The 60,353-nt window shown below is 35.8% G+C and overlaps 3 protein-coding genes and 1 pseudogene across 6 annotated transcripts; 2 read left to right on the forward strand and 2 right to left on the reverse strand.

Moving 5' to 3' along the window:
* Positions 1 to 9,473: 9,473 nt before the first annotated feature.
* On the forward strand, positions 9,474 to 10,118 carry LOC149387649 (hydroxyproline-rich glycoprotein family protein). The gene has a single exon (XM_089622209.1). The coding sequence runs from the start codon at positions 9,474 to 9,476 to the stop codon at positions 10,116 to 10,118; it is 645 nt and encodes a 214-aa protein (XP_089478335.1).
* Positions 10,119 to 16,051: 5,933 nt separating this feature from the next.
* Positions 16,052 to 29,102, forward strand: LOC149387650 (Phosphatidylinositol 3- and 4-kinase family protein). 4 transcript variants are annotated; one of them, XM_089624558.1, is made up of 26 exons: positions 16,052 to 17,453; positions 17,743 to 18,084; positions 18,194 to 18,355; positions 18,755 to 18,925; positions 19,064 to 19,222; positions 19,327 to 19,454; positions 19,538 to 19,844; positions 20,162 to 20,330; positions 20,443 to 20,654; positions 21,267 to 21,425; positions 21,515 to 21,697; positions 21,925 to 22,458; positions 22,555 to 22,914; positions 23,271 to 23,485; positions 24,062 to 24,245; positions 24,404 to 24,543; positions 24,638 to 24,785; positions 25,318 to 25,584; positions 25,826 to 25,903; positions 26,042 to 26,089; positions 26,374 to 26,546; positions 26,793 to 26,988; positions 27,122 to 27,262; positions 27,468 to 27,676; positions 27,815 to 27,976; positions 28,522 to 29,102. In XM_089624558.1, the coding sequence occupies exons 1-26, from the start codon at positions 16,434 to 16,436 to the stop codon at positions 28,778 to 28,780; spliced, it is 6,126 nt and encodes a 2,041-aa protein (XP_089480684.1). In that variant the 5' UTR covers positions 16,052 to 16,433; the 3' UTR covers positions 28,781 to 29,102. The 4 variants fall into 4 exon arrangements, with proteins under 4 accessions (XP_089480684.1, XP_089480682.1, XP_089480683.1 ...); XM_089624556.1 differs by having other exon boundaries at positions 16,053 to 17,453; positions 26,365 to 26,546; XM_089624557.1 differs by having other exon boundaries at positions 16,054 to 17,453; positions 24,062 to 24,248.
* A 1,624-nt stretch (positions 29,103 to 30,726) lies between these two features.
* Positions 30,727 to 33,152, reverse strand: LOC149387651 (polyol transporter 5 pseudogene; annotated as a pseudogene).
* A 4,184-nt stretch (positions 33,153 to 37,336) lies between these two features.
* On the reverse strand, positions 37,337 to 40,391 carry LOC149387652 (polyol transporter 5-like). The gene is made up of 3 exons (XM_089623070.1): positions 40,074 to 40,391; positions 39,367 to 39,713; positions 37,337 to 38,609 (listed from the first exon to the last, which is right to left on the reverse strand). Exons 1-3 carry the CDS (start codon positions 40,231 to 40,233, stop codon positions 37,515 to 37,517), a joined length of 1,602 nt encoding a protein of 533 aa, XP_089479196.1. The 5' UTR covers positions 40,234 to 40,391; the 3' UTR covers positions 37,337 to 37,514.
* Between the last annotated feature and the right edge of the window lie 19,962 nt (positions 40,392 to 60,353).

A 60,353-nucleotide genomic window follows, 5' to 3' on the forward strand; every position in this document is an offset into this window, starting at 1 on the left:
CATTTACTAATTATCTCATCAAGCCATGAATATAATTATCACTTTTTAGTGTAGTTATTGGTTTAATGTGCTTTTTTCACGCTGAAAATTGAAATATGAAAGAAAAAGTTAGAAGGATATTTAATAATTAAAAATATATATATTTGATCTTGAAACACAAAACTTAATCCAACTTTATAATAAATTTTCTATTTCAACTCAATAATAGTACAGTTTGAAATCGTCACTTAACCAAATTAAAAAAGATTAGGATAATTTACAAGATTGCCCCCTGAACTCGTGCTAGATTAACAAAGTGCACCCTGTACTCGGATTTTCAACAAAAAATACCATGAACTCAGGTTTTTGTTGATTTTTGCCCCTTCCGTCAAAATTTAGCAGTTACCATCCATAACATACGCACGTTTTAGTCACATGTTACCTCAATTGAGGGTAGAATAGTATTTTTAGTATATTGAATTAATTTTTAATTTTTTTTCTATATAAAATCTCTCTCTCTCTCTCTCTCTCTCTCTCTCTCTCTCTCTCTCTCTCTCTCTCTCTCTCCTCTTTCTTCTTCTTTTCTTCTCTACGCTTTCTGCAAGGTTTAAGCTCTCACAGTTTCTCTACAAGGAAAGTTTGAAACTCTCACGTAATGCTGGTCTCTGTAGATTTTTAGTGCTTCAGAAACAACCTATGTATCTCGGATTCTCGTCGCAGATCGTCAAGTACCGAAATCCCTAAATTTCTTAGAAAATTAACTATCTCTGAGTTTTCTCTCTCGTCGCGCTCCATGGCTGCCCAGGCCTACTCGCTGGTGTCCCTCCTCACACTCCCCGAGAAGGTCTCCCAGCTCTGCAACAACGCCTCCGCCAACCCGCGGCTCGGCGTGCCGGCGTACGAGTGGTGGTCGGAGGCCCTCCACGGCCTCGCCACCAATGGCCCCGGCGTCTCCTTCGGCGGCGCCGTCCCCGCCGCCACCCCCTTCCCGCAGGTCCTCGTCCAGGCCGCCTCTTTCAGCCGCGCGCTCTGGTGCCGAGCCGCCGCCGCCGTGGGAACCGAGGCCCGCGCCATGTACAACTCCGGCCGCGCCGGGCTCACGTTCTGGGCCCCCAACGTGAACGTGTTCCGGGACCCCCGGCGAGGACCCGTTCCTCACCTCCGCCTTCGCCGTCGAGTTCGTCACCACATTTCAAGACGGGGAGATCAACGTCAGCGATGATGCCGCCGGTGGGGGTTTGATGCTCTCCTCTTGTTGCAAGCACCTCTCTGCTTATGATCTCGAGATGTGGGGGAACTTTGCTCGCTACAACTTCAATGCAGTGATATATATGCTTTTTTTTTTAGAGGCACTGAACTGAAGTGGTGTTTTTATGTTGTAGGTGATGGAGCAAGATCTCGAGATAGCTGCTTGATGTGTTCTTACAATTTTGAAGATGAGGACGAATCAATCAATGACTGAATTGTGTGTGTACGAAATTCAATTTTTTGTGTATTGCTCTCGTTCGTTTGCTTAGGGGAATTGAAGAAGATGCTTGTGGGACTCACGGGGCTTCACCACCAGGACCAGAAGGTTCTCCGTGTCGGCGTCGTACTACCTGATGGCCTGGAACTGCCTCCTCTATGGTGATGATTATTTATGGTAGCAATTTTTTTTCCTTTTGTTGCAGGTGTGTATCGGTCGCGGGAGGAGAAGAAGAAGACAAGAAGAAAGAGGAGAGAGAGAGAGAGAGAGAGAGATTTTATATAGAAAAAAAATTAAAAATTAATTCAATATACTAAAAATACTATTCTACCCTCAATTGAGGTAACATGTGACTAAAACGTGCGTATGTTATGGATGGTAACTGCTAAATTTTGACGGAAGGGGCAAAAGTCAACAAAAACCTGAGTTCAGGGTATTTTTTGTTGAAAATCCGAGTACAGGGTGCACTTTGTTAATCAAGCACGAGTTCAGGGGGTAATCTTGTAAATTATCCAAAAGATTACTACGACAGTTCATTATAGATAGTGTAAGTTATATCTATTATTTTATTTTTTTATATATTATTTGTGGGTCTTTTTCTTCTTTACTTTTTTTTTTTTTTTTTTTTTTTTTTTTTAATATGTATGAATACAACCTACATGTTACATCAGAGGAAGATCACACCGCTGGTTTGCTTTGTCGCCCATAGTTAGATTATTCGGGTGTTGTAATAATTGATTAGTCACGAATGTTTTTATTCTTGCAACATACTATTTATTGATTTTGTCCTAGTCAAACCTAACAAAAAAGTTAACTTTATTATTATAATTTTCAAATTCTAACATATTCTTACCGCACTCATATATCAAATATATATAATCATAGTAAGAAAATGTGTATATATATATATATATATATATAGATTTGTAATTAGTTAGGCCACTTTAAACATGTGATTTTGGATCTAGCCTATGTTTGACAATTTTTAGTGATATAGTCAAATGGTTTATGTGTCAATAATTAAGGTCTTATTTACCCTTATTTATTAATAAATTAGTCACTTTCTCTCTCCTATTTTTTTTCAAATAATTTTTTTTGCATCAAAACTTCAAAAATTTGTATCTTTCTCATACGTACTCGAAATTGAGTGATTTCAAATTCTACAAACTCGTGGCGTCGAGATCTTCAAAAATAGACCATTGTGTTTGATGAAAAATTATTTTTAATGCATCATATTTACATTTCCATTTATTTCTTTTGATAATTTCAAAAAATTTCAGTTATTTCCATATTTAAGGTAGATTTTTTTACATCTATGGTATTAAACATTATTTTTCATCAAACACAATGGATCTATTTTTGAAGATCTCGGCGTCACGAATCCGTAGGATTTGGAATCACTCAATTTCGAGTTCATATGAGATAGATATGGTTTTTTGAAGTTTTTATGTAAAAAAAGTGTAGGAAAAAAATAGGAGAGAGAAAATGACGAATTTATTAATAAATAAGGGTAAATAAGACCTTAATTATTGCCACATAATTATGTTGGCTATTTCCCAAAAAGTTGTGAAACATAGGTTAAAAACAAATTTTATAGTTTTATTTTGGCTATTTCGCTACAATGCCCATATATATATATTATCAATAAATTACTTTGTATCAACTTCTATTTATGATTAATAGTAATTAATAAAATGGAGAATCAAGCATATAGTCCGTTTAAGTTAAAATTCTAACCGAATTATCTAAAAATTAATAAAATCGCCATGACTCAAACAAGACGCATGTATCATATTATGGAAATATAGGTATGAGTTGAGCTATAATTTAAAAAGAAGATTAGCAATTTGACAAGTTATAATAATTTTTTCTAATAAAAATAAATGCGTATATATATATATATATTATACATACAAAGTCTAGTATTTTTTTCTTCACTTGTGTCAAAAATATGGATTTAAATTTTTTATTTTTATATATATTGGTATAGTAAGGCATAAAACAAGATATACTTTTAACATATTCTCTTCAGAGCAAAATAAATAAATAATTAAATTCTCCAGCTCCAGTCGTACGAACTCCGTCAGTGATATCACGAGTTTGCAGAAAGAAAAAATAGCACAGCATTTGTAACGAAGCACGAAATTTCACTTCTCTATATCAAGTTGAGCGGATAACGGAACTTACATAATTTGTTCACGTTTATCCAAAGTGTAAATTATACATTTTATGTGATGAAACGTGGGGTCAGAAATAGTAGATGTATATATATGAATATAATGACATTATTCGTTGACTTATCATTCAGATATTTGATAATATTTCTTCAAATATATGTTCTCTCTCTCTTGATGAATGAGTCCGTGTTCTGGCCGTGTGTCAATCTACAAAATAATTGAAGAGAATTGAACCACGTAGTCCACGAAGTATGGGAAAAAAATGCCATTTTCTATAATTATACTTTCATAGCTGGCTTCAATGAAAACCACAAAGTGCGCTGTCGAATCTTGAAAAAAAAACCCTAAAAGTCAGGTTGATCGGATTCGTAATAGAGCTGTTGCACTAAAATTATCCCATAAAGCAAGATATTCAGAGAAAAAGAAAGAAGAAATAAAAGTGTAATCTGATATGATATGCTCTGAGATCTGAATGGGTCAGAATATTGGATCAAATAAGGGAAAAGTAGCCGCAAATAAAGAGAACAAATATGGATTTTTTTTTCTTTACATGCAATATAGTGCACTTTTGGTGGTTATATGCCTAATGGATGTATTAATCAAAGGCGTGGGATTTCTAAAAATAGTATATATGTTGTGTTTGGAGATCAACACCTTTTTTTGCCGACCTTATGACTTTACGAAAGTTGCTTCAACGATCAAACAACGTCAACCAAATTTCTCATTGATATAATAAGTTGATAAATAAATCTAAACAATCCTCCAGTTTTATTTTCTACTTAAAAAAAATACTTTTTTTTTTACTCTAAAAGCTTCATTTTGCTTTAGTCTATTACTACTTTGCATGTATAATTAAGTAATTCCATAAAGCCATGTATTTGACATTTTTCTATGATCTGTCCTTAAAACTTAAATGACAGATGAGAATATTAACTTATCTTTATTTACGTACTTGTCTGACTTTCCTGATTAGCAGAGCATCATACACCAGTTGTGCCGCTCTTCTTTATTAAAATACCTCTATATGTTTGTGATGCTCTGATTTAGTGAGCTTAGCAGATGCCAAATAGTAAGATTTTTTTAAGTTTTAAATATTTTTATATTATCATTTTGTATTTTTGCATTATAAGCGATATATACAAGTAAGATAAAGTCTAATTACTCCAATAACAATTCGAAACGAAAAAAGTGGAAATGACTATAGTAGCTGTTTTTGTATCGCAAGTTTAAAAATAAATTACGAAAGTAGCTATTTTTAAGTGATAAACATATTTTTCTTGATGTTTACCATGTTTTTAAAAAACTATTTGTGTCCTATGTAGGGCTCTACTTAACTTTAGTTACTATTTACAATTTAATTTAAAATAAAAAAATTGTCTACCACTTTAAAAAAATATGCTTTAGAAGAGATTTAAAATAGCAGCTATTTTTAAAATATTACACTTAAAAATAATTATTTTTGTAATTTCCCCAAAAAAGAATGCAATCTAGTGCAGAAGTCGGGGAGTATATATATGTATATCTGGGCTTTCTAAGCCCAATCATTTTGAAATTAAAAAAAAATAAAAAGCTAATAAGTAGGTCAATCAAAAAGATATTGACCCAAATAAAATATTGAATCTAAATTTGATTCGTTGCGTCTCTTGATAAATTTCACTACCTAGACTTTTAATCTTATAAGCTTGGTTTGGTTGACTAGATAGTTGCAAGGTCACAAAACTAAATTATTGACACGTTTTTAGGAAAAATTGTCTTAACAATGGCCCCGTTTGATATAGTTTTGTTTTTAAAAAAAGTGTTTTAGATTCAGTTTTTAAAAAAAAAAAAAAAATTTCAAAAACTGACAAAGTCTTTGGTAAACTGTTTATAAAATACTTGTTGCTGGTAACAAAAACTTATTTAACGTTTGGTAAAATAAATATATTATAGTAAAAAGACTAAAATAGACATGTTCTTAATAATTATTAATATGTTTATTTATATATATATATGAATAATATTTTGTACGAGGATATTACAGTAATTTATATACCAAATTTAAAAACACTTTTTCTAAAAGCTAAGAATCCTAGTTTTTCCATCTCATATGTACAAAATCTAAAATCGCTTTTGAAGTTTTTTGTAAAAACAATTTTATCAAACACTAGATAAGCAGTTTAGTTTTTTCTAAAAACAAAAACAGGGTTTTTTAATCTGAACCAAACGCATCCAATATGAAGTTTCTTTGAATTTCAATAATAGTCGTCATAATTTGTCGGAATCCATCATAACTCAGCCGCGGCAGCTGCACGACATAAAAGACTGCTGCGGCGAGAAAATTATGAACATCGTCGGCTTCGAGTAGAAAAACGAAAAAGAAAATGTTAGTTGAGAAATTTTGAGATTCTTAATGATAGATTTAATAATTTGATGGTTACTTTGTTTGTTTATATCATATTTAGTGTTCTTAAGAATCTAATGTTACATTTTAGTTGTTCTGAATTAATCAGTAACAATTCGAGGTTTTGGCTCGTTTTGTATACTGATGTTTTGGATTTTCTTTTTTGTCACATGCGATTGAATATAAGAATTGCTAACTGCAACAGACATGTGACCATAGCAAGCCACAGACGAGCTTAACAAGCCACAAGCAGCATGCTACACACGAACGCAGCTTGGTTACAATTTTTTTCTAACTATTTGTTAACTATTGTTAGGCCTGTTTGCACTCTTATTATATATTACATCTTTCAACACAAAACACTTCAAAAATATGCAGCAACGCTTGATGGAACAACGATATAAATCATATTCATTATGATTCAGATATGTTCACATTCATAATCATCTGAAAATTGATGAACAGCTTGACCTTAGTATTTATTTTTAAAAAATCAGGGTAGCGATACGAGTAGTAAATATCTTTTATGAACTTTTGTTTTGTTTTAAGTCGATAATGAGGAGAAGATAAGAAATATGAATGAGATAAGAAAGAATGAAATGAGATAAGATATGTGTTTAAAATGAAACATAAGGGTAAGTGTGTTTGATTGGAGGTAATGTTAATCATATTTCAGGGAGGTAATGTTTATTTTATATGTACATGTTCTTTTACGTACATCATGTTATTTTATATGTACAGATTACGTACATATTATATTACATTAGCTATATATATTATATTTTATTTTGTATTATATTATATGTTATATTATATACTGAGATATTGTATTACATATTATATTTTATTTTGTATTCTATTATACATGTATATATATATATATATGATAATGTTTAAAAATCTCATGGCAGTATAAATATGTATGTAGATATCACTGCTACAAATTCACATTTCTGGTGCGAAAGGGTATTAGGTGCGACATGTCGCACCGAAAAATCATCCAGATGATTAAAAATTTCGCTAATGTTTAGTGGTATTCGGTGCGACACTGTCGCATCGGATATAAAAGTGTCGCACCTAATACTTTTCGGTGCGACAAATATACTATTAGGTTTAAAATTCAAACCCGCCAGAAAAATCCCCCGAAAATATTTGGTTGTGTGATTTCATATTAGGTGCGACATTGAGTGCGACATGCACCCAATAGTTTTAGGGTATTATAAATACCCGAGCCTCATTTTTTCCTCGCCCGAGTCTCTCTTCAAATCTGTCTGCATCTCTCTCCCTCTCCGACCCATCTCCGGTCCGAGTCTCATCTCCGTCGACCACCGCGCCGTGACCAGCTCCGTCCTGGTACGCGCCTCTTTCTCTGTCTCATCTCTCCCTCCATCTCACCATTTTCCTCTCCGACGTGACCAGCCGCGCCCTCCCTGTCCCCGTCGCCGTGACCAGCCCGCTGCCCCGCCGCCCCGCTGCCCCGGCCTGCCCCGCATCTAGCCTGCTGCCCCGCCCGCCCCGCTGCCCCGGCCTGCCCCGCATCCAGCCTGCCGCCTCACGTCCAGCCCTGCCCCGGCTGCGCCCCGTCCCGCCCCGCATCGTAGCTCGTTGCCTCGTCGTCGCCTCGGAAAAAGTTAGTTATTTTTAATTAGTAATATGTTTAGATTATTTCATATAGATTAATTAGTAATATATATGAAAATATAACTTTAATTAGATGTTAACATGTTTAGTTAATTAATTAATTAGTAATATATATATATATATATTATTTTTAGCTTTTAATTTTTTTTATATCAATAACTGAAAGTATAAATTTTATATTAGTATTATAAGTCTTTAAAATAAGTACTATAAATTATGATAGAAGATGGTGACGTTTATGTCGAGCAAAAATTATATTTTGTATTTTATTAAATTATCACTAATAACATCATAATTTAATTTTCATATATAAATTATCACAATAGTATATTTATCTTTTATTTATTATTATTATACATTACATACCTTGTCAAACCAAACACAAGTAACATTCACATGTATTTATTTAAAATATTAACTTGATTAAACATTATAATCTTACATTTATGATAATCTGATTATTTAATGAGATTTCTGAAAATGTGATTACAAAGCATTACCTCCAACCAATCACACTCAAAGAGAAGAGAGTATTTATGATTAAAGGGCACATATTTTCTAATTTATTATTATTATTATTTCTCACACATTTGTTACTTTTTATGTGTTTTCACATATATGTCCTCCTTTCCATCTGGCTCCGCCACTGAATTGCAACACGGACAACACTATATCATGACGCCGCCGCTCACTTGAATAAGAATATTAGTATAATTTCTCATTCGTAGTCATTTTTTTATTAATACTAATGGCACATTATTCATTGATAATATTTTTCTAAGTATTTTTGTAGGGATTTATCTAATTAGATTATTGTTATATTTGTAAGAACTGTATCCCAAGTGTGATACGAAAATACACGAGCTTGATCAAATTCAAATCTGATAGAGATCCTATTTTCTCTCTGGAGACCAAGTCTTATCTATTTAATTATAACTTACAACTTACAAGTCACTATATTTAAGGAAACTAATATTGTATTTCAGCGGAAAATAATATACATATATATATATATATATATAAATAATAGAATCACATATTTGTGGGTTTCGTCGCCTAAATTTATAGAGAAAGATCGAACGAACTTTTCATTTTCAAATTTCAAGTATCTGTGTTGTCTAGAGTAATAAACTAAATAAATAAATTTCGACTCAAAAAGTATATAAACATTCCTTACACAATCAATCACATACACTGAATAAGGGCCAACTTCATTCGAATAACTTATTACCGTTTTGGAGTTCGTGAAAACGAAAATGAAACGCCAAAGAATTCTTTTGCTTTGTGTTGCAAGAAAAAGACAACTATTAATTAACTGCACCTCAAGTGCGAATAATGTGATAAACTCAATGTATGTAGTTCGAGTAATTAATTCAATGCTCAACACACCATTACATGTTCGAAAACAAACATTTTTAATTACTATCATCAAAGATAAAACTACACCCATCATTTACTCAAAATTAAAAAAAGAAAAACTACACCCATAATATATCCACAATTCATTTCCGCTAGAGTACACGTGTCGCTCATCGATCGGTAGTATTTAACTCCTCCCATGATCACCACCGCTACAATAATTAGAAAGAAACTCCACAAAAAATAAAAAAAAGCGAGGAATTTACAAATAACGGTCTCATGACCAAACACAGCCAAGAAGTAGACAATTTCAAAGTGAAGGACCACACTCACTCACCACTAAAAAAAAAAAAAATCCAATCTCTCTCTCTCTCTCTCTATAAAATAAACCCTAGAGCTCTCAGGCTTTTGCCCTAACCCTAAACCACACAGACTGTCACACATACCAACCCCATTATCATCAAGAAAGAAAATGGTCCTCAACAACCACATATTCCGATTCCGGTACGACGTCGACGAAGAAAACGAGATGACCCGCCTCACCCTGGGCCCATCACCATCACCACCACCGGCCCAACAATCCCGCCGCCGCATCGGGTCCCACCACCAACCGGGAAAGGAAACCGAAGTCCCGGCTCTCTACCCGTGGTCAGAGCCGCGGCGAGCGACGGTGAGCAGCCTCGAAGCCCTCGCCACGCGCGGCGTCGCCGAGGTGCGAGGCACGCTCCAGTGCAAGCGGTGCGAGAGGCGGTTCGAGGTCGCCCACGACGCGCGAGCGGGGTTCCGGCGCGTGGCGGAGGCGATCGCGGCGAGGAAGCAGGATCTCAGGGACCGTGCTCCGCTGGAGTGGATGTACCCGGAGCTTCCGCGGTGCAGCGAGTGCGGCGAGGCGAACTCGGCGAGGCCGGTCTTGGCCGAGAAGAAGAGAGACATAAACTGGCTGTTTCTCTTCCTCTCTGGTCTCTTGGGCTGTTGTACTCTTGAACAGCTTAAATACTTCTGTAAACACACTGGAAATCACCGCACCGGTGCGAAAGATAGGGTGCTCTATCTCGCTTACTTGGCCATCTGTAACCAGCTTCTTCCTCACGACCTCTTCGATCCCCATCGCCGATGAAATATATTATTATATTCTGTTACGGCGGTGGCGATAATTATTAGAAACGGTTCTGTGTGGTGTGGGTTTTTTTTTTTTTGTCTGTTTGTGCTGTGCGTTTTTCGTGTTGTTTTTGTGCTTGTGCATGCATGGCTATTGGTTTTTTGGTTCTGTAATCATGTGTGGTTGACTTGTGTTACTGTTTTGTTTTATTATTATTATTATAAGAAATTAGATAGAAGAGAAGACCTTTATATGGTTATTGTTGTTGAGTTGTTTTTGTTTGTTTGTTCTTTGTTTTGTTAATTATCTATTTCAGATTGTACTGTACAATCTTTAACTCAGCCATTATTTGACTTGGCAAATCAATAATCCGAACCCAGACTTACTCGTGTAAAGGAATAAAGTTTAATTTATTCGGATATTTTAATAAAAAATATATAGAGATTTGTAACTAACAAGCTACTTTAAACGAAGGCAATTAAAATATAATAGTCAAACTATCTATTTTTTTTTTTCTTTAAGAAAATGGTCTATATTATTTTGGATTTCAAAATTACATTTTTATATTTTCAGCAATCTTTCCATCACTCTTTTCTTTCTCTCTCTATCTCTCTCTATATCTCCCTCTCTGTCTCTTTCTCTATCACAAGTTAGCCTTAGCTCCGCCGTATCGTTTCTAGTGGAGAACCTCTGGCGCCAAGCAAGGTTCCTACAGCTGGTGTGAAGAAGTCTGTCTTGCCGGAGTCGTCCCGACCGAGCGTAGAGTCCAAAATCAGGGTTCCAACCATTCGAAAGTCGCAAGTCCAGTTATGCGTATTAAATGTGAAGGTTAATCAGATTAACTCCGTGCAGGTTAATCTGATCGCTGCTCCATCCCCAACGAGGATCACGAATCCGGACTTATCAAAGGCAAAAAATGACTCGACTTCGCTCTGACGAATCAGGTCGAGCTCGGTGTGGGTTAAGAGTAAGAGGTTAATAAAGTCTAGTGTTTCGAGCTTCCGTACAATGACGAAGCCGAATCTGATGGCGTCGAAGTCAATCTCGATATCATTCAAGTCTTTGAAGACCGAGAGAGATGATGTCGGAGCTCTGGAGCCACAGATTTTGATTTGACGGATTTGTTAAGGTTGGGGACGATGAAGATGTTGTAGAAGGGTATAATTGGTATATTGTATTGTTGAGTTTGAATTTGAATTATTTACCTAATTAAACTAATAGTTGAACTGCTATTTTAAAAGAGGGGCTTAATATGAGCTAGATAACTAACCAGTCCGCTCATATATTGTTTACTACATAGCCCAAAATATAATGGGCCATGCCTAGAGCTCTCTAGAGTAGTTCAAAAACAAGCGTCACTGTTTTTGGGCCCATTTAAAAGTTCTATCTGAAAATGTGGAATTCGCTGCTGAAGTCACAACAACAGCACATTATTTCATTTGTATCACAAATGAGTCTAAATTGCATTCGTGTCTTTATTTTGCATATTTGTCACCTGTACAATGTCTTAATTACCCTTGTCACTGAAACACACAGTTAAATCCCTCTCTCTCATCGCCGCGAGATCTTTCACACAAACACACAGATAACTTTTCTCTATCATAATTTTCACAAACATTTGGTGCGCAGTGGTGGATCGGAGAAGATGAGTCGATCGTGCCTGGGAGCGGTGGTGATGGCGGCTCTGGCGGCATCGATGGTGATCTTTCCGTTGGTGTTGTCGCCACTTCCTCGCCGCCATTGATGCTTATCTTCTTCCCCGTCGGAAAACAATCACTCATTCGTCATCTTCTTCCTCGATTCCTTCTCGATCTGGCTCCCGAGCCTCGCCGTCGACCACAACCCCGATGGCCTCGCGTTCTCGTCGCTGTCGCCGGTGGTCTCCGTCGGAACCAGCCTCTTCCTCGCCGACGACGAAGATCGGAGAATCCTCTTCTCCAAACTCCCGATTCCTTCTCGATCTGCCTCCCAAGCCTTGCCGTCGACCACAGCCCCGAAGGCCTCGCGTTCTCGTCGCCGGTGGTCTCCGTCGAAACCAGCCTCTTCCTCACCGACGACGACGACGATCGGAGAATCCTCTTCTCTAAACTCCCAATTCCTTCTCGATCTGCCTCCCGAGCCTCGTCGTCGACCACAGCCCCGACGGCCTCGCATTCTCGTCGCTGTCGCCGGTGGTCTCCGCCGGAACCAGCCTCTTCCTTGCCGACGACGAACTCACAATTGTCGCCTTCGCCGGAGTTCGGGATCGCGGAGATTCTCCGGATCCGGTGGTGGTGCTCGCCTGAGCAGGCGATTTGGCTAACAGAGAAGCCATGGATGAATCGGCGTAGTGGAGACTCAGGTTCAACGAGGAAGCTGAGAAAGCTCTTCGGTGCACGAGCGAGCTCAATCAGGTAACAATGGTTTTGTATTAGGGTTTTTCATCGTCAATTTGTGCTTCTGAATGTGTTAATGCTTATGTTTGTATCGTGAAATGGATTGATTATAATTTGCGAAGAACCGATTTTCGTTTATGATATTTGTTGAAATGTGCAGTTGAATTTATGATAAATCAAGTCTGAGACTGTTGTATTATCTAGGAATTTCTGATAAACTGTGAATATTTGTTTGTTGTGTTAAAATTTTCACTGTGAGTATACGTTTGTTATTATAAAGATTAACTGCGAGTATACATTTTGTTGGGAAGGTGTTTTGGTGATATATTTTATGAATGTATTTTGCAGAACATGGAGATATGTGCATATTATTTGAGGATGAAATCTGTATATCATCAATGCTTTCAGTTGCGTGTTACAATGACCGATATTATGTTTGATGTAAACTTCTCGAAGTATTGTGATGAAAACGTAACTCAAAGTTCTAATTTCTTGCTGAGATTGAGTCTTATCTCATGAATGTTATAAAAGGTTTGTATTTGGTTATATATTTTATTATATATTTAGTATAGTTTCTGGTTCTTCAATGCATCTTGATAGTTATTGCAGTTATACCAACCAATACAGTTATCTATATCAACCCATTCAACAACTCCAATTCATGATATTACAGTTAATATCTATGGAATAACATCATTAACGAAATCTATGAAACAACCATAAATCAAGCACAATTGGTTATTACATAATTATAATTTTTTTTTTAATTTTTAACAGGACAAATTATATCAAACACACAGAATTGGGAAGATGTGAATTTGATTCTTATTCCCCTCAAGATTTCAATTGATGGAGCAGATAGGTTTTTCCATTGGTCTCTGTTTCCCATATTGTCAGTCAGTGGCAAGATAATAGTTTTTTATTCATCTATTGGTCGTGAGAACAATAATTTGATGAAAAAATGTGAAATGTATTGTAGACAGATGCCTAAACTGCTCTCTAAGATTAAAAAATCAGAATAAGAAGTCAGTTGTCCCAAATGTGTTCAAGTCATATGACTTGCTTTTTGATGATACACCCAAACGAATAAATTAGTAAGTTGTTTTCATTCTTTATTTTTTCATTGTAACTTATATTTCTTTTTTGTTTGTTTAGTAATTAATTATATTCTGAATTTTATCATTGTTAGTTTACTCATTAATTACTGTAATTTTTGTCTTGTTTTTTGTCTTTCAGTTTTGATTCAGGTATCTATGTTGTTGGATTTACCGATTTACTTATTTCAAATCGCCCAGCTATGCAAATCGATGAAATAGGCATTAATAATCTCCGGTTGAAGTACAATACTCAGCTTTGGAAACACGCCATGGATGGAAGTTATAGAGATCAACAATTTGAGAACATTTGTTGATTTGGAACTTGCACTTACACTCGTTCTCGTCGTTGAAGTTCAAGATTTGTAGTAATCTTTGTATTTAGTATTAGATTTTATATAACTAACTGAAATGGTCTTTCTATTTTATTCATTAGGTTATGTTAATTATTATAATATTTTATTAAGAACTATTTACAAATATGTTTTGTAAAAAAGGATAAGGATTTGAGTATGGTACAATTCTAGTTTCTTAAATGTTGATTTGACTTTATTTGTTTGTGTAAATAATTAAGTGGGGATCTCCCCTAATTTTTATTAATTTGTTTTGTTCAGATGCTTGATTGATGTTCATATCTATTACTTTAAATTATATGTATTTTGTTTAGTTAGTCCCCTTCAAACTGTTTGAAATTTGTTCTTTAATTCTAATTTTTGGTGTATAAAGTAATCTACTTTCTTAGATTACTTTGTTTTTATGTAATTTGATATGTGAGTATATTTCTGTTATGAAAATATTTCATTGAGTCTATACTTTGTTTAGATGCTTGATTGACATGCATATCTATTTATTTAAAATATATATATTTTGTGTTGTTAGTCCACTTCAAACTGTTTGAAATTTGTTCATTGAGTCTACGTTATAGTGTTTAAATAAATCTATATTAGTCCCTTATGAATTTTTATGTAAATTGACATGTGAGTCTACTTTGGTTATGAAAATATTCTATTGAGTCTACTTTGTTCGGATGCTTGATTGACATTCATATCTATTAGTTTAAAACATATATATTTTGTGTTGTTAATCCACTTCAAACTGTTTGAAATTTGTTCCTCGAGTCTACTTTTTGGTGTTTAAATAAACCTATATTAGTCCCTTATGAATTTTTATGTAATTTGATACGTGAGTGTACTTTGGTTAAGAAAATATTCCATTGAGTCTACCTTATTCAGATGTTTGATTGACATTCATATCTATGGGTCTACTTTGGTTATGAAAAAATAACGTTGTGTCTACATTGATCATATGTCCAAAATCTAGCCAGAACTCCTAGCATAATACTTTTTATGCAAAATATATATTCAACATTCAACTATAGTCCACCAAATTGTTCACAAAAAAAAAAAGAGAAATGAGTACTTATAAACTTGATAATTCATTAATAGTTTTGTCAATTCCCTCCCAAACCCTAATCTCTCATCAAGTTCCCTCTCAAACCCTAATCTCTCTAGCTTAAACTCCGACTACCGATCCGATCGCCGCTCCAACTAGGCCACCACCGCCGTAACCATCGCCGGAGCTCTAGTCAGAATCACAGATTCAGCCTTCTACTTTTGTTTTGTAAATATTTAACTGTGGTTCTACTTTCTTCTTTTAGTCTACTTTTGTTTTGTAAATATTTAACTGTAGTTCTACTTTCTTATTCTAGTCTACTTTTGTTTTGTAAATATTTAACTGTAGTTCTACTTTCTTATTCTAGTCTACTTTTGTTTTGTAAATATTTAACTGTAGTTCTACTTTCTCACTCGCACGTTTTGGAGTTTTCCCAAAGATTAACCCATGATATGTTAAAAAAAAAAAAAAAAACCCCATGAAATGAAACTACTTGAAATAGAGGATTTTTCGTTTAAAATAAATATCGGATTTTCAAGAGTAAAAATTCCAAATAATCTAATTTAAGAAGGTGTATTTGGTTCAAAATGATTTGCATTTATATTAGTTTAAATTTGAATGAAATATTTAAAAAGCGTGTATCGAGTTTATTTAAATTTTTTATTAGACATAAAATATTTATGTAATGCAAATAAGTGGTATAATTTGGTATGCATTTCTTCAAACCTTATAATTTAATTGTCATAGATATCATGTATAATTCAAGCTCGTGGGTAATCGAGCAAATGTTTGAAGTATTCTTGAAAAATATCATATATAATGTATGACAAATAAATTAAATATTAACTACACAAACTTATGTGTTACCGGTTTTTTCCCCTTTCAATATTCTGCTTTGATCAGCCAAAATAAGTTTGACATTTATTAGCTGGTTTATTACAGAAGCTTATGTTTGATCAAACTATAAAAAAAAAATCTTGCTTGGGATGGTGAGAGAGTGGTCTTATACTCTTATTCCTCTTACACAAAAATTAGTCATGGGACGCCATTTATAATCATAATTAAAAACAAATCCCGCGATATAATATATTTTACACGAACACCCGAGTTAAGGGAAGAAAAAAAATAACGAAAAGCAAAAAAAGAAAAAGAAAAAGAAAAAGAAAAAAATAAGAAAAGAAAAAGAAGAAAAGAGCATTGAGAAACAATGGCGAAGAAAACAGAAATAAAAGCGACGTTACCAGAGAAGAGAAAAAGTTGATTTTCTGCTTTAAACGCACAAAATGATTACCAAACGAAACCTACTTCGCTCTATGTTCCAATATTCCATGGCCGTTTCTTCTTCTTCTTCCTCGTCGTCGTATGACAATGGAGGTCAATGAGGCTCTGATTCTTCGACTGTATACCGAGACTCTCTTGTTTCTTTCGTCGTTATTCTTCCGGTTTCCGATTCGCTTCGGTTTTGTGTCGTCATGGAAGCTCTGATCGAGCTCTGCGACCTGATTGCGCAGAACCCGACGCAATTCTCCGAGAAACTCGCTTGGATTTGCGGCAGATGTCCTCCGCCGGAGTCTCTCGCCGCCGGATCTCCTAGGGTTTCGAGGTCTCAGCTCAATGCCGTCCTCGCCGTGGCTCGGTTTCTCTCCAAATGCCCTGATTCCTCCGATCTGCGACCCAGGGCCGTCGTAATCGAGTTCCTCCGCTCGGTCCCTTCGTCGTTGGACCCGTCCTTCTGGCCTCAGGCATTTGGCGGCGACGCGATCGCTTCATTCTTTGCAGATTTCTTGACGTACGTCTCCAAAGCCACCGAATTGTCGCCGGATTTTGCGGCGGAGATCGCCAGGCTCTCCGGCGAGGTCGTGGTGTCGGTGTTCAGTAGTGTTGGTGGAGATTCGGGGATTACTAGGTCCTTTCTCGCTGCGCTGTCGCAGAATTTCGTCCCGATTCTGGCTTCTGATGCAGAGAGGTTGATCAAACTTCTTCTGGATCAGCTCTCGGCCGCTTCTCCTGCAAGCGGTGCCATTGTGGTCCAGTCTCCGGCCACACCTAGGGAGAGGATTTTTCGGGGGAACTCAGAGAACTCTTCTTCACAGAGCTCGCCTATGAGCGCAATCCATTACCAGCCACATGATGGGTCTAGCCCCGGAAATGAGGTTAGCCAGGTGTCATCTTCGGGGAGCGTGACGTCGAGGCTCGCAGACGATGCCACCAGCGTTTCGTCGAAGGGCTCGGTGATTGTGAACGGAGGTGGAGTTCAGTGGAGGAACGGCGTCGAGCAGTTTAGTGATGGAGGCCATGGCACCGGGGCTGCATTGCTTAGGCAGCAAGTTTCTTTCTTTGAGGAAGAGCCAGTGGAGAGCTTGGAAAAGCAAGAGGTGGCTTTCAAAATAATCGCTCATATTGTGGAGAAAGCTCGTGTTGAACCTGGGCTTTTGGAGCATGTCAGGCTGATTGCGAAGAGGCAAGTTCAGTCTCTGACTGTTTTTCTAAAGGTATTGACTCTATTATCAAATTCTTATAATAAAGGTTTTGTTGCTAAATAAGTAGGTAATCTACGGGGATAAGTTTTGCGTTAAAATCTCGATGTGAGGGTCTTAAAATGGAACTGCTTGCAACTAATACGTGGTAATATTTAGAAGGGTACTAAATACATACATAATCATTTGGGACTTGCACACACAAGCTCTCTAACACTTGAGCTAATCCCCTTTTGTCGATTCGAACTTCGTATGAACAAGAGCGTTGGAGTTACTTGGCTGATCCTTAGTAATGTGTTGGCAGATAAGGAAGCGGGATTGGAATGAGCACGGGGTGCTTCTAAAGTCTAGAGTCAACACCAAACTATTAGTTTACAAAGCGGCTGCGATGTTGATGCTTAAGAGCCTAGCTTGCTTTGATTCTGATGGGAAGCTAGTTAAGAAGTTGACGCACGAGACTCTAGCATTGTTCATGGATGCTGCTGAAGCATGTTTACTCTCAGTCTGGCGTAAACTGAGAATGTGTGAGGAGCTTTTTGGCTCCTTGCTTGCCGGGCTTTCACAGATTGCTGTAACCAGAGGAGGGCAGTCACTACGCATTTTGCTCATTCGGCTCAAGCCTGTGGTGCTGACCGTTTGTGCTCAGGTAGATTGTCTGGTTGGAGTTGGATATTGCGTTTCATTGAACATGCCAATGTGGTAAAAATAATGTAACGTTTTCCTGTTATTAACTTAATAAATTTTAACTGCCACAGGCTGATACATGGGCCACCAGCCAAGGGGCTATGTTTGAGAGTGTGACGAAGACAAGTTGCGAGATAATTGAATCTTGTTGGAGCAAGGAGCGAGCTCCGGTGGACACATTCATTATGGGTTTAGCTGCGAGTATCCGTGAACGAAATGATTTTGATGAACAGGTTGGTATGTTGTTCTGGTATATATATGTGAATGGGAACTTTCAAGGGATTTTTTTTAGAACAAATGCTAGGCATGGTGTGGGTGTATTACTTTTACTTGACCATCACACGTTTGTGTGTTTCCAATTTATTTATGACAATGGTAAATCTGGCTTTTGCCATTATCAATAGAAAAGTTATAGTTTAAAAAAAAAATTATTTATGACAATGATATCGGACATACATCTCTTGCTTTAGTTGTGTACCTGATTGAAAAGTTTCATTATAGTGTAAGTGTTTTCTCAATCAGCAAATAGGATTTGAAAGATTCCTTTTAGCATATGCACATCAAATTTGACTCCTTTGCTGGATCGAATCCATGCGTGAGATCATTTTGTTCTTTATCATTTTCAATTTCAGGCTAATAAAGACAAATCAGCAGTACCCGTTGTCCAGCTTAATGTCATTCGCCTGCTGGCAGGCCTGAATGTTGCTGTAAATAAATCTGAAGTGGTGGACATGATATTACCTCTATTTATTGAGAGCTTAGAGGAGGGTGATGCTTCTACTCCTGGCTTACTACGTCTCCGAGTATGGCACTCTCTGTTTAAATTATTTCAGAAATTATTCTTATTTATCTGTATGAATATAACTCATAAACAAATATGCTTGTTGCTTCACTGAATTCAATCAAATTTTCTCAAATATATTTCAATAATTATTTTGCAGCTTCTTGATGCTGTGTCTCGCATGGCAAGTTTAGGTTTTGAGAAGTCCTATCGTGAAACGGTTGTTTTATTGACGAGAAGTTACTTAAATAAACTTTCAAGTGTAGGATCTGCAGAAAGTAAAACGGTTGCTGCTGAAGCTACAACCGAACGTGTTGAGGTCAGTAATGGAATTATACAACAATAGAGCAGTCAATGATGCTATAAGTTGTTTGGTGAAAATAGCTTATTTGACTGACATTCACTGTTTCAATCACATTATAGACTCTGCCTTCAGGGTTCTTTCTCATTGCATCTGATCTTAAGAATGCAAATCTTCGTTCCGATCTTCGCCATCGTTTGCTGTCTCTATGCTCTGATGTAGGCCTTGCTGCTGAATTCAAAAGTGGAAGGTAAAACTCTTGAAAAAAATGTAAACTGTGTTGTATGTTTAGGATAGCATTTAATCTTTTTGTGATTTTTTCAACTTTTATAGGAGCGGAGCAGATTTCCTTGGTCCCTTACTTCCCGCAGTTGCTGAAATATGTTACGATTTTGATCCAACTGTGGATGTAGAACCTTCTCTATTGAAGTTGTTTCGCAACTTATGGTTCTACATTGCTTTGTTTGGTTTGGCACCTCCAATACAAAAGATACATCAACCGATAAAGTCAGTATCGACATCATTGAACAGCGTTGGAAGCATGGGTACTATTGCTCTTCAGGCTGTCGGGGGACCGTACATGTGGAACGTTCATTGGTCTTCTGCAGTCCAGCGAATTGCTCAGGGAACTCCTCCACTTGTAAGTTTTATGCCTAAGCTGTGTGTGTGTGTGAAAAAGAGATTATTATTCAGACTAAAGGAAAATGAAAATTACAAAGGACGAGGAAGACTTCTTTTATTACAATAAAAAAGTTGACGAGCCTGTACTCGCAGCAGTAAGAAAATGTAACAAATTCATTAGAAATTAGAATTGGTACAACTCCATAGGGAAATAAGGGGAATATTTTCCAAACACCGAAATGATTTTGTACCAATTCTCCGTCTGTTTATGAATTTAGCTAATATCAATTATGCTTGCATTAAACTAATGTTGTCTCCTGTATTGAACTTATACAGGTTGTTAGTTCTGTGAAATGGCTTGAAGATGAACTGGAACTTAATGCTCTTCACAGCCCTGGTAGTGGACGTGGGAGTGGGAATGAGAAAGCAGCTGTAGCCCAAAGGTCTGCTCTCTCTGCTGCTCTTGGAGGACGGGTTGATGTGGGATCAATGAGCACCATTTCAGGTCATTGGACACGATGTCGTATACTTCTGTCAATGCATGCTTTTTCTAGAGTACTCTTGAAATCACCTGTATCTGTGTTCAATGGTTAAATTGTACTTCCTGGTGTTCGCAGGTGTGAAGGCTACCTATCTTCTGGCCGTAGCATTTTTGGAGATTATACGCTTCAGCAGTAATGGAGGAATTCTTAATGGCAGCACCACCATTTCTAGAAGTGCATTCAGCTGTGTATTTGAGTACTTGAAAACGCCAAACCTTATGCCTGCTGTATTTCAGTGCTTAATGGGAATAGTCCACCGCGCTTTCGAAACAGCAGTATCATGGCTGGTATGTTTTTATGAAAGACTTTCGGAAACTTTTCACCTTCTGCTTATTTTCTTCCTAAGAGCTCATGAGACTAGTGATTTCGTTGTGATTGTTTAAAATAGTTACTGCTACCCAGCAAAAATGTATATCAATGGGTCGTTTTTTTGCCATCCATGGTTTTTTTTTTTTTTTTTTTTTTTTTGCAATAATATAGATAGTTCAAAGTTGCGGTCTTGAAAGATAGCCTTTAAAAAGTTGAAACACCATTTTTTTCATTAGCAGCTTCTATGTTTGTCATTTCTTCTCTCTGCTTTCTAGAAACTCTCACGCTGCTTCTTTTTATTATTATTTTTTAAATCTATTCCATTATTATGCAATTGAATTCTCAAAATTCAAGCATCTCACTGTTAAAGGGCCTGGGGTGCCCCCTTTTGCGTTTTGCTCTCTGTTCTTTTGACCGTCCTTCCGACTTGTGGGAGGATAATTCGGTCCTATTTTTTGAACCCCATCTGTTCCTTATATTGTTTATATGTAAATCTGGCTTGTGCCACTATTAATAGAAAAAGTTACTGTTTCAAAAAAAAAAAAAAGAGCAGAACTTGACACATCACTATCTCTTTGATTTTATTTTAGGAGGATAGGATATCTGAAACAGGTAAAGAAGCCGAGGTTAGAGAGTCGACTCTTTCTGCCCATGCTTGTTTCTTGATCAAAAGTATGTCCCAGAGGGAGGAACATATTCGCGACGTTGCTGTGAACTTGATAACTCAAACCAGAGATAGATTTCCACAGGTAACTGAGCCTAAGAACATGATTCTCATATTTTTCCTTGTTTGGTTTTGTTGTGAGTTGAATTCAAGGCTTGGAAAATGTTGGTGCAGGTTTTGTGGAATTCTTCTTGTTTTGATTCCCTTTTGTTTTCGATGCACAATGAATCTCCTTCTTCTGTCGTCAACGATCCTGCTTGGGTTGTCACCGTTCGTGCTCTCTACCAAAAAGTTGTTAGGGAATGGATCATTAAATCACTTTCCTATGCTCCTTGTACTAGCCAGGGGCTTTTACAGGTTGGCAATTCTTCTCTGTCAAAATCAGTGGTGCTCTTTTGATTCTCATCATCTGTGACATAGAGAAGTATTCAAGCCTTGGCAATTAATTAAACAAAATTTCTCTACTCTTAATGAGTAGAAATATCTTTTTTGATGTAAACTTGGAAGTCATTAATTGCCACTGATTCATCGTCGTTACAACTTGGTATTCCATGATATTTATGGTTTGAATTGCATACGTCCAGGACAAGCTTTGCAAAGCAAACACATGGCAGAGATCACAGCATACAACAGATGTTGTTTCTCTTTTGTCAGAGATACGCATTGGTACTGCAAAAAATGAGTGCTGGACAGATATAAGAACAGCAAATATCCCTGCCGTCATGGCTGCTGCAGCGGCGGCATCGGGAGCCAACTTGAAGTTGACAGAAGCATTCAATCTTGAGGTTCTCAGCACTGGAATAGTTAGTGCCACTGTTAAGTGTAACTATGCCGGAGAAATTGCTGGTATGAGAAGGTTGTATAACAGCATTGGTGGGTTTGAATCTGATAATACATCAGGTGGTTTTGGGATTAGTGCTGGCTTTCAGAGGTTGATATCTGGAGCGTTTACGCAACAGCCACAGGCTGAGGATAGTGCATTTAATGGGATGTTGCTGACTAAGTTTGTTCGTTTGCTTCAAAAGTGTGTTGGCATCGCTGAGAAAGGTGGGGAAGTGGACAAATCACTGTTTCGGGAAACCTGTTCTCAGGCAACCGCATTACTTCTTTCAAATCTGGTAAGAAGGAACAATGAACTATTCCCTCTGTCTGCATATATATTCAATTTAATGATATATATTCTTATTTACGAATTTATTACTTACCCTTTTCAGAGTTCTGATTCCAAATCAAACATTGAGGGGTTTTCACAACTTCTCCGCCTTCTCTGTTGGTGTCCAGCTTATATTTGCACCCAAGATGCGATGGAAACTGGAGTTTTCATTTGGACCTGGTTGGTTTCTGCTGCACCTGAACTTGGTTCACTTGTCCTTGCGGAGCTTGTGGATGCATGGCTATGGACAATTGACACAAAACGTGGTCTTTTCGCATCTGATGTGAGGTATTCCGGGCCTGCTGCAAAGTTGAGGCCTCAGCTTGCCCCTGGGGAGCCAGAAGCATCCCCTGAAATTGATCCTGTTGAGCAAATAATGGCTCATAGATTGTGGCTTGGGTTTTTCATCGACCGCTTTGAGGTTAGTAATTCCATTACAAATAAACTTCTATCATTTCTGGTTGTTAAAGAAGATATCATAGCCATCAGTTGTTGTAAAGTGTACCCAAACAGCTTATTTCCTCTTCCTACTTCCTAGTACATTATTGGTTCATGGTGAAAGTTATGTCCGTCTAATTTTCGTCTCGGAGAAATCTAGGAGTGTTGTGGTGCTTCTACTCGGAGTCACTGCTTATGTTTCTTCCCCTTGCTGTCATTTGTCAATCAAATATTCCTCTTGTTCATCTGCAATGAGCATACTTTTACTTGCCTGATTGAACAAGTTGCATCGGTACATCATATGACTAATCCCTTTTAACAATATTTGTGTTCATTTAGGTAGTTCGGCATAACAGTGTTGAGCAACTCTTACTTCTTGGTCGAATGTTACAAGGGACGACAAAGCTTCCTTGGAACTTTTCTCGTCACCCTGCAGCAACTGGAACTTTTTTCACTGTTATGCTTCTTGGCCTTAAGTTCTGCTCATGTCAATCCCAAGGCAATCTTTTGAATTTTAAAACAGGACTACAACTACTGGAAGATCGAATTTATCGGTAAGCATTTATTTATCTTATTTTGTTTCCCAGCATATCACACATAACTATGTTTTAGCAATTATCTTGCTCTCTTAGTTGACACATATCCCTGTCTTTACAAATTTAGTTTCTAAATTTTATGTTTACATGTTTATTTGTGCAACTGAAATTTAGTCTTGTCTCTCTTCTATTTTGTAGTTTACTCATGCATGCCAAAGTTAATATTTTTAAACATGAGGCAATACAGACGACCTCTTTTTTTTTTTAAAAAAAATTATATTTTTATCCTGTTCACATTTTAATATATGCAAACTTGTGCTTTTTGTATGGGCTTTAACATCGATTTGTAAATTGAAAACTTTCGTCCTCGTCGTCCGGCTTTGCCGACATTAATAAAATACTTTTGTTTCTTTTAAAACAAAAAAATAAATTGAAAAACTTTACATTGAGGTCTAGATTCAAGCAAAGCAATAATATTATGTATTGGTTAAGTCTGGCACTATGGCGGTTTGTAGGTCTTTTGCATCTATGTGAATCTCTGTTCTGCATATCTTCCATTTGAAATTGAGATTTTTCCCCTTGTTATTGATGCAGGGCATCACTTGGGTGGTTTGCATATGCGCCCGAATGGTATGATGTCAACAACGTTAGTTTTGCCCAGAGTGAGGCTCAGTCTGTCTCTGTCTTTGTAGACTACCTTTCAAATGAGAGAGTAGACACGGGCCTATCTGATCCTAAGGGACGAGGACGTGAAAATGGGAGCAGCAGTGGCACAAATGTGGTAATATAATTATAGCTGCAGACACGACCCCGTAACAAGAACTTAAAAAAAGAACTATATTATGGGGGATGAATTTTAGTTTTCCTTTTTTTTTTTTTTTTTTTTGCACTGATGCTGGACGTGCTTCATAATAACGGTACTTAAATTGTTTGCAGAATGAACAATATCACCCTGTTTGGGGCCATATGGAAAACTATGCCATGGGCAGAGAAAAGAGGAAAATACTACTTCTGATGTTATGTCAGCATGAAGCCGATAGGCTTGATGTTTGGGCTCAACCTTCTACTAATTCTAGGTAATCTCAGTCGAAAATTCTGTATATTTTCTCATTATTTTCCCTATTTTAATATTCGGTATTAAACTGATTGCTTTAATTTTTTTTTCCATAGTGCTACGTCTCGGATTAAAGTCAGTTCAGATAAATGGATTGATCATGCTAGGACTGCCTTCTCTGTGGATCCTCGTTTAGCTCTATCCTTGGCCTTCAGGTTCCCAACAAATATGTCCTTGAAGGCTGAAGTAACACATTTGGTTCAGGTTTGTTTTCAGTATTGTGGCTTGAAATTGCAGTTCTTTAGAGTTTGATGATTGAGGATAGAAGTAGCTTTCTCTCGTAGTCTTGCTTTGTACTCTTCTCCAGCTTTGCTGTGATTAAATGAGGCAAAAGATGTATGTGATATTGAAATTTATTTAAGTTTTTTAAGAACTAAATTAACACATGCGGCACAATAATTTAGCAAAATCTGTGAGGGAAATGACTTGGAATTTCAATACAAATTGCTCCTTAGTAGCAACAACACAAGTGTCACATGTATAATAGACTAGCTTGGAATTTATTGGTGGAGTTTTTGTGCTCCTTTCTGGGACTGGTTTACAGTACAACATCTTTGAATTGAGTAACCATCTTGAATTGATATTATGTTGCTTAAGGTAATGCGGGGACAACACATACTTGCTTGGTTTTCTCAAGTGGAAAAATGTTGAATACTTGCTAATCACTATATTACTCTCAGATTCAGATTTGTTATCACTTTATAGTCATTGTAGTTCCGCTGGATTTTCCTTGCAGTTGCATATATTGGATATGCGTTGCATTCCAGAAGCATTGCCATATTTTGTTACCCCAAAAACAGTAGATGAAAACTCAGTTCTTCTGCAACAGTTGCCACACTGGGCAGCTTGTTCTATCACTCAAGCTCTTGACTTCCTTACTCCTGCGTATAAAGGTCATCCACGAGTAATGGCTTACGTTCTTAGGGTTTTGGAATCATATCCCCCTGAACGAGTAACATTCTTTATGCCACAGCTTGTTCAGTCTCTACGATATGATGAAGGGGTGAGTTCCTATTTAGATTCGGACTATAATTGTTCATGTACTTCAACCTGTAAACTGTAATGCAACAGTGTTATTTATTTTTCTTATATTGTCAATAAGGATCAAAGGTAGGCTGGTGAAGTATATTTCATATCATATAATTAATCTTTGTAAAATGACATTAATATATTTGTGTGTACTGTTTTCTTTTAATTATCATTTGTTTTTGTGATAATCTGACATCTGGTAAATGGTTTTCCAGAGGTTAGTGGAAGGATATTTGCTTAGAGCGGCTCAAAGAAGTGATGTCTTTGCCCATATTTTAATCTGGCATCTACAGGTGAGTCATTTTAATAATTATATTACCAAATGCTTCTTCCTTTTGTTTTGTTTTTGTAATTTTTTTTTTGCATGTCCATTTTGTTTCTCTGCATCAATTATAATGTTCTCTTTGACATTATAATGTTCTCTTTGACAGGGTGAGGAATCAGGACCCGAATCAGGAAAAGAGGGTGGCTCTGGAAAGGTAAATATCCGAAAACGTCTCTTTTGGATACAACTGGATACATGGATACAATTAAGAATAGTGTAGCTATTTACACCTGTTTCCTTAATAACTCTCAAAGATGTCCAGAACTAAGATGTATCTGCACAAATGCTAACTTTCTTAAGAATATATTCAATAGCTGCCAAACCCACAACCCAATTTTTCTACTATTACATAATTGTAGTATGAAAAAGATTTATCTGTCTTCTTTGTTTAAGTCATATACTCAATATTTATACTTGTATATATCGCAGTCATTTCAGCATAGTTCATTTCTCGCATTGTTGCCGCTTGTCAAGGAACGGATTATTGATAGTTTCTCTGCAAAGGCGCTCGACTTGTACAAAAGAGAGTTTGAATTTTTTGACAAGGTTACATCCATTTCTGGTGTTCTCTTTCCACTTCCTAAAGAAGAACGACGGGCTGGCATCAGAAGGTTTGCTTCAAATCAGAAAATATATTCTCGGAAGTTTGTTATCTCTTAGGATTTTCATAATATCTTGGGGATAATATGTATACTCTGTAGTCATCTAATCTTTCATTAAATTGATATACTCTAGACTCTGGCGGGTGGATAATTAATATAATAAGCGAAATTAATGTAATCTTTCAATGAATAAGACATCAGATATCCCCAATTGTCTAAAAGCTCAATAATATATTTTTTTATGTTCCTTCGCAGAGAGTTGGAGAAAATCGAAAAGGAAGGAGATGACCTCTACCTACCAACAGCTCCAAACAAGCTTGTTAGGGGCATTCGTGTTGATAGTGGAATTCCTTTGCAGTCAGCGGCAAAAGTGCCCATCATGATTACCTTTAATGTCGTTGATCGCTATGGGGATGATTATGACGTAAAACCACAAGCTTGTATTTTCAAGGTACTCTAATTCCCATGCATCTTTTAAGCGTTAATAATATTCCTTGAATACAAGGGTTGCCCAACTGAGCCATCGCACTAAAAAATACAGTTTTTTAATACAAGGGTTGTCTGATTTTTTTCCCTTCTTCAAGGTTGGAGACGATTGTCGCCAAGATGTTCTTGCACTGCAAGTGATTTCCCTTCTTAGAGACATTTTTGAAGCCGTTGGAATCAAGCTTTATTTATTTCCTTACGGTGTTCTACCAACTGGCCCTGGGAGAGGTATCATTGAGGTGAGTTCATATCTTGTTTTATTTATGATGCTTCGGCTATGTCAACTCTTGTAGTCTTTCTCTTACCTCTTCGACATGAGAGAGGGAAGCTTTAGTTTTCAGTTGACGTTACCTTTTTTCTCTCTCTGTACTTGGTAAACATGTGCTGGAATGTTAGTTTCTTGTATATGATTCTACCTCAAGAGCTATTAAAATATCCTTTTAGGTGGTGCCTAATACCCGGAGTAGAAGTCAGATGGGTGAAACAACAGACGGAGGATTGTATGAGATTTTTCAGCAGGACTTTGGGCCTGTTGGCTCTCCCAATTTTGAAGCTGCACGAGAAAACTTCATCATTAGCAGTGCCGGTTATGCCGTCGCCAGTCTTTTGCTCCAACCAAAAGACAGGCACAATGGCAATCTCTTATTTGACAGGTATGATCACTAGATTGGCTTGAACCCAGGACCTCTTGGAAATAAACCAAAGGCCTGACAACTAGACCAACCACTCCATAGCTTTTATTATATAATGACAGCAATTATAAATTTGACTCAATTATGCTCATCACGCAGTGTGGGGAGACTTGTACATATCGATTTCGGCTTTATCTTGGAAACCTCACCGGGTGGCAACATGAGATTCGAAAGTGCACATTTTAAGCTGAGCCACGACATGACTCAGCTTCTGGACCCTTCGGGAGCAATGAAGAGCGAGACATGGCACCAATTTGTGAGGTAGTGAAGAGTTTTATCTTTTAAGTATTTGGTTGCGTCTAGAACCTAATGAAAAGAATAGAGAAAGTGTAGCATTTTCCTAGCCTTGTTTGGATTACAGAAAATTTGAAGGAAAATGTAGAACTTAAACCTGGATATTTGAAGAAAAATATCGTGGAAGTTCAAAATACATGGAGGAATGTGCTGTCTCAGCGCGTGCTTTCTGTCGCTCCCTTACTTTTCAACTTTCCACAAGTTTCTTCAAATTTTCTAAACATGTCTAAACAATAAAGGAAAAAAAAATAATTACTCTACTAAGTTTTCTTCATATTTTCATCACCTTTCGAATAGCAAAAAAAAAAAAAGAAAAAGAAAAAAGTAAAATCACTCAAAAAAATTCGAGTTGCGAAGGAAGGCTTCAACTTTATTTATTTATTATAATTTATTCTCCATCCATCCATCTCTCTCTCTCTCTCTCTCTCTCTCTCTCTCTCTCTCTCTCTCTCTCTCTCTCTCTGTCTCTGTATTAATCACCAAATTCCCGTTATGTTTTTTTTTTATTGCAGGTTGTGCGTGAAGGGATACCTGGCGGCGCGGCGGTACATGGACGGGATTCTGAGCACAGTGCAGATGATGCTGGACAGCGGATTGCCTTGCTTCAGCAGAGGCGACCCAATCGGAAACTTGCGAAAAAGGTTTCATCCCGAAATGACGGACCGCGAGGCTGCCAATTTCATGATCCACGTCTGCACCGACGCCTACAACAAATGGACCACCGCCGGCTACGACCTCATTCAGTATCTCCAGCAGGGCATCGAGAAGTAGAATATATATATTTCACACATTTTTTTTTTAAATTTTGTACATCGCCATGATCTCTGTAAGTCCGTAACTATACGATTTTTTTTTTCTTCTTCTTCTTCTTCATAAATTATTCTATTTTTCAGTATTTATTTATTTATACCATGCGATTTTTCTTGGGGGGCTTCCATCGTAGTTGTAGGAGGAGAGGATTGTAAAAAACAGGATAGAATTCTATTCGAGTTTAATTTCATGTATTCGAGAGGTGGGATTCCTCTGTGAGGTTTGTAAAATTACAGGTTGTAATTTATTTAGAAGTGGAATTCGTGAGTTTTACTTTATTGCATTGAAAGATTCAAATTGGTGTCAAATTCCTCGGTCTCATTGGATGAAAGTTACTTCTTCGCACACTGGTCAACTGCTTAGTTTTCTTGAAAATAAACAAGTGCAAAAGTAAGTGAGGTTACGCAAGATAAATTCATAATACTTAAAAACTATCAAAATATCAAGACTAGATCCATTAGTTTAATAATATCCAAAATTGGATTTTTGGACACTTTTCATACAAAAATGCCCTTGCAAGTCCATATATATATATAAAGCATCGGGTTTCATCGGATTGCATCGGATTTTGGCGGATTTCATCGGATTTTGAACACAGATTTTGGGTTGAAGGCATCGGAAAAATCCAATGATTTTCCAATGAAATCCGATGATCTTCGATGAGATTCATCGGATTTTTCCAAGTTTTTTTTAAAAACTCTCACTATGGAAAAATACGATGAATCTCAAATTCATCGGATTTCATCGGATTTTTCCAAGTTTTTTTTTAGAAACTCTAACTATGGAATTTTCCCAGAAACGATGCGAAACCTCAAAATCGAAGCTGAACACATACCCGAAAACGATGCGAAACCCTCAAACGATGCGAAACCCTCAAAATCGAAGCTCGACCACCGAAAGTTCTAATCCTAGCGCAACCAATTCGAAGGTGAAAAGCCTTGTGATGAAGAGGGTTTGAAATGAGAGAGGAATAGAGGTTATTTGAATTTCAGAGGCATTTTTGTCCGAAAAATGTCCAAAGTCCAATTTCATATATTATTAAACTAATTGGTCTAGTTTTGATATTTTGATGGTTTTTAGATCTACAAAATAAAATTTCTCTTACACGATTTGGTTGTGTTATCATATGAGTTACTGCGAACAATCTAGTTTGTTGTTTTAATTTTGTGACAAAAAAAATGTTTATTTTGAATTTACTTTACTAGATTAAGCTAGAGAATTTGGACAGGAATATTTAGAGCTTAGAAGATTTTTACAAAAATTAATTAAAAGTAAAATCAGAAAAAATTAGTAGTGGATTGTCAAATGTCGATATTATCCTTTATTTTTATTCATTTATCTAATTCTCTCTCTGCCTCGCTCTTGTATACACTCACGATAAAGATTGTTGGCTCGGACTCTCGCGGCCAACTCCATCGTGACAATGTGAAAACCTCCCAAGTACGAAATGCTAGACATAGATCACTCTTAAACTCACAATTTTTTTTACACAAAATCCATGTTATTTAAGCTTGTTTCAAGCTCGGGATCATATCTCGTTCCAAAAAGTCGAAGGTTTGGTCCTACATTGGACCTTAGGCCTATTTACTAGGCCCAACATGTCCCGCCCATCCCTCCAACATAAGGGTAAGAGTCAGGCCCGATGTCTCTTGGACTTGAAAAGGAAAAAAAAAAAAAAAAAGAGTCGACCCGACTCTTTTGACACTTTTAAATTTTAATCGCAAGGATAGTGTACTTTTTCATCAAATAACAAACGACTCAAACATCCATTACTATTAAATCATCATAAAAGAACCCAAAAAAAGTTAGTTTCATTGTTATAGATTATAGAACTCTCAAACATCCATTACAATTACATCATTATAAAAGAACAATAAAAAAAAGTCTCTCTTTTTTTCTTGGAAACCCTTCCCATCTTTTTCCCTACATCTTTCTCTCAAATCTCTCTTAATTGAGCTGACTTTGACCGCCTCGATTGCCGTCGACTTTCCTATCCCCGCCGTCCCCCCCTTTAAGCGCGGCATCGGCAGACCTCCACTTGTGGAACCTCCCGAAGAGGAGGTCCATGTCCTCGAGGGTCCTTCCCCGAGTCTCGGGCATGAGAACGAAGAAGAACGCGAACGCGAACGCCGCGATGCCCATGAACAGGAAGAACGCGCCGCCGATAGTGATCGCTTTGTAAAGCGAAATGAAGCTCATGGAGATGGCGCCGCTCGTGAGCCTGTTCACCGCCACCCCGGCGCTGGTCCCCTGCGCCCTCAGCCGCAGCGGAAAGATCTCCGAGCAGTACACCCACACGATGGGCCCCATCCCGATCGAGAACGCCGCCACGTAGGCCAGCACCATGGCCACCGCCAGCACCGCCGCCCACTCCAGCCTCTCCTCCGACCGCCCGATCAGGCTCAGCGCCAGCCCCAGCCCCGCCAGCGAGGCGACCATCCCCGCCACGCTGGACAAGAGCAAGGGTCTCCGGCCGAACCGGTCCAGCATGAACGTGGCCACCAGGATGAACATGGTCTTCACGAACCCCACCGCCACGGTGGCCAGCAGAATCCTCTCGTCGGAGCTTATCCCGGCCGCCTTGAAGATCTTCGGGCTGTACAGCACCACCGCGTCGATCCCCGAGGCTTGCTGGAAGAAGTGGATTCCGATCCCGGTGAGGAGGACGTGGCGGATCGCCGGAGTTGGGCGGAGGAAAAGCTCCCGCCACACGCCTTCCCCGTGGCTCTTCATGTTGCTGACGTGGACCACGTCGTCGTCGCAGTTTTCCGGGATCCCGGCGGCTTCTTTGATCTCGGAGAGCCGGAGCTGGGCTTCTTCCGGGGAGTCGGAGGTCTTTTGGAGGACTTTTCTGGCGTCGCCGAGGCGGCCTTGCATGACCAGCCACCGCGGGGACTCCGGCATCGCCAAAACTCCGACGGCGAGCAGTACCGACGGGATTGCTCCGATGCCCAGCATCACGCGCCAGTTCACGTTCGGGCCCAGCCCGCGGAACGCGTAGTTCGACACGTACCCCAGCAAAATTCCCGTGTTTATGAACACCTGTACGTTTGCATTTTGATTCAATCCACCAATCACATAATAACTTGAGCATCAAGCTCAAGTAATATATTTAGTAAATTTTTATTTCTTTTATGTCTAAGAGATGCCCGAGCCAACGTTTTATAAAAAAGAAAAAAAGAAAAGAGGCGCGAGTCTGAACCCGACCCAAACATTTGATTCAATCCAATCCCACTTTTTTTTTTAATAAAAAAATTAATTTTAAACAAAATGAGTTTTTTTTTTTTTTTTTTTTTTTTTTTTTTTTTAAATTTAAAAAGAGTTGGGTAGAAAACGAATTTAATTAGGCCCGGGCTCGGATTGAGCTTTTTTGAGGGTCCGGATCGGACCGGGTTTGAGGGCTTATTATCATAGGCTCTGTCTAGGCCCTTCAACTGGCCTAATTCAGCTAGATACTTTTTAAAAAAAGGGTCGAGCCGGCCCAAAACCTGTATGATAATATATAATTAGAAGATATTGAATATTATACCTCAGGGAAGGAGGTGAGGAATCCGCGAGAAGAGGCCGGGGAGACCTCAGTGGTGTAGACTGGGGCGATCACGAGGGCGTATCCGACCCCAATCCCGGCCACGAATCGGCCGAACATTAGGAACGCGTAGTTTGGGGCGAAACCCATGAGAATCGCTCCGGCGAAGAATATTGCTCCGGCGAACACGATGGTGTATCGCCGCCCTATCCAGTCGGAGGTCCTCCCGGCCGCGGCGGACCCAAGAAGCGAGTACACGTTCAAAATCCCCATCAGAATCTCCACTTGAAAGTCGCTTATTTTCAGGTCTTTTTGGATGTATATCACCGCCCCACTCATCACTCCTATATCTACACACGTATACGTATATATGGTTGGTACTAGAGCTCAACAAAATTCAAATTCGTATCCGATCTAATATTCAACATTATGTCCCTCCCAATCGATAATCATTAGTTGAAAAGATTTATAAAATCACGAGTTACTGTTTTCTATATTTGAAAATCAGTGATATATAATATACCATGCTATATAACGGAAATTTGACAAAATGAGTGAAACTTTCAAAAGTGAAACAATATTTGAGTTCTATAATTAGTATAATAAAGTGCTTTTTATATGTATGTGTCGCCTACGGAGGTATAGAGAGTTACCGTAACCGAGTAAAATGGAGGTCATGGAAGCTAAGATGGCACAGGCAATGGCAAAACCGTTCTTTTTGGGTCTCCTTTTAGTGTCAAAGTCTGCGATGGTTTTTTGTCCTCCATTGTTGATGTCCTCGTTTGTAATAACTTTCGGGTCAGCCATGTTTAATGTTTAATGTATTATCTGAAAATTGAAGGTATAAATCGCATTTCGATTAAACAGACGAGATACCGTTGATATTTTTTTGTAATCTATAATATTTAACACTTTTATTTAGAAAAGAGATAAAAAAAAAATAGGTTTTTATACATCGTTTCAAATAAATATTCTCTACAAAAATAGGGTTTTTGAACACTAAATTAGTTTTAATTATATATTTTTAAAAATATTTCAGAATATCTTTGAAAAAAAAATCATTGACTTAATTTATGAAATTATTACGAATTATCGTTATATTTTCGTAGCTGAATAAACGGAAATTTGTAGCAAAAACATTGTCATCGTTAACAGAGGTTAGTGTTTTTTCAATGCCATTACAATTCAGTTGTAATGTTTGAGTCCAATATTTTGAAAATTTGTGAGAATGAAAAATATATTAACACTAATAATAAATAAGTCTCTGTAGCAAGATAATTAATCGATAAAAAAAAAAAAAAAGATTGAGACGAGAAGTGTTACCAGTTTCGAAACAAACGATGTCCTGCCTTTTGCTTGGAGAATAATTCCACCAACCAAAATCTGAGATTATAAAGATTACAAACTATGGGAATTTGCTCTTTTCTCTCTGATTATTCTTGTTGTTTTCTCTTAATTTCTATTCTCTCTTTTCTATTACACGGTAGTATATATAGACATAAAGTATCCTTTCTAAAAGCCACAAGCGACGTCATTAACTGGCAAACCAGATCTATTACACAAACAAATGATATATCTTCGGACTGTTATAGTTGGCTACAAAACAGAGTTGACCACAAAATTATCCCTATAAATAAAAGCTTATATTGTAAATGCATATTCTGAGTGTCATTGGAAACAAGTTTTCCTGTAATAAAAGTAAACACCACGGAAGTGGTTTAATATTAACTGCAAAAAACAGATCATAATAAGTCCATTTATAAGCTTAGATGCCAACGAAATACTCTTAATTCGTGCGAGATTTTAGTCATCTTGGAAATTTGGATTTATACGAATACGTATCTATTTTCAGCAAAGTATTATAATTTGATCTGTTTATACTCAGATAAGCAGTTTCTAATTTCTCGTGCCAATTTTTTTACGGAATCTTAAATATAGCATCAACAACCATTTCTCTTTCCTCTTGTTGAACTTTTAATCTTCAAGGCTCGTGGAAATGAACTTAACAGCAATTACTTGCATTACACTCAATACACAGAATTTGCAAGACTCGAATGACAAGCACGCACACACAAAAGAGAATCAAGAACGGAGAAGATGACTCATAGATTTTTATCCGGCTTCGATCAAAACACGATTTATGTCCACTGGATTCACTAATTGGTGGTGACGCAAGAACACCTGTCTTACAATGTACAAAACAGCTCAGTCTCTCTCAAAGATTCTCGCAAAGTTTTTGATATTCAAGAATAGTTTCCTCTCAATCTTTTCACCCGTGTTTAACCCTTGATCGCTCTACAAAGTGTTGTCTCTTCGAACCCTCTTAACCTCAAGTATTTATGCACCGAGATCCCTTGCACACTTGAGCTACACGGTATGAATTTATAGACTAGTCAAACTGTCGTTTACATTCACCTAAAAACAGTTCAAATATTAAAAGCAGTTATAGTCGTTGAGTAGCTTCATGTGCAAGTAATCTCTGCAAATTGAGTTTAATTAATGTCAATATATTTACAATCTCCACCTTGACATTAGAACTCTACCGCCCATTAGTTCATTAGCAAGTTAGTCAATAACAATATATCTTTCGAGAGAAGCACAACCTAAGATTGATCTGAAATGAATCATAACCTAATTGAAAATGAATACTAAAGAGGTAACAAATAAAGCATAAAAAAACGGCAATCGTTTCCAAGTTCATTAAAGACCTAAATAAACTCTACCTTCCAACATTTTAACCTTACGAGCCAATTACATACGTGCATGAATAAGACAACACAACATGTGATCAAACAAACCCACTTGAAATTAGCATCTGGTTCACTTGTTGGCTCTTTCAGCGCACTTGTTTAGGCACATGAATAGGTACTCTTTCCCAATATTTCAGCTACTACGTACATCAAACCTTTTACTATTTAGTTATTTATATATTTTTGACATTTTTTTTAATTACAATGTACTATATATATATAGTCTATAATTAAATTACTTCAGATTTCACACATATTGTTATGACATAATTAAACTCTCGGCCGTTCAAACTAAATATCCCCCCCCCCTTTAATAATTAACAAAAAAAAAAAAAAAACGCCTTAATTATAACAACAGAGATATCTAATTGGTTTCACCACTTGATTTATTAAATTATTAAATCGGCTGAGCTGAGTTTCATTCCATATCAATATCAAACAAAAGAAATCTTTCTACAACGTTGCATGGGTCCCCAAAGCTAGAATGATATACGTCATCTCTGATCCTGATATCAGCTTGCTTGGAGAGATATGTGTCAGATTCTCAAGACACGTGTTTTATTAATTAGTTAATCAATAAGTGGGAGACCTGAACTGCAAAACTCACATGCTTTTCTTTCTGCTCATCGTCCAACTGTACTACCAATTTTGGGTTCTTGGTCAACTCTGCATCTGCTTGCTTGATTCCATTGCATGTCTTAATATATAGCACATCGCAAAATATTTAGTCACTTTCACGTAAATAACTTGATGCTTAACAACTCAATACGTAATAGTATTACTGTTTGGTTATTATCAATGACAATATATATATACTATGTAGAGCTTGGTCAAGAATCACTTGTGTTTTTGCTATTTAAATTTATTAGGAAATTGAACACTACTCTTTAGAGTTATAATTGTACCGCAATAGCTCAAATTCGATAAATGTATTTCAAGTGGGCATTTGTTTTAGTTTTCTATTTCTAGTATGTTTATTTTATATAATTTAAACCCACTTTAGTTTAAATAATTATGTATGAATCTAGTAAGATTATTTGTCTCTGCATTCTGCTAAATATGTATATTTAAGGATTCGATGCAATAAATGAATGACGATGGGAAATGATAAAGATAAACATAAAGCGAGATTGTGAATCTTAGGAAGATATTTAAAAACTAAAAACTATAGGGAGTCTTCAATATAAAAGCCAATCTTTGTTCAGAAAATAAGCTTAACATATTTCAACTTGTGAGTGACGAGATTTTCCAGGAAAGCAGAGATTTTGTAGAGATAAACACAAATAAACTAGTTGAGAGAGCATTGACCATATTGGTCATTGGTCAACCAAAAACTTGTGTCGGCTTGCGAAATTAACTGGCATCAATATTGTGATTCCTTTGTGGCTAGATTCTCAAGTACATTCAAAATATAGTTGAGCACTTGAGCTTGAGCCATATAAAATAAATGATGACAATACAACAAGTTTGGACACTGGTGAACTGGACCACTATGTAATTATTGGTACTCTTATTTTCATTATAAGACAAAGAACAGTTGGACCACTTGATCATAATTATTGTACTTATAAAACAAAATTAACCTCATACCAAGACTCAAATTAAATGTGGCCACAAAAAGAAAAAAAAAAGGAAAAGAAAAAGAAAAAAGAAGACAAGGAAGTATGCAATGTGAGGTCTTATTTTCTTAACACCATTTATGAAATCCAAGCCATTTTTCATCATTCTTCTACTACCCCATAAAAAATGGACCACTTTCTTTTTTTACACTCTGAATTCTGTATTCCACGTGGAAAGTTGAAGAAGGCTCAGAACCAAACAGAAAACTTCCATTACCAAATTTATGGGAACCATTCACACAGCATGTAGTTAGTTAGTGACTAATAATAATCAAACATATTTCACTACATCCTTTCACTTTTCTCAATGAGCTTCTTATGTCTGAAATGCTAATAGATTTACAATCATTTCCCACCGGATATAAAACTCTATACCCATTATTACAAGCTCTCGCATTTTTCTTCAACATAGCCAACCAAGAAATTAGGATCATATAATCCATTAGTGTAGATAGAACTCTCAAACCTTCAATATTGCTATTATTATATCATTAGAACAATTTACAATCATTTTTACGTACCGGAGATTAAACTCTATACCCATTTTTACAAGCTCTCGCAATTTTTCTTCAACATAGCAAAGTCAAACCAATAAATTAGGATCAAATAATTCATTGGTGTAGATAGAACCCTCAAACCTTCAATATTGCTATAACTATATCATTATAATTCAACACTTAAACGGTCTCTTTCCCTTTCTTTCCACACACAAATTACATACCTTACTAGCCCCCCTTGAAAAAGCCCATTCTAAAAAAAACATTGAACCCCTTCATTTCCCAACTCTCTCTCACACTCTCTTAATTGAGCTGTATTTGACTGTTATTATCGTCGTTGCCGTTGACTCTCTTGTCCTTGTTGTTCCCTTTGAGCTTGGCCTCGGCGGACCGCCACTTGTGAAAGCGGCCGAAGAGCACGTCCATTTCCTCAAGCGTCCTTCCCCGCGTCTCAGGCATCAAAACGAAGAAGAAGACGAACGCAAAAGCCGCGACGCTCATGAAGAGGAAAAACGCGCCGCCGATGGTGATCGCTTTGTAAAGCGAAATGAAGCTCATCGAGATCGCGCCGCTCGTGAGCCTGTTGACCGCCACCCCAGCGCTGGTCCCCTGAGCCCTCAGCTGCATCGGAAAAATCTCCGAGCTGTAGACCCACGTGATGGGCCCCATCCCGATCGAGAACGCCGCCACGTAGGCGAGCACCATAGCGATCGCCAGCACCAGAGCCCACTGGAGCTTCTCGTCGGACTGGTCAATCACGGTCAACGCCATGCCCAGAGTCCCGAGAGAGGCGATCATCCCGGCCACGCTGGTCAACAAGAGGGGTCTCCGACCGAACCGGTCAAGCATGAACGTGGCGACCAATATGAACATGGTCTTGACAAACCCTACGGCCACGGTGGCGAGAAGAATCTTGTCGTCTGAGTTGATCCCGGCTTTTTTGAAGATCTTGGGGCTGTACAGTACCACGGCGTCGATCCCCGAGGCTTGTTGGAAGAAGTGGATTCCGATTCCGGTGAGGAGGACGTGGCGGATCGCCGGAGTCGGGTGGAGGAAAAGCTCCCGCCAAACTCCTTCCCCGTGGCTCCGCTTGCTGACGTGGACGACGTCCTCGTCGCAGTTCTCGGGGATCCCGGCGGCTTCTTTGATCTCGGAGAGTCGGAGCTGGGCTTCTTCCGGCGTGTCGGAGGTCTTTCGGAGGACTTTTCTAGCGTCGCCGAGGCGACCTTGCATCACCAGCCACCGCGGGGACTCCGGCATCGCCAGAACTCCGACGGCGAGCATTACCGACGGGATTGCTCCGACGCCGAGCATCACGCGCCAGTTCATGTTATTGCCCAGCCCACGGAACGCGTAGTTTGACACGTAGCCCAGTAGAATTCCCGTGTTTATGAACACCTGTAAAATAAGAGTAAATGTTATTGGAGTAAAAAAAAAATATTGACATTGTAAGACATGAAGAAAATATGTATACGAAATAAAAATATTAAAAATAATAATTGGAATTATATGGAGGGCAGTCGGTATGGGTCTTATACATGTATAGAGTCTATAGAGTGACAACGAAGATATTGCATTTATTATAATATATTAATGTAGATATAATTCGGTTTCGTTTCAGACTTTCATGATGTACATCATTTACAAAGCAGAGAAAATTATTTTTTTGAAAATTCTTGAAAGGGACACATCAAGAAAGGTAAAGAATGACGTACACATATTAAAAAAAAAATTAAAAATCATGGAGGGCAATACTTTTGATTCAATTTTTTTGAACAATTACAATACTTTTTGATTCATGGTTGTCTTGTCTTACACTCTTACGTAGTGAGTAACTAATGTAGCATTCGTTTGTATACTATTATTTTTTTAATCTTTACTATGAATATATATGTATTTTTTTAAAAACTTTTCAAGATACGCTGTTTATTTAATATCAATGCAGTCAATATAGGTTGAGTTTATAAAAAGTAATAACATTTTAAATCATTTTCAAAAATAAAATATATAAGCACCAAAAAACTAAAATAAATAAAAAAGCAAGTCACGGAGCACAATATATATGTAGGCATAGAAGATTTTGTCAACGCTATGATAACTATGCCAAGATAACATATCTATATATATATACACACATATACACATATATATATACCTCAGGGAAGGATGTGAGGAATCCCCGGGTCGACGCCGGAGAGACCTCGGCGGTGTAGACCGGAGCGATCATGAGGGCGTAGCCGACTCCGATTCCGGCCACGAATCGGCCGAACATTAGGAAGGCGTAGTTTGGGGCGAAACCCATGAGGATCGCTCCGGCGAAGAATATTGCTCCGGCGAACACAATGGTATATCGCCGCCCTATCCAGTCGGAGGTCCTCCCGGCGGCGGCGGAGCCCAGAAGCGAGTACACGTTCAGAATCCCCATCAGAATCTCCACTTGAAGGTCGCTTATTTTCAGGTCTTTTTGGATGTATATCACTGCCCCGCTCATCACTCCTATGTCTGCACATACACCATATATATATATATATATATATATATATATATATATATATATATTACTTAACAATAGAGCTCAAAAAATTCCAAACCAGTATACGATCTTGAAAAGTTATTCAAGATAACGAGTCATTTCGTATAAAAAAACTACTATTCTCTTTAAGATGAAACTCGGTGATAATCAATATATATATAGCACACATATACATATATGATATATACATAGTGAATGAATGTGTTGTGTGTCCATGCTGTTAATGGTAATTTTAACAAAAGGAGTGAAAGTTTGAGTATTCTGGTTTGATTAGCGAAAAAGTGTATTTAGTACTCAACTAATTGAGAGAGAGAGAGAGAGAGATTTACCGTAACCCAGTAAAATGGAGGTCATGGAAGCTAAGATGGCACAGGCAATGGCAAAGACGTTCCTTTTGGGTCTCTTTTTAGGGTCAAAGTCTGCGATGGTTTTTTGTCCAACTCCATTGTTGTTGCTGTCCTCGTTACTGAGAATTTTCGGGTCAGCCATAATTGATGTGTTTATCTTTCTTTTCTTTTCTTTTCTCTGGGAGAGAGAGAGAGAGAGAGAGTATAGTTAGAGAAAGAAGAAGAAGAAGAGCATGTATGTATATGTGTTTATCTAAAGAACGGGAACTATTTGTGCGGAGACATATGGTTGAGGATTAGAAGAGTGGTTATATAGACAAAGAAAATGCCGAACTTACGTCACTAAGACTTGGACAATTTAGATCAGACTCTCTCTCTCTCTCTCATACATAATTCTTGCTGCTTATTACTTCACACATTGTTAAATAAACAAATAAAATTATTTTGAAAATGTTATGTATAAATAAATTACATGAAAATTTGCTTTTATTATATAGTGACTGGCACAATATTAAATCGAGTCTTTCAGAATATGTTCCTAATCAAATAAATAAATTAATATGAGTATAGTATCCTGTGTAATTATTAGTAGTACTTTCTAATTTAAGGAGATTGAAACATTACTATTTTAGATCCTTATGTTAAAATTTTAGTCTAATAATTTAATAATTAAATAAATAATTTAAATTAAAACAAGAGGCATACATACTATAAATATTTTTTGCAACTAACCAATTATCTACTTTTTTTTTTAAATGATCTAGCTCAAATTCTATTTTATTAGGGAAATATATCCACCAAACTGAAGTAATTAATTTAATTAACTTTGATCCGATAGTCTATTTTCTTGCTAAAATGAAACTTTAGTTATATTTTAAAAAGATGGTGCACTATTGCATTATTGGCCTAATTGCCCCTACGTACATACTATATTATGTGAAATTCATGAGTCTATATCTTTAATATTTAAATAATTATACTATAATTTTAAATCAAAATAATCCTACACTATTTGATATAGTTTATTCTTCCATTTATTTATCATTAGATGTATTAGTGTGTGTGCGTGCGTCGGGAAGAATAAATCGCGCTCCGGCATATCACATTATCATTGGCTTAAGTAGGTGATAGATAGCGAAGATTCGATTATTTAACGAAGAAAAATATGTTTAATAGGTGTTGGAGAGCAGAGATTCAATTATTCAACGAAGGAAATGACCAATATCGACAACCACCACTATCAACCTGATCTTTTCTTAAGGACTTTTGGGGAATGAGGTATTTCGGGTTTTACCTTTCATCACTACGGTCCTTCTTGGACCGTCAAAACGACCCGATGTTCTCTTTGTAATTCAACAAACTCTCTAGAGATCATGATATTTTAGTTTCATCTTTATAGCCACGGTCCTCACGAGACTGCTAAAAACAACGTTAACAACCTTAACGGAACCCGTAACATTTCAAGTTCATTTCTCTTATATTGACATGTGTATCACAAGTGTTAATCCGAGAATTAGGATTAAAATAACAACACATCGATTTCTATCAACAAAGAAAATAAATTACATCGATTTGGGATCATGCAACTTGCTTTGTACTTGTACGACAATAACAAACACAATTAATGCTTAATTTGTGTCTATCAGCAACGACACTGCGTTTCATTGTCCGTATTAATTATATATTTTATTCACTATTTCCAACTATGATCCGCAGTCGACATAGTGTTGCTGTTGATGTGTTTGTATTCTTCTCAAACTAAAAAAAAAAGCACCATAAATAACTTTTATTTTAAATTACTCGATCTATATGAACTGAAATTAATTAATCTCGATGGGAAACAAATAGGATAAATTGGTGCCTCCATGTATTGAGGTGATAGTTAATTAAGGGGTTTTGAAAAATCTCAATATGGATTAAGGATAAGAGAGAATTAATTTTATAACAGTGATTGATTTTTTTTTTTTAAGGAGTGATTGATTTTAACTTTTGAAGATCTTCTGTGAGTAGTATGAAAATCTGACTTTTTCTATATATATGGCCTCTTTACTTTTTCTCAATGAATTTATAAAGGAAAGATACCTTGTAGATACTTAGGCATGTGCTACAACGCATTCCAGAAAGGAGTTAAAATTTGGAGGTCGACATCAGGATTGTGTTCGCTTAATTAATTGTATTTAATGTGAAAACGATCTCCTATTAAACACACATATCAGCGGATTATTGCGAATGCCTTGTCAATAAATTGGTATATTGATATTTGATTGGTTATAGCTTAATTATTCAAATCATTCTTCCACAAAAAATACACGCAATGATCATATTCGATGGGAATTGAAATTTGAAAGTTGAACAAAACATTGTATATGAACGGTAGATTCCAGCGTCTTGCGCAGGATTATATCAAACAAGCATTATTTTTTGTTTGTTTGTGTGCAATTATAACTCATACGAAATACCACCCAAACAAGACAAGTGATAATACCATTTTTCTTTCTACAAGTAGGACGTAGGATCAAATGCCGCTAGATGCATTGTCCATATTTATTTAAATTTAAGTTGTATTTATGTGATAGTATAATAGATTCTCATATTTATCCAACTTCATATTTATATATATATATATATATATATATATATGTTTTTTGTAGCATCGATTAATAATGTCCTCCTAACTTAAAAAAAAAAAAAAAAAACTTATACAAAATAGTATTAGGGCGGCACAAACAAACCGGTAAAGCCGTAAACCAGACCGGACCATTAGTTTTTAAATCGTTGGTCCGGTTTTAAATGATTTATAATTTCATCGGTCCGGTCCGGTTTGAACTTTTAAACGGTCCGGTACGGTCTAAAAATTTTAAACCGCGGTTTAGACCGCACCGGACTGATTAGTATTTAAATAAAAAATTAATTAAAAAAATATGTCTAAAACGGTCCGGTCTAAAAAGGTCCAAACCGGTTTAAAACAGAACCGCACCGGTTATTATTTTAGAAAAATATAGATAAAAAATAGGTTAAAATAAAACGATCCGGTTTAAAACGGTGTAAAACGGTCTAACGGTCCAAAACGGTCCGGTGTAAAACGGTCTAAAACGGTTTCAACCGGACCGGACCGTTATAACCGGTTTGGTCCGGTCCGATTTTTTTTTCTTATTTGGTCCGGTCCGGTTTAATTTTTCTAAACCGTTTAAACTGCTTCAGTTTGATTTTTTGATCGATTTTAGATTGGACCGGACTGTGCACACCGTTACGAAAATACCATAGACAACAGTCTTTTCCTCTATTATAATAATAATAATTATTATTAGATTCAAGCGTGTTACGCAGGATTATAGTAAACGGGAAGGGTTTTATATGATAAACTGTATTAATTGATTTGAGGAAATGAAAGAAAAAAAAGTGGCTAGCTAGACTTTTTTTTTTTTTTTTTAATTAGAAAAGTAGTGGCTATACTTTCTTCCTTGAGTCAACAAAAATGTGCTTTTAATCTATCTTATCAAATCAAACTATCAACCCCCCACTTGTTGCCTTTTCAAACTTGATTATTACATTCAATATCATATATATAAATAATTATTTATTGATTTATACCAAATTTAACATATAATATTTACTTTATTAAATTTTATATTTTATTTCATTTTAAATAATAAAAATTAACGAAAGATGTATTGTGATTTGTGCTTAAACTATATTCTGTAAAATACTTATATCTTAGTCATAACTTTTTTTTAAAACATGGGCTCAAACGGATAGATGAACAACATCTGTTCGTTGGGTATATACTTTTGATGCCATGCTGTCAAAATTTGACTAAAATATTGAGACAGAAGATAAAGAGTATTGAGTGGGATTGGATGAGATCTTACAAGAAAATTATAGGAAGGATAAAGAATTTATTTTTAATATAATATAATTTGAATAAAGCCGTTACAAAGGCTCCAAGTTTTAAACCGTTGGATCTCACATGTAAAGAGATCCAACGACCACCTTTATAAAACTTAAAAATTAAATTTAGACAAACGGATCTATCATAATTAGACATTGGGCGTGTTTGGCACAGCTTTTTTAAGCATGTTTTTGCTGTTAGCAAAAACCAAACTGCAATATTACTGTTTGGTAAAACAGTTTTTTAAAAAAATTTCAAAAGCGATTTTAAAAATTGTACATGAGTCACAAAATCTACGAATCTTAGCTTTTAGAAAAAGCGTTTTTGTATTTGATATAAAATTACTCTAATATCCTCACGTGATTATCCATAGCACTGTTAAATATTTATTTATGTTATTTTAGTTTTTTTACTATAATATATTTATTTTACCAAACGTAAAATCAGTTTTTGTTACCAACAACAACTGTTTTATAAACAGCTTACCAAACACCTGTCAGTTAAAAAAAAAACAGTTTTTTCCAAAAACTAAATCTAAAAGCGTTTTTTTGTAAAACAAAGCTATATCAAACGATGCCATTGTGTTTCCACAAATGCGTTTACGGAAACAAAAATTATGTTAACATAAGTTCGTCAAGAGCACTGATAATCAACAGCACGTCAAAAAGTGCGTCATGTTTATTTTTTCCAAGATCAATAAAAAAAAATGGTTACAACACTGATATCGCTGATTATTATCATTATTCTTTCACCATAAACGTACAGATGGACGGACACACGAACTTGTTGACCCAAAGATACATGAACAGATTAAGGTAAGGGAATATATATTGGTATATTATTCTAACTAATTCGGTGTCATATATGAGAAACTTATGAGAAATTGAACTTTGACCTCTATTTCAACTTGTAGAGGTTTCAACTTGTATTTCTATTAGGATTGCGTATCTTTATGTACACGTTACTTGTCGCATATGTGTTATAAAATGTTGAAATATTAAGTATATATATTACTTAGATAACTACGGGTATAAAGTCTTTCGAGGGTGAGCTTAGCTCGAGTACGTACAATAAATAATTTATTTTCAACGATTCCGACGAAATTTTTGACAAACTTCGATTTTCATAAAATATTTGGCACTGTAGCCCCTATCACATGTGTGAGCATTAATTAAAACTTATAAAGCGACATATGACCAATTATTTACATACAACGACAGTTTTCTGAACAATATAACAGTACATCGACTCTCTCTCTCTCTCCCTATCTCACACAGACACACAAACACACACACTACTACATACATATGATATATTAGTGACGGAGCCACTATAGGCCCGGGGGGGGCTTAAGCCCCCCCTCAAATTTTTTTTTTTTGCATTTTTTGCCCTTTTTTTTAAAAAATTACTTAAAAATTTATACTTTTGGCCCAATTTTTATAAAATTTTTACAATCAAGCCCCCCCTGAAACTTTTTTTTCAAATTAGCCCCCCCTGGTTTGCTTGTCTGACTCCGTCACTGGATATATATATATATATATATATATATATATATATATATATATATGTGTGTGTGTGTGTGTGTGTTTGTGTGTGTATTTGTGTGTGTGTGTTTGTGTGTGTGAAGTGTGAACTAAGATATATTTTCTTTACTAATAAAAAGTAAAAACACTTCACGTATTTATGCTTTAGTTTAGTATACCATAATTAACGAACTTATTTAGATCGATGAGTTATTCCATCACGAAAGTGTACGTGCATATTTACCCTACCTTTAGCCTTACTGTATATTATTATACGTTTGCTTGGAAATTACAAAATTCATTATTCTCTTCTCCCTTAAGTTGTTCGTTAACTCTAGTTCTTAATTAAAGAGCTAGGAGGGTTCTTTTAACAAACAAAAAAAAAGGAGCTAGGAGGGCATAAAAGAAAAATCAAACAAAAACAGACGATTGCTTATTTCAATATCTGTTTGAATCAAAGATGTATTAATAATTTAATATATAGTCGCTGGAACGAGAAAATTCAACTACATGATTTTATATTGGAATTTATGCTCCTTAGTTGATCGGTTAGCGGGATTATTTGACTTGAATCTAAGTAAACATATTGACCTCCTGAGACTTGATCCGATTCGGAGAAAATTTGTGATTTTCCAAGGCAGATTGGCATATTATTTGTCTGGTCTCGTATTTATAATCAACTGACAACACAACAACAAGAAATGGCATTTTATTTTGAGGTGCTATTGCAAGAAAAATAATAATAGTCTTTGATGAAATCGTTGTTAATTAATCGCAGGAAAACCTTTACTACAGTTCACAAATTGCAATGTTTGTTTAATGTTAAACAGATAATAACGGGTACATTTGTGAAGTTATATGCCAATGAAATACTCTTATTGTGCGAAATGAATGTTGTCAAATTTGAAATTTGGATGGTGTCTATTTTTTAACGAGTACTATAATTTGGCACTTTTTTTTTTCTTCATTAGCGATTTTTAGAATTTAAAATTGATACGGGAAAGGAATTCGAAAATTTTGTATTTTAGTTCGTGTGATTTTATATAGAATTATCACTACTACAAAACTGAGATTCTACAACGCTTAAAAACAGTTTTAGAATGATTCTACAACGCTTATTAAGCGTTGTAGAATCCAGCGTTGTAGAAGCTTCTACAACGCTTAGGGATCCGTTGTAGAAACACCAAATTTCTACAACGCTTAGTCGTAAGCGTTGTAGAAACACCCAGTTTCTACAACGCTTAGCCATAAGCGTTGTAGAAACACAAACTTTCTACAACACTTATGTTAAGCGTTGTAGAATCCCTAGTTTCTACAACACTTATTTTAAGCGTTGTAGAAAATGGGTTATAGAATCCAACATTTGTAGTAGTGTATATGAACTAGGCCACATGAAACGTTAGGATTTCAAAATTGTCAATGTTTCTACAACACTTATGTTAAGCGTTGTAGAATCCCTAGTTTCTACAACATTTATTTTAAGCATTGTAGAAAATGGGTTGTAGAATCCAACATTTGTAGTAGTGTATATGAACTAGGCCACATGAAACGTTAGGATTTCAAAATTGTCAATGTTTCTACAACACTTATGTTAAGCGTTGTAGAATCCCTAGTTTCTACAACATTTATTTTAAGCATTGTAGAAAATGGGTTGTAGAATCCAACATTTGTAGTAGTGTATATGAACTAGGCCACATGAAACGTTAGGATTTCAAAATTGTCAATGTTTGAAGAATTCGTAAAAGCAGCCAATTTCGCTTGCGTGGCAATTCCATCAGATTTTCAATATCATATATGCCCTTGGACGTTTTTCTAATTCAAATAATATACGGTAGTTTTGCTTTTGGAATTAGCAATTAAATTGTCGACTTAGAATACTTTAAATTTCTCTTTCAATAATGCTCTCTCTCTCTCTCTCTCTCTCTCTCTCTCTCTCTCTCTCTCTATTATAGAGATTCCTCTATTGAATTTCTCTAAATTCTATAGCCATGGACAATGGCGAATAACAACATCAATTTGTTGTCTCTAAGAGTCGTCTTCGCTGCATCATCAACATCAATTTTGAATTTTTTTCTTCTAAATCGTATTCAGTTAATAATATGTAATAATTATTAATAAATATTTCAGCTTTTATGAATTTTTTTATGATAATTTGTAACATTTTCTTTTTCCAAAGTTGTATAGTTAATAATTGATAATAGGTTTATGATTTTTTTTTTTCCTGATTTTGTATTTAAAATTGGTGCAGTTAATAGTTGTTAATAATTGTTAATATGTTTATGTATTTATGGTTTTCTGTTATTTTTCAAACTCTCCAGTTTATTATCGCTAATAATTTTTTTTAGATTAACTCGATTTTATTTAGTCTCCTGGTTTTTTGTCAACAGAGAGAAGAAATCACGTTAATAATGAGATTGTAATCATCAAGCATATTTCTTTTCATTTTTTATTCATTATGAAAATATACACATCTAAAATGGCAGCAACAATTTTGTTTACAACATTTTCATTCATAAAATTCATATATCTGATCACATGGAACATTTAAACTCAAATTACAAAGAAATCTTGTAAAGATTAAATAATAGAGACGAATCATTGTGTCGATAGATTAAACTCATGTACTCACTCGAGAAGAGACCTCACATACAAGAAGTAGAGTCACCCAAGTTAGATGCTTGAGGATACAACGTTTGCCGAATTGATATTTCAACCTTTCAAGTTAGACTATTTTACTAGAGGACCTTTTTATATGCTGAAATTTAATCCTTTAAATTCAAGCGTATCATTGATTCTGTCTAAAATTAGGTGAAAATCAGGCAAAAACTATCAAAATTTAAAATCTTAAAATTTCAGGAATTACTAATATACTAGTGTAACGATAAATGATAAAGATTAATATACCAAAATCCCCTAAAATCTTGTGAAATTTACAAATTGGTGATAATAGGTATGATTTTGTGTGTATTCTGACGAATCAAACACCTTTATGCAAACTAAATACGTAAAAATATATATAATGACAATAATAATAAACATATATATGCAGTTCATATTTACAACTAAGTGACTAACCACTCGCATAAGAGACCGGAATTCAGTGCAACCTTTTTTTTTTCTTCTTCTTGCTAGCATTATTTTTCAAGAAGTTACACTGAGCGGTGGTGATTAAAGACGTGTGGTTCGCTGTGACCTCACTCAAGTACAAGACATAGGATTGACAGAAGAAAACAATAAAAAAAAATAAATTAATAGGCATATATTATAAGCCTGTTCCCATAACGAATATGGGTCCACGTGCCTGATTGGAGTTTGAAAATTTTGGATACGCCAATTCCAGCTGCTGCAACCTCTTATAAGTCCATATATATAAACATATAACATCGGTCAGAGTCTTTGAACTTTCAAAGATAATATATTAAATTATAAAATGGCTTTGTTTATTGATTTGGAGAGTAATATATGTGATAATTATTTGTCAATTTTGACGGACGTGGCCTTGTTTATATCCTATAATTTAGATAATGAAGACTAGGACTAGCAATGGTTTAGAGTAAATTAGGGAGCCATTTTTGTTTTGCTATATTAATTAATAAAGTTTTACCAAACGTGTAACAAGAGAGATCGAGTTGGAACACGTGTACGTGTTATAACGATTTGTATGGCTTATTTCAATTCACGAACATGCATAATATTCTCTTTCACGTGTATTGTTTATGATGTGTGAACTTTTTAATACAAATACATAATGTATATGCTTGGAATTTGGTGATGGTCGTGTGTTTGAGACATGGCAAAGTATTTAAAAATTAACAATAAATTTTTATTGATAACATGGAATTTAGAATTTCATTGGACCAAATCCACTGAAAACTGGAGGTAGTTACAACATCACATGATATTTGTTATTTTTATAAGAGTTATGTTGTCCAATTATTGAATTCGTAATCACGAATTATAAGGCATATGATTAATTATGCATTAATTTTTATTTTAAATACTTCATATTCAACTTTGCGTTGGCATGGTAGCTGAAAAGGACAATATAATATATGAAAGAAGATAATTGGATTCTTCTGAGTTCAAGCTAAAAAGTGGCAATTGTCCGTATATTTTCGGATTTAAGTTTTGGAGAAACCCTTGAAATATTCAAAATACTTGCATCATTTCTAATGATAAACTAGGTTATAAGCTTGACACGTAATATGTACTTATTACATACGATACAAATTATCACGTTATCGTGATTTACCTTTCTAATTTTGAGAAAATTTAGAGACAACGTGGAGTACTAAGCTTGATGTAATTGTTTTAGGAGAAGACGGTTGACATAGTCACATAAATAGGCTAGAAATATTATATATATATATATATATATATATATATATATATATCTACTACGATAAGAACGTGGTCGTAAATGAAAGTGAACAAAAACTTAATTAAGAGAGGGATTATTTGCAATTTCCAATTGTAATGTTACACGTTCCATTTTGTGTGTATGACTTTTACAATTAATTTATTCTTTCATACTATTTAATATCTTGACTATAAAACAAATGCTTTGAATTCTTTTTTGTATTTAGGTCCATCGATATGCGTGACCAGGCTGAGCCCTATAATGGAGATGGAATAATCGGCTCATTGTGGGTATGTGGTCCATTTCGGTGGTTTGGTTGTTGCGATCGAGTCAACGATGAGGTCAACTCTCACATGAATGTATATTCTTCAAAATTGTACTATTCTTATCAACCCTACACAATAACGTCATAAGTATAATGCTTAGTTCGTAAATGCTTATACAAATAATCTTACTTCTACAGATGTACGTGTAGGATATATATATATATATATATATATATATATATATATATATTTATTGACGTTGCGTGTTAAAGAAATGGACTTCCATCTCCTATGAATTATATGTATACATATTTTTTTCGGTTTATAATAAAAACTTAAAAAAGAATAAATTAAGGGGGGAAAGGACGATAAATTGTTGAACTTACACAATTTTGTTTACATCGTCACGCATATGTCTCATTTGAAGATACTATTTCTTTGAATAGCTCAATACTTAAATCTTTATCATTTCTAGTTTTCACTTACCGTGCCGTGCCATTCTTCAAGATTTTTCGATGATTTTAGACCAAACCTTTTTTTCTAAAACAGACTAATCAATCTATCATAATAAAACATAAAAAATTAAAAAAAAAAAAAAAAAAACCTTTTTGTGAGAGTTGTTGATGTATGGGCATGTGTAAGGTCGCTGGCCTTTAATTTATCCCCTTTTTTTAATCCACCCGTCTTTATTTTTGGGAATTGTGAGTTAATCATATATTCATACCCCACGTCATTCAAGTTTACTAGTGTAAAGCTTTCACATGGTTAATTTCTTAGTAGTCATGTTTTGTTTGGTTTGACTTGTTTGTTAGGGCTGACACTAGATTTATTTGATTTTTCAATTTTCATCTAATATATTCATAACAAAATATAATATCCATATAAAATTTAACTAAAAATTAAAAGTACAATATCAATGAACAATATATGAGTTTAAAAGTGATTTACAAAGAAAAGGTGTACATGGATGGAGACGAAGATATTCAAAGAAATACTTATTCCTAGTAGAAGCCAGACATACAAGGTGCTCGAGGAGAACTAAATCAGAGGACGTAGACACGAGACTTCTCTCGTAGAAGACTGAGAGATTCACAGTGGATTGATGAAATTAAGTGAAAAGTTGAAAAACGTAAAGAGCAGTCAATTCTCTAAGTGAAAAAAGGTCCAAGGGAGCCATAAACACCCTCAGACAATCGATCGAATTTAAAAAGCTGGACCAGTCAACCTGACCAATTTATTATTTTTGACATACCATTGATTGTTGTTTTAAATTGGTCTGGTTATCATATAAATTAGTTTTCAATCAATTTTTTACAATCTTAATATGTTATAGATTACTATGCTTCTCCTCTATGACGGTTCTACTTGTTAGCATACGTTTTTAGTTTATGATCCGAATAGTTTCTCATTATACACTTTATTAAACAATCCAATAGGACATATGTTTTTAGCTTCTCCTCTATGGATTAAAGTTATGTCTTTGAGCTTATGCTCAGACGGTTAATTACGAGTTATGACATTCCATTAGGACATTTAACCGTAACAAGTGTAAATATTAAACAAGATAGGGGTATCTTCCACGACGTATGCTTAAGGAACCTCTCTCTCTAAAAACCCTCTCTCTCTCTCTCTATAGCAAATTAGATCTAGATCTAGATCTAGCGGGGGTGAGCGCCGCCGCCGCCCCTCTGGGTTCGGACGCCGTCGATGTCGCGGCTCCGGTCCGGAGGGGAGGCCGATTCTCCACGAGACCCTTCTCAGTGGATCCGTCGCAGAGGCCGATTCTTCTTCGTTTCTTCTTCGTCGCAGAGGTTGCCGAGCTCAGATCCGGCGACCGTCGACCGTCGAGCTCAGGACCGTCGACCGCCGAGCCCAGATCCGTCGACCGTCGACCGCCGAGCTCAGATCCGGCGATCCCAACCTCTCTGACCACGCTCCAGAGGCTGGCCACCGCCAAGAGCCCCGCCCCCGCCCTCGAGCACCCCTTCCATCACCAGAGCTCCGGTCGGCACCGCGTCACCACTAGGCCCGGCCTCGCCATCGCCGCCCCAAGCGCCGCCGCCAGCTAGGCGGTCCGACCCTCCTTCGTCGTCGCTTCCTGAAGGTGTTCCACGCCGTGGGTTCGAGTCTTTGAAGCTTGTCGAGTGACGGGTTGTTTGGGTCTTGATTACGTTTGTTCTTTGGTGGGGTCTTTTGTGTTTGTTTTGATTGTAATTTCCCTGTTTTCTTTGCTTTTTGCAATAGCTATCTGTTTTCTGAAGTTGGATTAGCCATCGTTCAGCCTTCCGTTATGGAATTCCTGTTAGACAAGCGTTTATGCAGGTTTGAGACTCTCTTCCGAGGTCTTGTGCTCTTGGTTGTTCGGGTTTGCCTATCAACCATAGAGGTTTTTGTCAAAGAGCTGATGTTATGCTCGATTAATTGTGTGCTTTGTTGGTTTTCCATTGTTGGATTCCAAGCCACGTTTAAACCCCTTGATCGCTTTCATTTGATCATATCGATGGGTTCGGTTCAGTCCGAGATCATGAGCATCTCTGTTTTGGGACTTTCAAAGTCTGCATTAGTGATTGTAATCACTTCTTTCTAATGGAATTCTCGGTTTTCCCTAAAAAAAAAGTGTAAATATTAAACATTTTTATATTTATTTTATTTGAAATTCTTTATATTATTGTAAAACGAACGTTGGAGTACAACTTACAAGGTTTGCTTGCTACAGCCTACAAAGTCAAACATATATACAATATACTAATTTATCGTACTTTAAAATTCCCTTTTTTTTTCTCTCATGACTACGTGTACATATTTTCATTATACATAAACGTACGTACATATAATTCTCCGTTACACGATATGATGTATTTTTATTTTTATCCATATATTACCTAGTCTTGAACAAATTGGCAATGGTTTAATTCAACCTATTAAAGTTTGAATTCCAAAATCTCTCATTGATATGGTCGCTATCTTGACAGCACGTAAAAAAAAACTCAGTATATCATTTATTATATATTTATTCGGCATATAGCATATACATCGAAACCAGTTCCTTATTGACTTACTTCTTTAAAAGGGAACTACAGTCTACGGCTAATTAAACTCGTATATAATATATAATATCGATAAAAAAAACTCGTATATAATATTTACATAAAATCTATTTAATTATTTATTTTTCAGCTGAGCTATTTAGTGCTACAAAAGTCTACACATGTGATATAAGATGTTGACTTATAAGTGCCGTGAAATGTAATACATTTGTTGGGTCTTTTTCTGATGTATCTAATATTTCGGAATATGTTACAATTATATAATATGGTTATATTTTTATTTGGCCACTTGGTCTCATACCCACATATTAGGGGTCAAATTTGAGACTCCGGTTAAAGAGAGGCGTTGGAATTCATTTGGATATAAAGAATTTTACCCGCCTCTTATTATATATTCCCCTTATTTATTGTTTTTTTTTTCATTAAAGAAAATTCATTCATAATAAAATGCGGGCGTTGTAGATTTGTAGCTAAAATTAAACTATAAAATTGGGATGTAGTCAATGTTCGTAAACTTTTAGAAAAATAGCTAATGACAATTATATTTGACTTAAATATTCATATATTAAACATGTTATAATTAACAAAAAATGTAAATAATTTAAAAATTCGACAATTAATGTACCAATAGTGAACTCCGATGGAATTCTACAGTTGTAAACATGATTTTTCATCCAACACAATGGGTCTATTTTTGAAACTCTTCTCGCTACAAATCCGTAGGATTTGGAATCACTCAATTTCGAGTTCATATGAGGAAGATATGGATTTTTGAAGTTTTGATGAGAAAAAAAAACTATATGAGAGAGAAAGTGACGAATCACTGTAGCAAAAAAAAAAAAAAAAAAAAGAAGGACAAAATATGAAATTTTGCTGACTTATTTAAGTGTCACCTCATCTGTTTGGCTATTTTCCTAAAAGTTTTCAAACGTTGGCTATATTCCAAACGTGATGTTTGGAATGAACTAATAAGTTACGAATTTCATAAAATGCTACCATGAGCAAAATACAACGAAAAAGAAAATCACAAAACATAAACCGACCAGTCAAGGCCGGCCCTTGCCTTTGCGAAGTTAGGCCCACGTCTAAGGTCTCAAAATTTTAAACAATGATAAAGGCTAAAAAATATCTCTTGTCATAATATTGAATGCTCATAATTTGATCAAACATGTAAATATTAGCCTATTTCTTCATAAATAGATTTTTTAAGAAGCCAACTCTTAAATTTTATCTAAAGCCTCAAATTATGTTGGATCGGTCCTGCGACCAATCAAGTGGAAAATGTTAACTAAGAACTATCGAGACGTACCCGAAAACTATTTTTCTAAGAGAAAGGCATATGTACAATTTTTTCTAAGAGACAATGTTAACTATTCAGAGAAATATTTTTCAAGTCAGCAGTATTATGAATACAATTTACATACGTATCATTAATATTTATATACAAGCATCGCCTAAAAACAATACGTAGATCTGAGGTCTGTTTTATATATTTTATCCTTTTAATAATGTATTGATTTACGTGAGGCTTGTCTAATAGTCGTTGCTATGATGTTTTTACCATACCAAGCTACCATTTTAAATTCGACCACTATTGAATTACAGATACATCATAGTCATATAGATGTTCAAAATCATCAATTTCAAAGGGGGAAAAATGCTAATTCTAAATGCTATTACAAACACAATTTTTTTTTCTTTTGAAAGGAACAAACACAAAAGCTACAAAGAGGGATACATATATATGCTCCAACTAACAAGTCACGTCTTTATCTATATGTGTTTCAGCATTTGGTACACATAAAAAATATTATGGCCAAACTTTCTATTTTCTAAACTTTCATTGTATTGCTTGTCAATTTCAATCAAATAATAAGTCTGGCTAGTTATCATTCATCGCCATCACATAAATCATAATTTTTTTTTTTTCACACTATCAGATAAGTTTCAAATCACCGTCGAACATTTCATCGTCACCGAAACAACTTAATTACGTGTAATATACATAAATTCACAAACTTTTATTTTTCTGGACCTTGGATTATTAATGAGCTTATATTAATTATGGTTCTCGAAAATAATCTCTGAGAAGATAGAATGAGGACTAAACGTGGCCTAACGGTTTTAAAAAATCCACTAATAAATTATAAAAAGAAAACAAATATCATTCATTCATTCTTTATAACGTAATTCGACCCGGAAAATTACTCTCACATAAAAATGCCAATTTGTCCTAAAACACGAATTATAACAACATTAATCACGTAATATATAAAAAATAATTTAAAAAAATCAACTAATAAATTATTTAAAAAAAACAAATATCATTCATTCATTCTTTATAACCTAATTAATTTTCTTTACTTAAAAACACAACTAAAAACACAAATAAAATCTGAAAAAAAATAATAATAAAAAAACACAACTAAAATATGAAAAAATTAAAAAAAACGGCTTCGGGAGGTCGGATCTCGTCGGAGACGGTCAGATCGTCGGATCTCGTCGGAGACGGTCAGATCGTCGGATCTCGTCTCTTTGAAGACCATCGGATTGTGTCGGATCCCGTCGGATTCCATCGGATTCGGTCGGATCTCGTCGGATCCCGACCGAATCCGATGGGATCCATAAAAAATTCCTAGATTTAAAAAAAAATAAAAAATTTCACCTATCTTCTATCATTCAAATCAACCCTAAATAACTAATAACCACTCAAATCTTCTATCCTATCAATCCTACACTAATCAAACCATGAAAAAACCATTAAAAAACTAACCTTTTTTGTCATTTTGAGGTATGGAAGGTTATGGAAGTTTGAGAGCTTGATGGAGGTCGGATTTATGCTGGTGGGCGTCGGATTTTGTGTGGTGGACGTCGGAACTCGTCGGAGACGGTGTGGTTTGTGAAATCCCAAATTTTAAGCTTTAATAAAAAGCTAAAATTTTGGTGTTCGAGTGATGTTAGTTTTTTTTTTATAAAGTAGTAGTGAATGATTTTTTTTTATGTGGTAGTTTTTGAAGTTTTTCTTTAATATATGCTTTAGGGTTTTTTTTAAAGTTAATATACTCTATAAATTACAAAATATGGATATTATATATAAAAATTATATGTGTATAAATATACATAGTTTACATATATTGATATATATATATATATATATATATATATATATATCATAGCTATGAATTAAAGGTCATATATATATATATATATGTACGTAAGTAAAAATATATATATATATATATATTATAATATTGTATACTATGTAATATATACATGTGGTCTTATATAATATAAGATAACGTGTACAATTTGTATGATTAATAATAATAGATACAATAATAGTAATTATTAATATATTAATAATTAAAAGTAGGATTAGGGTTTGGGCTTTTATGATTTGAGCTTTTAGGGTTTAATTAAGTCATATTTAAACACCTCCTCCTCTTTTTTAACGCTTCTTCTCTGCTCTCTCCCCCATCCCTATTTTGGTTTGAAAATTCGTAACCCTAAGGTATGCTTTCTTTCTCTCTAGTTCGGATTCCTTGAAAACGATTTCTTAAAACGCTTGTGATGGTTTCAAAAAACTTGTTTTTGCGTTGATTCTTTTTGGAAACGTTAGTTTTAAGTGTCTTCTATCTAAATCTGCAATCGAAAAATATTTTTATAAAATACAGAATATTTTCGGATTATTTTCAAATCGGCGCACAGACCTGAGACCTATTCCCGATTTTCAGACTTTAAACGCTTACTGTGGATTCAACAAATTTGGTTTTGTGTTGATTCTTTTTGGAAAAGTTAGTTTTAAATGTCTTGTATCTAAAACTTTAATCGAAAAATATTTTTATGAAATACAGAATATTTTCTGATTATTTTCAAAACAGTACGCTGACAGTTTTTGACAAAAAATTTAAAGATAGTTTTAGCAATTCTTCTATTTTTAATAAATAGTTAAAAAATTATTTTGGCCGTAATGTCTTTACAAAAAGTGATCCAAATTATGTTTTATACGTACTGGAATTTTTACAGAAGTTTTCTCAGAGTTTTAATTTTTCACCGAAATCCTAATAGCCAAGGGTATTTTGGTAATTTCACGTTGAATGTCGTTTCTGAAAATTTCCAGAACTTAAAATATGTCTTGAATACTTTTCTCAGCTGATCCCAATAGTCTTTTATTCCGATTAGGTTCCAATTCTCCTAGAGCGTACAATTCCTTCGACGATCTACGATCGTAACTCTCGATATTCAGGTGAGAATAATCTCACTGCAACACAGATTAGTTCAAAATAAATTTGATGAGTGTTTATTCATGATATGACTTGTTTATAGATTTATATGTTTGAGTATGCGATTTGTTATTTGATTGCGTGACTAGTTGAAGTAGTTTGTGATTTATGTGTTGTATGTCATGTGGTGTTATGTTAAAGTATATTTGAGATATATGTTTTATTCTAGTCATGTTTTTGGTATGAGAATATATATAAAAGTTTTTATGCTCATCTCATATCAGCATGTAACGTAAGATTCAAAGTGAAAAGATTAAGTTAAGCAAGGGAGTCATACCGCCTCGAGCTACGGAGGTATTATGGAGAATTTCTCGGGGCGAGGCTCAAATGGGGAAATTTCTCGGGCCGAGGCCCTAATAAGTTTATTAGCTAGATTGAGCGAAATGTGGGCTTTGCAACCCCATATCTTCGTCTTTAAAGTGATCACTGAAATAGGTATGACTACCCTAGGGGCACCCCGAACTAAAAGTTGATAGAAGCAAGAAAAGAAAGATCAAGTCATCAATTAGTTTAAAATACTAATAACCGGCTCATGCATTGCATTACTTTATTTTGTGAGCTTTATATTATTCTCGCTGAGCGTAAGCTCATCTTTTCGAAAAAAATATACGTATGTGTCGTAGGGAAACAACTCGCAAAGAACTGAGTAGGGTGGACTAGCGGCGTCGATAGCGAGAGGGCGGGTCATGGTTTCCATTCACGAAATAAGTCTTCCGCTACGAGTTTTAAGAAATAATTTTTAAAGGTTTTTTTATTTTCATTTACTTCGAAGTTTCAAAGAGTTTTATATTTTGGTTGAGATTTAGATTATGGATTATGTTTCAGTATATTTGCTGTTATGTTTTGTTTTAAATTCGTATTTTCAATTTTGGTTTAGTACTTCTCATGAAGTGCTCAATATGCAATCATCATTTTTTAAATGCTTTTGTTTCTTTTAAAATCTTTAAAATTTTAGTTCGCCTTGATTCGATGTGTTGTAAAAAAAAAAATTTCTCCAATTTTTCTATAAACAATTTTCTAAAGTTTAAAAAGCAAGTAGAAGTAAGACGGTCCGAAAAGTCGGGTCGTCACAGTTGTAGGGAAACAACTCGCAAAGAACTGAGTAGGGTGGACTAGCGGCGTCGATAGCGAGAGGGCGGGTCATGGTTTCCATTCACGAAATAAGTCTTCCGCTACAAGTTATTAAGAAATAAATTTTAAGGTTTTTGTTTTCTTTATTAAGAAATAAGTCTTCCGCTACAAGTTAAGATTTTCTAGTTCATTAAAGTTATTTTATGGATTACGTTTTATTTTCTAGTATGTTGGTTTAAATTGAGTATCTCATAGTTTTCATATTTGGTTAAGTACTTCTCAAGATATTTTGAAATGCAATCTATATGTTTCTTTAATGCTTTTGTTTCTTTTTAAAATCTTTAAAATTTTGGTTCACCTTTGCACGATGCGTTTAAAAAAAAATTCCTCCAAGTTTTCTAAAGGATTTTCGAAAGTTTAAAAAGTAAGATAAGTAAGACGGTCCGAAAAGTCGGGTCGTCACAGTTGGTATCAGAACAACGAACCTATGACCCCCTTCGCTATCGATCGCACGGCTTCCCCCTACTCAAGTAAGTTAGTACTTTTTTTTGTTTATATCTTAGTCGTAATTTTTTTTTCTTAGATGGAAAACGTTCAAGCTGCTCGTGGACGAGGTAGAGGAAGGCCACGAGGCCGAGGTAGGGGAAGAGGCAGAGTTGTCGCTGATGTCCCAATGCAAGATGATCATCATGCCGTTCCGTTTCCCGAACAACAAGGAGCAGCAGTGAACCCCGATGGTCCAACCCCCGCACCTCAGCCAGCGGCCCAACCAGATCTTGCGGTGCTCGTTACTACATTACTGCAACGTATCGAAGCTCAAGAAGCGGAGATACAAGAGTTGAGGAACCACCTCCCCCAAGTGAATGGAAATGTGAGAGATGATCAACAAGCACCACCAGCACCTCCTCAAGGCGTACCTCAGATGAGCCAAGTTGTTGTGGCTGATGATCTTTTTGAAAGGTTCAGGAGGATGAGAGCTCCAGATTTTGAAGGATCGGCTGATCCGTTAGTGGCCGATGAGTGGATGTCAGAGATGAAGAAGATCTTCAACTTCATGAATATCTCGGAAATTGAGAAGGTCATATGCGCGTCTTTTGTTCTGAAGAAGGATGCACGATACTGGTGGGAGACAGTAGCAACTAGAAGAGACACGCGCGCTATGTCTTGGGACGACTTCATCGAGGAGTTCAACAGTAAGTATTTCAACATGCGCGCGATGAACACTCAATAAAAGGAGTTTATGGAGTTAAAGCAAGGCACAATGACTGTAACTGAAGCTGTGGGAAAGTTCAACAAACTGGCAAGACTATGCCCTCACCTGGTTCCGACCGAGTCAGAAAGAGTTCGAAGGATGATGGGAATGTTCCGACCGGAACTGGCTCTAGCTATTGATAGTGGAAGTCATCCATCATCCACTGTTGCAGACTGTCTCGAACGTGCAATGCGTGCTGAATACCATTTGGTTCAAGTAAAGGATGAGCGAGACCGGTACATCAAGGCACGGAAGGAAGAGAAGACTCAAAGTAAGGGAATATGCAACAATAAAAAGTCCGACGAGCGTCTCTTCAACAACCAAGTCGACAAGACACTTCCTTAAAGATTGTCCGAAGCAGAGCTTTGAACAAAACAATAAGAATGGGCAGCTTAACTTCATTCAAGCTGAAATTGAAGGGCCACAGATTTTTCAGGGGCGACTAGAAGCACCACCAACAACTCAGACACCACCGTCGCCTCAAGGTCGCATCTACGCCTACACTAATGTAGATGCCCTAGCCAGTACCTCGAATGTAGTAGCATGTCAGATTACTTAGTCCGTCATGATG

This window comes from Urtica dioica, chromosome 8 (assembly GCF_054948205.1).
Source record: "Urtica dioica subsp. dioica isolate 48M chromosome 8, U.dioica_male_clone48M_v1_H2, whole genome shotgun sequence".
Classification (NCBI taxonomy): Eukaryota; Viridiplantae; Streptophyta; class Magnoliopsida; order Rosales; family Urticaceae; genus Urtica; species Urtica dioica.

Excerpts from the sequence above, each read along its gene's own strand:
- LOC149387649 (XM_089622209.1), top strand. The coding sequence starts at position 9,474 with ATGGTCCTCAACAACCACATATTCCGATTCCGGTACGACGTCGACGAA.
- LOC149387650 (XM_089624555.1), top strand. The coding sequence starts at position 16,434 with ATGGAAGCTCTGATCGAGCTCTGCGACCTGATTGCGCAGAACCCGACG. Across the intron at positions 17,454-17,742 it reads CTCTGACTGTTTTTCTAAAG|ATAAGGAAGCGGGATTGGAA; the intron begins GTATTGACTCTA and ends ATGTGTTGGCAG. Across the intron at positions 25,904-26,041 it reads TTTTAATCTGGCATCTACAG|GGTGAGGAATCAGGACCCGA; the intron begins GTGAGTCATTTT and ends TCTCTTTGACAG.
- LOC149387652 (XM_089623070.1), bottom strand. The coding sequence starts at position 40,233 with ATGGCTGACCCGAAAATTCTCAGTAACGAGGACAGCAACAACAATGGA. Across the intron at positions 39,714-40,073 it reads CTCCATTTTACTGGGTTACG|ACATAGGAGTGATGAGCGGG; the intron begins GTAAATCTCTCT and ends GTGTATGTGCAG. Across the intron at positions 38,610-39,366 it reads TCCTCACATCCTTCCCTGAG|GTGTTCATAAACACGGGAAT; the intron begins GTATATATATAT and ends CTTATTTTACAG.